This window comes from Bufo bufo, chromosome 1 (genome assembly GCF_905171765.1).
Source record: "Bufo bufo chromosome 1, aBufBuf1.1, whole genome shotgun sequence".
NCBI lineage: Eukaryota > Metazoa > Chordata > Amphibia > Anura > Bufonidae > Bufo > Bufo bufo.
Window position 1 is genome coordinate 605,848,961 of NC_053389.1, and position 72,089 is coordinate 605,921,049.

Sequence of the window (72,089 nt, forward strand, 5' to 3'; positions counted from 1 at the left end):
CGTGATCAGGGTTGGGTATCCGGACGGGGTCACCCCTATCGGGGTGGGTGCTCTGTATAGATAGGTAGGACGGAAATAGACCCCTCCCCTACAAGTAGGGCATAATAGGGTGTAGGGCTCCTCCATCTACACAGACCCCGTTTTATACCCGTGGCTTGTTCAATTGGACTCACGTCAAGCTCTCATCCTGGATTGCCATCCCTGAAATATCCAGGAGAATCCGGTCCCATTACGTATTTTGGTTCTGGTAAGACTGCTCGCACCTAGTTCTAGGTTGAGCAGGATACGTTTTTCTACTTTTCTACCGGTGTTGGGGTACCAGCCTTGGACCCCTGGTTTTCTCATTATTGATGCATTGTACAGTGGTTATGTTTACATTTTAATATATTTACCAGTAACAGTTATGTTTTAAGTACTTGTCAGGGGTTGTTTGCTGCTATTAGATTTGGGAGTGCTTATTGAGCTGTATACTTCATTGCTCTTGCCAGTGATTCACATTTAGATTTATTCACGCCTGAAATCTATAGCAGCTAGTCTGTCACATGGCCTACTGAAATCTATGAGAGGCCTGCTCCTCTACATAAATGTGCCACTTCCTCCGACTGGAACAGTGCCAGTCCTGATAAATGTCCCTCTGTGTCCCTGACAACCACTGATAGATCTCTGATGACACAAGGTTACAGTATATGGCACTCAAAATCTTGGTGCACAAGTAGGATCCTAAACCCTACTTCATGTATCAGTAGAACTTGGCGCTCAGATGCCATGAAACTTGTGCATTTATTACAGACTTCTACATGTGAACATTTTCATTCCCAGAAGGACCTTCTTCAGACAATGCAAAATGAACAAGAGTGGGTGTAAGAAACCCATCTCAAGTTACAGTATATGCAGAAAGAACACATAATCAGATATAGATAGGGTGGTGAGTACTGGTGTCCCCTGAGTGTTCAATATGTCATACAGCCCCAAATAAACATATAGTAAAGGGCAATATAAACCCTCTTAGGGGTAGACATACCTATTAATCTGTCCAAGGAACAAAATCGGGTAACTCACATGGAATCCCAGAACATCTAAGAGCATTATAAGGAAATGGTATGTGAGACATAGAAGATTATATATCTGTATTTGCATTAAAATACGAGTATAAGTGCAAAAACTGAAAGCTAAAACATTTCGATTTTATACTTATACTAGAATTCTAATGTAAGTACGTATATATAGCCTCCTATATCCCACACACTGTTTCCTTATTATGCTCTTCGATGTTCTGTGATTTTTCGTGAGCCACCTATTATGTTCTTCGGACACATTAAAGGGGTTGTCCCACGAAAAATATTCTACAGCATTAAAACCAGCACCTGGGTTTGAATACTTTTGTAATTGCATGTAATAAAAAATTTAATATAGCCACTGAGTTATTCAATAAATTTAGCAGACCAATTGGAGCAATGACTGGGGAGATCTCTGGATCCATGTGAGGTCCAGGGCTGGTTCTAGCTTTGTTAGAAAGAGGTTGTCATGTACTGTATGATGTCTGATTTTCATTTTTTACATTTATCATGAGATATCCCCTTTATTATGTATGTCCTATATTGGCCAGCAATTGCTATGTGATTAATTAGGACTGTATGATTTCATATTGGACACTAGCGCTTTTTGAAAACTTCAACATTCGCTGATGACTTTAAGTGGATTTCTTACACCCATTTAGGGTACTTTCACACTTGCGTTGTGGACGGATCCGGATGCGTCTAACAAATGCATTGAAACACCAGATTCGTCTCTCCGGTGTCACCTGGAAAAAACGGATCCGGTATTTATCCCTTTTGCTGGAACACTTGGTGCATTAATGCATTTCAATGGAAAATAATGGTTTTCTGGGGCGGGGCTTATGGGGTGGGCGGGGCTTAGAGTGGCTAGTTGGCGCTGACTGATTCACGCGCATAAGGCTACTTTCACACTGGTGTTTCTGGGTCCGCTTGTGAGATCAGTTTCAGGGCTCTCACAAGCGGCCCAAAACGGACCAGTTCAGCCCCAATGCATTCTGAATGGATAAGGATCCGTTCAGAATGCATCAATTTGGCTGCGTTTGGTCTCCGTTGCAGATTTGAGGCAGTCACTAAAATGCAGCTTGCAGCGTTTTGGTGTCCGCCTGACGATGCGGAGCCAAACGGATTCGTTCTTACTTACAATGTAAGTCAATGGGAGCGGATCAGTTTTTCACTGACACAATATGGTGCAATTGAAAACGGATCCGTCCGCCATTGACTTTCAATGTAAGTCAAGACGGATCTGTTTTGACTTAGACTTTTTTTGAATGAATAATGCGAACGGATCCGTTATTAACGGATCCAAGCGTTTGCATTATTGGTGCAGATACAAGACAGATCCGCACCGAACGCCAGTGTGAAAGTAGCCTTACAAAACACAAGGTGCATCCCCCATTCACAGTATTTATTTCCCCCTTTCAGCAGCCAGCCACCATTCACAGTAGTTATTAACCCCTTTCAGCAGCAGTCCCCCCTTCACAGTAGTTATTCCCCCCTTTCAGCAGTAGTCGCCCCTTCACTGTAGTTATTCTCCCCTTTCAGCACAGTCCACCTTCACAGATGACCAGACAGTAGGAGTACCTCGGACGGACCTGCGCACCTGTTCCCAACTTGTGTTCCCGCGCCTGCACAAACCAGAATTGACTGGCGCACGCAATACCGGCAGCGCTGGACATGTGAGTGTGACGTGATGTGATCCGGTTGTGACAGGGAGACCTACTAATTGATACTTAAAGAGCCCATACCCGCCAATAACCGCAAAAAAGGAGGACTTCTGGCAGGCCGTCCTGGCCTTGTGCCGGACGGAGGACCAGGCGTCTAAAAATCGGAAGTCTGGCCACCCTACTTGCCGCGGCCCAGCAAACAATCTTCCAGGGCCGGTCCTGGGCCGCGGCACGGCGGTTGGGGACCACTGCTCTAGAATTTCCTTTCTCAGCCTAGCAGTGGGGTAATTAGAAATGATTGGGCCCAATAGCAAATTTCTGAACAAAGCCCCCCTTCCCCCAGCAACCCCCTCCTCAAGTGCATCCCTAACTCCTGTGGCTAGTCAAGACAGCTCTCTCAGACCAGGTCCGGCAGCCGCTCGGATTCCTACACGTATATACTGTCACTGTATATAATGTCATTGTATAATTCTGGGGCCCTGACATTAAGGGTCCGATCACACATCCGCATGAATGGGTCCACATCCGTGCCGCGGCCCCCCAAAAAAAGATAGAGCATGCCCTAGGCATTTCTATCACAGTGCCGGCCATATGCGGTCCTGCAAAATGCGGAACGCACGCGGCCGGTGTCCGTGTTTTGCGGATACGCAATTTGTGGACCTGGTTCCTCTCTGTGCATTAGAGCCCGTCTTTTATATTATTTCATTATTTAATGCAGTTGGTATTTTAGAAATTTCTATATTCTGATTATTTCTGCACTATTTTCCAAGGGAAAACTATTGAAGTGTATAGACGTGCAGGAAAAACGGATCTTTCATCCAAAGTCCAAAAAGGGACTTTGGGAGGTATACCAGTCGTCCTAACAGAACCACTTCCTGTAGTCACAACTGAATGGGGAAAAATACCAACATCTTTGTAAAACAAACTGCCTGGTGAAATATGGCCATTTTCATGAGGTGTGGGCTGAACCTGCCACCTATAATGTGGTGTGAAGAGTGAACCAGTGCATTTCACCATGGAGACACTGGGCACTGTGGGCAGGGACAACTCCTAGGCACGTGTGCCTGTAGGGACTGATATAAGCACCACACAGCTCCGCCCGCCCCCCAGCCATTAGGCCTGCCTTCTAAATCTCCCCAGTTCCTGTGCGCTCACTACGCATGCGCACAGGCAGCAACGCTTTATCAATAGTGCGCAAGGGTGCTTCCTTTCGGTAGAACTCCGTCTCTGACGTCACTGCGCCGGAAGCTTTGCGCCCGTGGCCCTCGGTGGCGACGCTCCGCATACAAAGACAGGCCACCGCCATCTTTCGTACAGGCCGGGCGGAGAGCTCGGGTCCCGGGCATGACCCCGCTGTCTCCTCGGGCCTCCGCCGGGCGGAAATGAGGCCAAGATGTCGGTGTCTGGGCTGAAGGCCGAGCTGCGACTCCTTGAGTCTATCTTCGGTAAAGAGCACGAAAGGTTCCGGATCGTCAGCTGGAGACTGGACGAGCTGCACTGTGTGTTCATCCAGAGCACCGGGGGGGCCCTGACTATTCACTGCAACATTACGGTGTGTACATGGAGGATGGAGGCGCACATCAGCTGACGGCTCTGTGTACATGGAGAGGGCTGCGGTACCGCCAGTGCACGGACCAGTTAGAGAGCAGGGCATGGTTGGGGGGGCCCACAGTATGGCAGGCGAGGTCCTCTCCATGGTAAACCTTACCATAGACTGGCAGATCAGATTTATTGTCTAATATAGGGGAGGGGTGCAGCCTGGTGCCCAACTTTCAGAGCAGGACACCTAAAATCTTACCACCGACAACTGGATCGCCAAGTAGTGGTAGAGGCCGCCGTCCGCTAGCGACAGATCCTCCGCAATCACCGAGTGAAAGTGTGTTTCTGAGAATTGGGGGATGGCCCCATGGGGGTCAGTATGACACGCAGCGATCCGAAAAATCTAAGGCTGATGAGAAAAAAGCTACAAAAACGCGTCGCAGCACAATCTAGCAAAAAAAAGTATACTTTTATTTTTACAATTAAACTGTGAGGCATCCGTTTAATGTATACGAAAACCTGATGCGAACCCTCCCCAAGGCCCCTCGCACACGAACTATACGGATTGCGTCAGGATGAAACTCGCAAGCAAGTTGTCAGTTTTGTCTGCGATTTCGTTCAGTTTTTCCTGCGCGGGTTTAATCGGTTTTGATGCGTTTTTCACGTGTGTGTGTGTGTGTGTGATAAAAAAAAAAAATGTGAAGGTTTACAAACAACATCTCTTAGCAACCATCAGTGAGAAACACATTGCATCCGGATGTAATGCAAGGCGTCTTTCACTCCTATGGGGCCTGCGTTGAGTGAAAAACGCAGAATATAGAACATGCTGCGATTTACACACAACGCGAAAGTAATGGGTGAAAAAAAAAAAACGCTCATGTACACGGACCCATTGAAATGAATAGGTCAGTATTCAGTGCGGGTGCTATGCGTCCACTTCACGCACTGCACCTACGTGGAAAACTCGCTCGTGTGAAAGGGGCCTAACTCTGCTGGATTTTGTTGCAAGTGACTTTTTTTGTTCCATTGACTTCAATGTAACTCGGGCATGGCACGCAACGTGGCTGTAACTTGGCTGTGTTCTCACGGTTAAATCCCAGCTCTAAAACGGTCGCGTGACAGTGAGTGGCACATATTTTTGTGTTGCCTTGTAGCGCTACTCTTACGCTTTTCCCCAACCAAGCCAAATTGTTGCGGATTTCTTGCAGGTAAGTCCAGCCTTGTACAGACAGTACCAGCAAAGTGGATGCGATTTTGAACCTTCATCCACACGCTGCGCACAAATACACAGTGGAAACCAGTGTGACCTGCGGTGTGGATATGAAATCTCCGGTATGTCCGTTTATGCTGTGGATCTCCGCGGATTTCACCTGCAGCCTTTTCTGAGGTAAAAAAAACCCTGTGGAATACGTGTGGTTTTTGTTGCTGTTTCTTCAGGCATGGGAGGACATTCCTCTCGGACTTGCAGAATTTGCCCGGATGCCAGGATTTGCCCCGGATCTTACACTTTGCATTGCAATCTCACCTACTTAGCTGGTACTGTTAGGACTCTTGCACACAAACGTGTTTTTTTTTTTTTTGTTTTTTTTCCATTTATGTTCCGTTTTTTTGCGTTCCGTGTACGGAACTATTCATTTCAATGGATCTGCAAAAATAAACAGAATGTACTCCATATGCTTTCCGTTTTTCCGTTCTGTTAAAAGATAGGACGTGTTCTATGTTGTCTACATAACGGGCAAGGATAGTACTGTTCTCTCAGGGGCCAGATGTTCCGTTCCGCAAAAAACTGAATGTATACGAACGTCATCCGTATTTTTTGCGGACCACAAAATACAGAAAATTGCCATACAGTCGTGTGCAAAGAGGCCTTATGCCGTATATTTTCCACACGAAAATCAATGCGTAATACGCATAGTGTGCACGGTCACTTTAAAGAGGACCTTTCACCGATTCTTACCCTATGAACTAAGTATACAGATATGTAGAGCGGCGCCCGGGGATCTCCCTGCACTTACTATTATCCCCGGGCGCCGCTCCGTTCTCCTGCTATGCCCTCCGGTATCTCCGCTCACTAAGTTATAGTAAGCGGAGTCTGCCCTAGCGCTGGCCAATCGCATTGCAGAGCTCACAGCCTGGGAGAAAAAAACCTCCCAGGCTGTGAGCTCTGCGCTGCGATTGGCCAGCGCTAGGGCAGACTCCGCTTACTATAACTTAGTGAGCGGAGATACCGGAGGGCATAACTGGAGAACGGAGCGGCGCCCGGGGATAATAGTAAGTGCAGTGAGATCCCCGGGCGCCGCTCTACATATCTGTATAGTTAGTTCATAGGGTAAGAATCGGTGAAAGGTCCTCTTTAAGGGCGCATGCACGATCAGCCAAGCATGTTTGCAGTGGAGTTGGGGGTGACGGCTGACTGCCATTACTCCCAGCTTAAAGGGTGACGTGGCTTTCACAAAACTTCTTGATATGTTGTAGCAACATGTCAGTGGGGGTCTGATTGCTGAGACCCCGATCAGTCGCGAGACCTGCTCACATGCTCTCCCTCCTCGCTGCAGGAGTTAGGCTCAGTAGAAAGTCTATGGGCCCATCTCAATTCTTGTCTCCTGCAGCGAGGAGCTGGCGCTATGCATGTGCTTCTCACTACTTCATCTAGTAAGTGTTACGGCTCATCACAGCTCAGTGACCCTTTATTGAAGAGGGAGATGCCCGATCCTGCTTTAGGCCCCAGGTTCTGGAATGTACTGGATACCAGTGACAGCGTTATGTCCGTGTCATCTAATACATTCCAGACCTTTAGGCCCCTTTCACACGAGCGAGTTTTCCTTGCGGGTGCAATGCGTGACGTGAACACATAGCGCCTGCACTGAATCCTGACCCATTCATTTCAATGGCTCTGTGTACATATAAGCGTTGTTTTTCATGCATCACTTCTGTGTTACGTGAAAATCGCAGCATGCTCTATATCTGGCCCTATAGAAGTGAATGGAGCTGCGTGAAAAACTCATCTCATCCGGAAGCAAGTGCGGATGCGATGCGTTTTTCACTGATGGTTGCTAAGAGATGTTTGTAAACCTTAATTTTTTTTATCACAGCATAAAACGCATTGCACCTGCGCGGAAAAAAAAACTGAACGCGATATCTGAAAAATGCAACCAGGGCATGCTACAATTCAACCCTTGTCTGACGCAGTGACTTTGCATTTTTGCGTTTTAGTTTTTTGCTCCCTGCCTTCCTTGGAGCCATAACTTTTTTTTTTTCTTTCTTATTTTTGCCGTTCACGTGGCTGTATATGAGGGCTTATTTTTTGCAGGACAAGTTCTACTTTCTAATGCTACACTTTAATATTGCATACAATGTGATGGGGAGTGGGGAAATTTTTTTTTCAAATGGGGTGGAATATAAAAAAAAAATTCTGCTACAGTCTTACGGGTTTTGTTTTTACAGCATTCACTATGCAATAAAACTGACTTTTGCTCCTCATTCTCCAGGTCAGTACTATTATAGCAATACCACATATGTATAGTTTTTCTTGTGTTTTTAATACTAAAAATACTTTTTTCTTTTTTTTTTTTTCTTGTCATAGCTGTTTTCTGAACCCCATAACTTTTTTTTATTTTTTCAGGACAATCTGTAGTTTTTGCTAATACAATCTTGGAGTGTGTGACTTTTTGATCACTTATTACTTTTTTATTTTTTTCCTGTTACACTTCACTGTATGGGATAAGGTTTTTTTATTTTGTTTTGTTTTTTTAAATATGTTATTAGCTCGGGTGTTTTCTCATGTGGCGATTCCTGTTATATTTTTTAATTGTTTTTATTTTAGGGGTCATTAGAATTTTTCTATTTTTCTAAACTTTTTTTCTTAGGTCCTCAATTAGACCCAAACTTGAAATCATCAGATTGCAAATTATATAGAATAATGGAATTTTCTCCATTATTCTATATAGAATTCACTGTATTACAGTTCAGTGCTGCCACCTGCTGGCCTGAACTGTAATATACTAGTACAAGCTCATGCTTATTACTTCCTTGAGCTCTGCCTGCGGGGATGCGTTCCTCATCTGGATTCTAGCCCTCTGACGCTGTGGTTATCTGGGGGGTTAAATGTCTGCAATATGACAAATCTAATGTTACATTTTGCATTTTATTTCTGTGCATAGATTGACCAGTGGATTTAGAAATCTGCAACATATTGTTTGTTTTATTATTATTATTAATATTATTATTTTATTTTTATTTTATTATATTTTTTTTATTGTGGTATGCAGAAAATACGCAAGTAACACGTGTGGATTTTGTGCCGAAATCTGCACAAATATCCATGCAGAATTTCTGTTTAACCCACACCCCTGAGCAGCTACCCTTTAAGATGGAATCTGATGCAGGGGCAGCCAGTAGGCCCAGTAGACATGAAATTATTAGCTGATCCTGTCAAGATTGGTGGGTTTGCCCAAGTTTTCTCTTGCCTTAGTAGCAGTAAAGTAGCCTATTGATTATGGGTAGCCAGTCTGTCAGCATGATGAACCCTATTAAATAAAGCATATTACCTGGTAGGGTTGCTTCTGTTGATTAAAACAATTGTTTGTAGCTTGAACGGCTGCAGAGATCTTGATTTTTATATTTATGCAACTTGAGTAGTTTAAGCTCCAGGGGGCTGGCAGTAGCACTTGGAGCACTTTTTAATGTGGCCTTTGATAGTTGAGATAGCCCTGTCTTTTTGCCTCTGCCGCTTTGCCACCAGTATGATTCCTCTGTAAATAGTGTAAATCGCTGGTGCCAGTGTGTTTAAGCAAAATCGTGCATTCCCCTAGGGATGTGTGATTTTGCTACTGCCCTATGGCTTATTTGGTTGCCCTCACGCCTTGGTGGCAGCAGGGCCTTTGGCGAAGGAAGGGAGCGCTGGACTGGGACAAGAGAATACTCCACGCTCCTCTCAGCAGATGCGCTGCCTGTGAAGCCACCTCCACTTCCAGGTGGACAGACCTTGCTGACGGCTTCACACACAGCGGAGGAGCGCTGGATGAAATGCCCTGCATATCAAACAGGTGTAAAGTAGAACTGACCTAGTTGCCCATAGCAACCAATCAGATTGCGCCTTTCATTTTCCAAAGGAGCTGTCCAAAAAAATTTATTCGTTTTGGGAACGTTTTTGCTTTTGCGGGTCTCCCCCCAAAAGGCTCTGTATAGCACTTGAGAAACAAAGGAAGTTACCAGATTGTTTAAACATTTCAAATAATCCAGTAATTCCTCCATGATGAGACTTCAGCGTGACGGTGTGAAATCTCCAAGGACAAGCTCCTCACGCGCTAAGCATTTTTTCTGTGTATTGGGCTGTTCCGTGCCGAACTTTTCTCATCTGATCTAGGTTAATTTCAGTGACCAATCAGATTTGTTCTTGGTCACGTTCATCTCTTTGGTCCTAGATGGTTCTGTCTGCTGATAATATAGAACATAATGTCCTGGCTTGTGTGATGAGAAGACTCGGTACTGGATGATGCTGAAGCTATAGGAGTAAACCTTCTAAGCCGGTGTGGTTAGTCAGTCCTGATAGTCGCCATTCTGTTTGGTTAAGTACATGTTGGTACGTGATGACTTGCACTATCTTGTCTCGGGGGTTGCGACAACCTGGTATTCCCCACCTGCGCTGTTAGTCAAGTTGGCTGCGGAGTTCTTGCAGTACCACATCACTGCTATGTTCAGCTGGAAATCCCGGTTAGTCAGTGGATTGTGAAAATGATTCATCCCAAGAATAACGTCCAAAAAGAAAACGTTGTTGCTGATGATGCACCTACAATAAAACACATTTAATTTTCATAAGTGATTTTTATTTTTTTGGACCCTATCCTAAGGATAGGTCGTCAGTGTGAGATTGGTGGGGGTCCGACTCGGGTCTTTGAAAAATGCTGTGGTGCTCCAGTGAGTGCCGCTGCTGCTCCCTCGTGGCTTACAAAGCTTAGTGCCGTCCATTGGATAGCGGCTATGCTTAGTATTGCTCGTGTATAAAAAAAATATATATCCCTAAAAAAAAGGCCCAAAATTATTTACGTAACTGAACAGAAAAAAGGTTATGGCTTTCAAAGACAGATATACTAAAACAATGAGAAATGTGTTAAGTCGGAGGGGAGGGGGGGGGGGGTGAATTAATGGCCCAGTCTTGAAGTGGTTAAAGACCTGAACAGACCCGATTGGAGGGTAGGTAGAAAGACCTACCTGCACATAAGATGTTAGCAGAAATATGTGAATGCCTGTTTATTGCTTTTTCTGGACATGGGGGAGGGGGAATTATAAAAGTTTGATTTTTTTTTTTTTTTTTTAAATGTCTCCTTTTCCGACTAGGAATCCTATCCTTCTTCTGCACCAATATGGTTTGTGGAATCAGATGACCCAAATCTGACTTCTGTCTTGGAACGCCTGGAGGATATTAAGAAAAGCAACACTCTGGTGAGTTTCCTTTATTAAAGGGGTTGTCTGAGAGTTAGTAAGAACTTATGGTAGCTGCAGGAAATGTTGTAACCTTCCTCACTTGTTATATCCCCTGCTGCTGCTCCCCCGTGGATTGATTTATTTTTCCGGAGCAAATCCGTCCTGTACATCCACAAGACTGCTGCAGCCAGTCACTGGCTTCAGTAGTGATGTTAGTGTGTTTGCTGAGACTAGTAACTGGCTGTAGCAGCAGTTTGGATGTATAGCAGGGGATCGATTTGGGTAAATCAACAAAAAACATCAGGAACCCCTAGAGCAGTGGTAGGGGATTTAACGTGATTAGTATTTCTTATATTCTTAGATGACCGCTTTTTAAAAAAAATCCTGAACTAATCCAGATAACTTTTCTATCCTGACTCCCAGGGACACTGATTAATATAATCTAAGTTCCTTAAAGGAATGTACTCCTTCGGGGGCAATTTTTTTTTATTTCTTCAGTTATTCTTTATTACAAATATTGAGCCATTCTGTCACAAAGGGTTAGCAGTTTTTCTAACTGTGTGACTGGTACTTTCACTTTGTGGCGGTCATCTAATAAACCTTATCTCTAAAGTACTAAAAGGTCATCAATGCTTATTTAAGCCACATTCTTATAAGGCTACTTTCACACTAGCGTCTTAGTTTTCCGGTATTGAGTTCCGTCATAGGATCGCAATACCGGAAAAAAACCCGCTTCAGTTGTGTCCCCATTCATTGTCAATGGGGACAAAACTGAACAGAACAGAAGGCTCCAAAATGCATTCCGTTCCATGTAGTTGCGTTCTCATACCGGAGAGCAAACCGCAACATGTTGTAGTTTGCTTTCCGTCCTGGGAGGTGGAGCAAGACAGATCCCGCATGACCCCTAATGCAACTCAATGGGGATGGATCCGTTTTCTAAACAAAAATAATAATCTGCCACAATATAAAATGGATCCGTCCCCCCATTAACTTTCGATGGAGTTCATGACTGATCCATCCTGGCAATGTTAAAGATAATACAACCGGATCCGTTCATAACAGATGCAGGCGGTTGTATTATCAGTAACAGAAGCGTTTTTGCTGAACCCTGCCGTAGTGTGAAAGTAGCCTGCGTAAGATAAGAACTGAGCTTTGAGTGTTAAGGAGGTAAGAGAAAAGGAGCGACCCATTCACTTCAATAGGGCCGCAAAAGATGCGGACAGCACTCCGTGTGCTGTCAGCATCTGTTGCTCCATTCCGTGGCTCGCGAAAAAAAAAAAAAATATAACATGTCTTATTCTTGTCCGAGCTTTGCGTACAAGAATCAGCATTTATATTGAAGGCTGTCCGTGCCGTAAATTGCGGAACGCGCATGGACGCCATCCGTGTTTTGCAGACCGCAAAACACACCACTGTCGTGTGCATGAGGCCTAAAACGGACATTAGCCGCCGATGTCTGCTGTAGGAAACAGCGGGCACCATCTTTAAAGACCTGACATGGGAAGTAATAGTACGTCACGTGTCGGGAAGGGGTCAATGTGTCCTAGTAGTTATATATTTATATTCTATATCCTACCATTCTCCACCCATGGAGGGGTCTAACCCTGTACAAGCTGTAATGTAACATGACATGTGTAACTGTAGGTCGAGAAGGAAGAGCATGCATATGGAAAAGTGAATAAAATACGTAGGGTGCTTAGGACAAGTAGTTGGGGCATAGTTAAAGAGGACCTTTCACCTTGAAAAACATTGTGAACTAAGTATGCTGCCATGGAGAGCGGCGCCCGGGGATCTCACTGCACTTACTATTATCCCTGGGCGCTGCTCCGTTCTCCCGTTATCCCCTCCGGTATCTTTACTCACTAAGTTATAGTAGGCGGTGTCTGCCCTTGTCCTGTGGGCGTCTCCTTCTCCTAGGCTGCAGCGCTGGCCAATCGCAGCGCACAGCTCACAGCCTGGGAGAAAAAAAACCTCCCAGGCTGTGAGCTGGGCGCTGCTCCGTTCTCCCGTTATCCCCTCCGGTATCTTTACTCACTAAGTTATAGTAGTCTGTGTCTGCCCTTGTCATGTGGGCGTCTCCCCCTCCTAGGCTGCAGCGCTGGCCAATCGCCGCGCACAGCTCACAGCCTGGGAGAAAAAAAACCTCCCAGGCTGTGAGCTGTGCGCGGCGATTGGCCAGCGCTGCAGCCTAGGAGGGGGAGACGCCCACATGACAAGGGCAGACACCGCCTACTATAACTTAGTGAGTAAAGATACCGGAGGGGATAACGGGAGAACGGAGCGGCGCCCGGGGATAATAGGTGCAGTGAGATCCCCGGGCGCCGCTCTCCATGTCTGTATAGTTAGTTCACAATGTTTTTCAAGGTGAAAGGTCCTCTTTAAGGAATAATTGATCGGTCGTGCTTGGTTACTAGCACAGCCCACCAAAAAATGACTGCTGTTCCAGAAAAAGCCCCAAACCTGTCCTCTTGAAGGTTATGTTCACATGGCGGATTTTGACTGTCGAGGTTGTTTTTTGGATGCTGCGGACCTGCTTGTGGCTTGGCTCTGAATGGAGCTAAACCGCCAGCACACACTTGCCATGGCTTCAGGCGGCACCTGTCTGGACACTGCGTCTAGAAGCAACTGCCGTACATACAAGCCCTGATGGTGTCAAGTGCACTCGTTGACAAAAATGCACCAAGGAGGAGTTGGTAGAATCAAATGAAAGGTTGTGTGACTGTAAAGATGATACATATAAGTGATTACAATATGGGGAAACTGCGCACCTGCTCACTGTTGAGCCGCCTCTAGCCTGTGACTCATTAACCCCAATGTTGGCATTGTGTGAGATAAATGATGGGGGTCAATTATTAAAGGGGTTATCCAAACTATAAAACATGTCCCCCATGCCTGGGCCCCTCATATAGATTATACTCAACCGTGTCGATCTGGATCCCCACATGACCAGTATTGCATTTCCCCCCCCAATTCGGGGACGAGGAGCAACGCAGGTGCCAGGGAGCTGGGTCAGTATAATCTATATGAGGGGCCTGGGCATTCTCCCCCTTCTCTTTTAATACAAATTTCTTATTACTACAAAAAAATAATCAGTAGTGTGTGTGTGTGTGTGTGTGTGTGTCCCCCATTCCTTGTCTGAACAGAGATTAAGCTCTGCGCTCTTGCGGATTTGTGTGCAGACTGTTTCAAGAACATGCTGATAAGGGCTCATGTACTGGAACGTGTGCTGTGCATTGGGGACCGCAAATTGCAATTCCCAATGCATGGGCACCCTCCGTAAGGCCTGTGCTGGCGGAGGAGGACCCATTCAACTTCAATGGGTCTTCAATCCGTCTACACCGCAAAAAAAGTTTTTAGCGGTTATGGAAGCATGGACCAAAATGCCACGGAAGTGCTCCGTGGCCTTCCGCTCCATATTTCCACACCATATCTTCTGGATTGCAGACCAATTCAAATAAATGGTTCCACATCTGTGATAGTGTGCACACGTCCGGTGCCTGTATATTGCAGCATGGCCGACACACATAATCCTGCACACTTGCAGACAAGTTTAGATGTAGCGTTAACTTCCAGATTTTGTGGATAAGGCTGAACATGAAAGAAGTCAGATGATTCCTTCAGTGACTAGTAGTAGTCTCAGCACTGGGTTGGGCTGCTTGCATCATAAAAACGCTATGAATGTCATCAAACGTCTAGTCTTTCATATTTTAACATGGTTGTGCTTCAGACTTTATTACGATGTGGGTGTGCCGTACTCCATCCTTAGAAATGATGACTCGTACAATGTCATACTGTTAAGATAAGCCTTCAGATGTGTAATAACATCTGCAAAGACAGGTGCACTCTGCGGTCTTACTGACCCCTCAAACTGATTTTAAAATTGAGAGATTAGCCAACATATCCTACTGTGGAGGACATGTCTGAGCCCGAGCACCGCGCCAAGGTTTCTCAAGTAGCTTGGGTCCTAACACTCACCTACCTGTGCCGTATGGGCAATACCAGCAGCCAGTGGGCAAATTACAGGAGCGTGAGGTCTGACTCACAGACAACTCACCAGTTACCTCCAGCATGTAACTATGCTTGCAATGGGAGGAGGGAGGAGTCTGCAAGTCCCACCCATGTAGCCTGTGGATGGAAAACAGGCACATTTAAATTGGAGTTTATACACCGCCAAGCATCTCTATATACAAACCAACTGAAAAAAATGGCGTGGTGTTAAACAGGCAGGAAGTGCTCAAACCCATATGCAGTTGTGCAGATATATATACAGGGGAGCAAATCCTGCACTTTTGGCCCGTTGCTAATGGCAATCCCCAGCAAAAATGCATACAGTGGAGGATGCCCGCGGCGGACCACAAGTACCACAATAGACATTTTACACAAGACTGCAATTATGTGGATGTGACAACCAAATGACAATGTTATTTGGTTATCACATCCACAGAATTGCTATTTTGTGTAGAATGTCTATTGTGGTACTTGTGGTCTGCCGCGGGCATCCTCCACTGTATGCATTTTTGCTGGGGATTGCCACTAGCAACGGGCCACAAGAGCAGGATTTGCTCCCCTGTATACACATGCACAACTGCATATGGGTTTGAGCACTTCCTACCTGTTTAAAGGGATTCTGTCACCCAGGTTTGTGCTATAGAGCTGCGCACATGCACGGCTAGATCGCTGCTAGCATGTCCGCAATATACCTGTCCCATAAAGCTGTGTGCTTAAAAAAGGATATACAGGTCCTTCTCAAAAAATTAGCATATTGTGATAAAGTTCATTATTTTCTGTAATGTACTGATAAACATTAGACTTTCATATATTTTAGATTCATTACACACAACTGAAGTAGTTCAAGCCTTTTCTTGTTTTAATTTTGATGATTTTGGCATACAGCTCATGAAAACCCCAAATTCCTATCTCAAAAAATTAGCATATTTCATCCGACCAATAAAAGAAGAGTGTTTTTAATACAAAAAAAGTCAACCTTCAAATAATTAAGTTCAGTTATGCACTCAATACTTGGTCGGGAATCCTTTTGCAGAAATGACTGCTTCAATGCGGCGTGGCATGGAGGCAATCAGCCTGTGGCACTGCTGAGGTGTTATGGAGGCCCAGGATGCTTCGATAGCGGCCTTAAGCTCATCCAGAGTGTTGGGTCTTGCGTCTCTCAACTTTCTCTTCCCAATATCCCACAGATTCTCTATGGGGTTCAGGTTAGGAGAGTTGGCAGGCCAATTGAGCACAGTAATACCATGGTCAGTAAACCATTTACCAGTGGTTTTGGCACTGTGAGCAGGTGCCAGGTCATGCTGAAAAATGAAATCTTCATCTCCATAAAGCTTTTCAGCAGATGGAAGCATGAAGTGTTCCAAAATCTCCTGATAGCTAGCTGCATTGACCCTGCCCTTGATAAAATACAGTGGACCAACACCAGCAGCTGACATGGCACCCCAGACCATCACTGACTGTGGGTACTTGACACTGGACTTCAGGCATTTTGGCATTTCCCTCTCCACAGTCTTCCTCCAGACTCTGGCACCTTGATTTCCGAATGACATGCAAAATTTGCTTTCATCCGAAAAAAGCTTCTCTGTAGCCCAGGTCAGGCGCTTCTGCCGCTGTTTCTGGTTCAAAAGTGGCTTGACCTGGGGAATGCGGCACCTGTAGCCCATTTCCTGCACACGCCTGTACACGGTGGCTCTGGATGTTTCTACTCCAGACTCAGTCCATTGCTTCTGCAGGTCCCCCAAGGTCTGGAATCGGTCCTTCTCCACAATCTTCCTCAGGGTCCGGTCACCTCTTCTCGTTGTGCAGCGTTTTCTGCCACACTTTTTCCTTCCCACAGACTTCCCACTGAGGTGCCTTGATACAGCACTCTGGGAACAGCCTATTCGTTCAGAAATTTCTTTGTCTTACCCTCTTGCTTGAGGGTGTCAATGATGGCCTTCTGGACAGCAGTCAGGTCGGCAGTCTTACCGATGATTGTGGTTTTGAGTAATGAACCAGGCTGGGAGTTTTTAAAAGCCTCAGGAATCTTTTGCAGGTGTTTAGAGTTAATTAGTTGATTAAGATGATTAGGTTAATAGCTCGTTTAGAGAACCTTTTCTTGATATGCTAATTTTTTGAAATGGGAATTTTGGGTTTTCATGAGCTGTATGCCAAAATCATCAATATTAAAACAAGAAAACTACTTGAACTACTTCAGTTGTGTGTAATGAATCTAAAATATATGAAAGTCTAATGTTTATCAGTACATTACAGAAAATAATGAACTTTATCACAATATGCTAATTTTTTGAGAAGGACCTGTATATCTCTGTCTCTGTGTAAATGTGTCCAAGGGGCTGTACTAACCTTCTTGGAGCCCAGCCATGCCCCCCTGTGAAGGAGCCCAGCACCGCCTGCGTCCTCCAAATCTCCTTGCTCACAGTTAGATCGAGGTAATCTCGCGATGCGCGAGCTCGTGCATGCGCAGTTCTTTCCCTGAGGCTGATGCCAGCACAGGGAAGGAACACTATACCGGCACTGCGCACGCGCGACCTCGCACATCGCGAGATTACGGCAATCTATCGGTGATGAAAGGAGGAGATTCGGAGGACATAGGCGGTGCTGGGCCCCTTGGGCACATACAAGACTCATTTACATATATATAAACTTTTTTTAAGCACAATAAAAGCACACAGCTATATTGCGGACATGCTAGCGGCAATCTAGCCGTGCATGTCCGCAGCTCTATAGCACAAATCTTGGTGACAGAATCCCTTTAACACCACGCCATCTTTTCTGTAAGCCTTCAGAAGTATTTTATGGTTCTTAAAATCCATCTAGTGTTTATATGCATACAGACACACCATAAGTACATTAAAACATATGGCACAGGAGGATGAGATTCCAGCCCTGAGGAATGGTGTCGTGCGGCTTTTACTAGAACTGAAATAAGTTTGCTCTTGTGGTTTCAGCTCCTGCAGCAGTTGAAGCGTTTGATTTGTGACCTGTGCAGATTGTACAATCTCCCCCAGCACCCCGACGTTGAGATGCTGGATCAGCCTCTGCCAACAGGACAGGTATCAGTCATCCCTTCCTAGCGGTATATAGACGAATGACGCACACTGGCAGAAAGCAGATGTAAAATATATTACATTTATTAAATAAGGAGGAAAATTATTAAATTTAGCATGCATGTACACTGGTAAGTACACCCCTCAACATTAGAAGCTGCTTGTAGCTTGCCACTTGGGCTATATGGTTCCAATGCTCATTTTCTTCTACATCTTGAGCAGAACATATAGATTGCGGTAGAGTGTCTTGTTGCTCCCTGTTCTCGGCCATTGACATTTCCTGACTGCACCAAAAACATGCTTGATGCCTTAGGCCTCGTTCACACTTCAGTGTTAGGTCAGTGATTTTCCATCAGTGATTTGTGAGCCAAAACCAGGACTGGAGCCTCCACCGAGATAAGGTATAAAGGGAAGATCTGCACCTGTCCTGTGTTTAAAGCTGCACCTGGTTTTGGCTCACAAATCACTGATGGAAATCACTGACCAAGGGCAATCCCAAAAGTAAGCATGTGAAAAGACAAATTCTGTCATCCAGTCAGGATTTTTCTTCGACCTCCTGTACGACCCCCCCCCCCCCCCCCCCCGGTGTCATCACTGACGTCACATACATTGCTGGCCACAAGTCTGTGCATGCATCGCTTAATTTTTCAGCTGCCCCTGTGTCCAGTCATAGTCTAGATGCTAAAGCGATAACACCGTATAGTACATGTGCCAGGAAACGGCCATAATCGGTAGTTTGGCTTGTAAACACGCACAACTGCGGTGTTGGTGACGCAAAAGGGAGTGTGGGAAAAGGCATTTTGGGGACTCCACCTCCATCGGATTCTGATTGAGGTGGGCTGATTAGTGAACAGTGTTTAGAGGTTTATAGGGGTTATCCAAATGTATTTTATTTTTATTTGCCCCCGGCCAGCAGTACCTATAGACAAATCCCTTCTCCCCTGCTGCACTGACTGGGTGACGTGCGCTGCTGCAGCCAATAACTGAATTCAGCAGTGACGTGTCCCCAAGGGGCATGTGATCCAGCAGTGACTTGCCTCACTGCACAGCCCAGTCATTGGCTGCAGCAACAGATGTCCCCCAGTCAGTGCATAGGAAAAAATGTGTTTAGCAGCACAACAAAAAATTTAAGTCTTATCTTGTGATGGTGCCAGCCGTGTTGGGAGCCAGTCAGAAGTTCCCCCTTGGATGCGTCATATAGAAGAAACCGCAGCACTCTCCTGTCTTCAATTCAGTGGAATTTATTTCCCCAGCAAAAAAAATGCGACGTTTCGACCGTAAAGGTCTTTCTCAAGCGTTGCTTGAGAAAGACCTTTACAGTCGAAACGTCGCATTTTTTTTTTTGCTGGGGAAATAAATTCCACTGAATTGAAGACAGGAGAGTGCTGCGGTTTCTTCTATATGACGCACCCCAGTCAGTGCAGCCATTGACAGATGAGGACCAGAAGACCAGTGAAGGAATCCAGAGAGCAGGTATCTATATGGTATGGAGGGCACACATGAGTTAGTGCGACATCTAGTGGCTGGACTGTTAATAGCCATAGAAATGGATGGTGAGCCTGCAATGTTTCCCAGTGCTGTATTTGTTTTTTTCTGTTTTTTTATACAGCAAAACCCCTGATGGGACACTTGGTTTATTTTGGTCTAATACTCTCCGTGGCTCACATCTCGTCTCAATTCCTGACTTGGAGAATATGCACTATTGCAGCCAATTTCTGAGTTAATTCAGTAAAAAAAAAAAAAGAAAAAAAAAAAGCTAATTGTGGTCCCTATAAATGTTCTACCGTTGTGTTTTTTTTTTGCTTACTGACTACAAGCAAACCTTTGTTTTATAGTAGTCCTGTGTTATTTCTGCCCTCTGCGTCTTGCTAAAGCCTAATTCAAATCTGCATCTTCATTGGGAGCCTCCGTCTCAGATTCTGGAAAAAGAGTATTCCAGCATGCTGCGCAATTTTGTTCAGTGAAATGCCGAACTTCCTAATGCAGACCCCATTATAGTGGGATCTGTCCACCCCCATTGGTTTACGTTCTAGATTGTTTGCATGTTCTGTTTCTAGGACAGAACAATGGTAATCAATAGCTGAGGTGTGAACATGGCCTAACCTACAGAGAGCAGAAAAGGCAGATGGAAGGGTGTCGCATATGACTGCAGCCTTTATCCAGGGACAACAGTTGCCAAAGTAGAGCCTTTAATGGCCACAAATTTTTGTTTATCTCAACAAACAACCCCCCCACCCCCGTGTGTATATATTTTTATATACATTTATTTTTTAAACTGTTTTTTTTTAAATGCTTGCAGAATGGCACAACAGAGGAAGTTACATCTGAAGAGGAAGAGGAGGAAGACATGGGTGAGGTAAGAGAAAATAAAGTTTGGTCTGGATCCCCCAGTGGTGGCAGCAGACCGCACACTGCTTTCCAGGCCTCATTTGGCGGGAGCCTTACTGTGAACATTAAGTGGGGGTCCACTTTCCATTATTGGGGTATGTTCACATGACTGCTTTTGAGAATGTACCAACAAAATTCAGTGGGGAATTTGCGCTTATTTATAAAAAAAAATAAAAAATTTTAGATCCTTTTTTATTTTTTTGGCTTTAAACAAAAACAAACAAAAAAAAAACTGGTGTTTACTTCAGTACAAAATAGCTTGTGAGTTTTGACACAGATCCACGCTAAAAATTATCAGACACATAGAGCATGTTTTTTTTTTTTGTTTTTTTTTTTATGCTTCCCAATCATTTCAATAGAAGATTAAGTGTGGATTCTGCCCCAAAATAGGCCACTCTTTCCTGTCCCCCTACTGCTTTCCATTGAAATAAATGGGAGGCTGTTTTGAAACCTTTTTGGAGCTGATTTTGAGGTGGAAATGCATCAGTGTGAACTGGCCCTTAGAATGCCTGCTGATTTGGCTCACGCTAAGTCTGCTGTTGTCTATGTGCACATGCAGTACAGCAGTAATTCACATACTATTTTATTACATAATTTGACTTGAATGATGAGCATTGCCACCTGTTGATTTTACTACTTCATTACTGTGCCAGGAGGCACCCCGGGTGGTAACTGCTGATGGCAGGAGCCCCGCTGTCAGCTAGTCATAACTAAAAGTAATACCTGACACGTTACTGTAGGAATCTTGCAGAGAACATAGCAGATCCCTTTCATGTCTGGCTGCCAGGTGCCAGAGCAGGGGGGCTTGGGGTTCCTGATCTACAGTGGTGACAGCCTCACTCTGCAGAGTGTAGGGTGCAGGAACTGCTGGGGTTTGATGTATTTTAACCCCTTAGGGACCGGGCTCATTTTCACCTTAAGGACCAGGCCATTTTTTTGCAAATCTGACCAGTGTCACTAAGTGGTGATAACTTTAAAACTCTTTGACTTATCCAGGCCATTCTGAGATTTATTTAAAAAAAATACAAAATTTACCAATTAAAAAAAAAAAAAAATTGCATATTGGGGATGTTACAAGGCTTAGAAGTTTAGAAGCAAATCTTGAAATTTTTCAGAAATTTTCAAAAACCCACTTTTCAAGGACCAATACAGGTCTGAAGTTCAATTTTTGGGGGTCTAATCCTCTACAATGCATTCCAATACTTCTGTATTGGAATGCATTGGCTGTATGAGTAATACAGTGAGTATTACTCATACAGCTTCCGGGGCCTGTGAGATCCAGGGGGCTGAATCTCACAAGCACGTCACAGGAAGGCAGCGGTGATGCCTCAGGAAGGCATCGTGCTGCCTTTCATGCCATCGGGTCCCCCCTACAGCCCCATGGGGACCCGATGGCATCACCGCCGCACCATAAAAAGCTGCAAACCGCAGGTCTGAATTGACCTGCTGTTTGCGGAGATCGCCGATGCGTCATGTGTCCTTAAGTACCGGGACAACATGCTGTACTGGTACATCATGTGTCCTAAAGAGGTTAAGGTCTGGCCAAAATCTGCACCAGATTTTTCTGCAGATTTCACCACTAAAACTCAAGATTTTCACAAATTTCACCCTCTGCATTGCAAAATAGGAATCAAACTGACATGTTGTTTTAAAAATGTGCAAGTCCTGTTATGTGTGGGTTTCTGTGCAGACGCTCCGCAGTGTGTGGACGAGATTTCTGAAACCTCTCATGCTCTTCACTGCTACTCTGAATGAATAGTGTGGATTTTTCACATGCAGTTCTGCTGTGTGGAACATCCTACATGTGGCCCTACCCTTAATATTCCGTCTACTCCGCACGCTGAAGCCCATATAAACCAGGGCTACTCTACCCAATTTATACCTTTTTTGTTTGATAATGTTCCTTACAGTCCATTCATTGAAAGACTAGGAAAACTGTGGCAGGCAGATCAAGTCTCTGTTTTATTTAAGGATATTGAAGATTTGGATCATTACGACATGAAGGAGGAAGAGCCAGTGGATGGTAAGAAATCTGAGGATGAAGGCATTGAAAAAGAAAATCTTGCCATCTTAGAGAAGATTCGAAAGAATCAAAGACAGGACCACCTTAACGTAAGTGAATGTCGTTCTATGCTTCCTGTTTGTTTTTTTTATGTATATATTCGGAGGGCGGACGTCAAGGAAAGCTGACAAGGTCCGCGCTTACTAGTGGTAATTTCCTACTTTGTGTCTTTCACTTTATAATGGAAGCAAAGTTATACCCTGTGCAGACTGCATTGTGTACATTCAGACTGACCCATAGGGCTCTATTTGGCCTCCGTTGGAACAGTATATTTCTTTATTTTACTACTGTAGTTGATGCTATTGTCACTTTACAGTGGTTTGACAACTAAAAATGTAACTTTCTTTTCTTTCATTAGGGTGCAGTTTCTGGCTCTGTACAAGCTTCTGACCGTCTTATGAAAGAGCTCAGGGATATATACAGGTCACAGAGTTACAAAACAGGTCAGTACATTGTACATCAGTGATGCTCCCTTAGATAACGTGTCTCTTTTGTTTCATTGACAAGATGGTATCTACACCGAGCAGACAGGAGAACCATACCTTTTTAATTGAAATTTGTGCTTCTAACGTGGCTTGTCCATTCCCTTGGCTGCCTCTAGTTACTGGATGTCTCCTCTTCATGTCAAGCAGACACGTTTTTGCCCTCCAAATCCATCAGCACAATGCCGGCCTGTGTCCTTATTACAGGATAGGATGTGTTAGTGAATCATTTTGCCAGGCTTGACATTCTCTATTGGCGGGTTTATGCTAATGGTCAAGCATGTTTTTAATGTGTATTTGTACCAATCTGTGAAATAGTGATGTAGTTGAATCCGTTCTCACGCCTGCCAAAAATCAGAATATTTATTTCCCCTTTTTACAGTTTATGGTCTCTTCATTCTAGAAGCTGCAGCTGTCGTGGGGCACATTCAGCGTGCCCCTCTGCTTGTGTCTAACCAATGCTCTTCCTCCTGTACCCCAATCTGTGGTCTTTATGCATAGCCATCCTTTTCTGACCCTTTTTTCTCTTTTCTTTTCTAGGAATTTATTCAGTAGAGCTTGTCAGTGACAGTCTGTACGAGTGGCACGTTAAGCTGCTTAAGTAAGCTCATGTTCCTGTTTGTTAACATACATTTTTCAGCTTGTTTTGGGGTAAAAATATAATGCTTCTAGCAGATTCTAATGTTAGCTGTAGTGGTTGCTATGGAAAGTACCAGGCGTGTCAGATGCCTTATTCCATAGTAACCATTCATTCCAATAGAAATACTTTGGTTGCTGTATTTTCACTGCCTGGTGTGAACTGTACGGAAGAGAACGAGAGTGTTGCACTGCCATACAGTTTGCCTCTTGTCTGCTGCACGTCCCCAGTTTACACAGGGAGATGTTCTGCTGACAGCGATGATTCTTAGACTCGCGAAAATGATGTGATCATTTTGACATATGCTTACTCATTTCTTGGCTAAACGCTGCCATATTGAGTGTTTTTTATCCTCGGGATGGGTCATCCATATGAGATTGGCGGCAGTCTGATTTCTGGGACCCCTGCAGATCAACTGTTCGAAAAGGCCACTGTGCATTGTGAGGGTTTAGGCCTATGACATCACATTCATCGGTCACATGGCCTAGTTGCAATCAAATGGACCAAGCTGAGAGGAGGCCGCGCAGCTGCTTTCTTAAACAGCTGATCGGGGGGATGTTGGGAGTTGGACCCCCTGCTGATCTCATATTGATGACCTATCCTGAAGATGGACAATCAACATGAAAATCCCAGAAAACCCATCAACGGTTAGATTGTCTGCTTTAAAACAAGCAGTGATGGCTTACTCCTGTTCCCCAGCCACGGTCTGCGATGAATGCATTCTACAGCCAGAGTCCCACCACAGGCGGTCCACATGACAACATGGCTCCTGTGCCGGGTCTCTCACAATGACATGATCACGCGAGACCGGAACAGGAGGTCTTGGAGACATCATTTTGACCTCTTGTGCCACTCTACTGCCTCATAGGATTCAGGCTGCTGGGCTTGAAGCCTATGAGACTGAATGGCTGCAGATGCGGCCGGAATAGCGCCCCCTCTTATAGTGTAGCAAGGTGGTGCCCTAAGCAGGCTCCTACCCTCGTCTACCCCTTGTCCTGGCGCTGATGTATCTTATAGGGAAAAGGTAAAGCACATTCTCAATACTAGCAGTCAGTTATAAAGAATAATTAAATGTAGTTATTTGCTGGAATGTAGAGGGCTGCTCTTGGTCCTGCAGGTGACTTTACTGATCTTGTATTCAAATAATATGTACTGGGTCATGGAAGTTTGTTTCTCCTAAATATGTAGTACTGGGCGGATATAGTACTGTTCGTATACTCTTTTATGTTGAGGTTAAAAAAAATATTAAAAAAAAATGTAGTCCTAGAATATAGTCTATTTAGCAATTGCTGATAAACAGATATCAAGATGCTTTGTGTGTTTTTCTCCTAGGGTTGATCCAGATAGTCCATTACATAGTGACCTTCTGGTCCTAAAAGAAAAGGAGGGCACGGAATGCATTTTACTGAATTTTTCCTTTAAGGTAACACATGAATAATGTCAAGTCGGGTGTATTGTTCTGGTGTTCTAGGCTTCTATTGAAATTCATAATCTATGAATTAAACGGCACATTTGTTTTTATGCCTACAACTTTTATTTTTTTATTTTTTTAAATCCATTTATGATGCATCTGTCTTAGGATTGATTCACGTGACGCTCGTTCTGGGGGAAACACGGGCCTTATGTCAGCCACGGCTCCCCTGACACAAACTGACTGCATCATAGTAACTTGATGGTTCAAAACCGGAGAGGGGGAGGGGTCTGCCTTTATATAAAGTCCTGTCTAAAGCCCACAGTCCGAGAAGATATAAGTGAGGGACATGAACATGTGGAGTCACTGTGGGTAGAGATACATGGAGCTAAAAACAACAATAAATTACTAATAGGAGTTTACTATAAACCACCAAATATACTAGAGTCCACAGAAAATATACTACTAAACGAGATAGACAAGGCGGCAAATCATAATGAGGTGGTTATTATGGGGGACTTCAACTACTCAGATATAGACTGGGAAACTGAAACTTGTATATCTCATAAAGGAAACAGGTTCGTGGCAATAACCAAAGACAATTACCTTTCCCAACTGGTTCAGGACCCGACTAGAGGGACGGCCATACTGGACTTAGTATTAACCAATAGACCTGACAGAACAACAGACGTGCAGGTTGGGGGACACCTGGGAAATAGTGACCATAAAGTAATAACCTTCCAATTATCATTCAAAAGAGCGTTTCTACAGGGAGGAACAAAAATACCAAACTTCAAAAAAGCTAAATTTAGCCAACTAAGAGAGGCCATAGGCCTAACTAACTGGGACAAAGTCCTCACAAATACAGACACAAAATGGGATATCTTTAAAAACATCCTAAAAACTCATTGTGAGAGGTACATACCGTATGGTAATAAAAGGTTAAGGAACAAAAAGAAACCAATGTGGATAAATAGAACTGTAAAGAAAGCAATAAATGACAAAAAGAAAGCATATAAAACCCTAAAACAGGAGGGTAGCACGGAAGCACTGAAAAACTATAAGGAAAAAAATAGAACATGTAAAAAACAAATAAAAGCGGCCAAACTAGAGACCGAGAGATTAATTGCCAAAGAGAGTAAAACTAACCCTAAAATGTTCTTCAATTATATAAATGTTAAAAAGTATAAATCTGAAGGTGTTGGCCCTTTAAAGAGTAATGAGGGGGGAGTCGCAGAGAGCGACGAGGAGAAAGCAAAGCTGTTAAATATTTTTTTTCTCCAATGTATTCACTGAGGAAAATAAACTGTCAGATGACATGCAGAATGCAAAAATAAATTCCCCATTAAAAGTGTCCTGTCTGACCCAGGAAGAAGTACATCAGCGACTTAAAAAGATTAAAATAGACAAATCGCCAGGACCCGATGACATACACCCCCGTATCCTAAAGGAATGTCATAGCCAGACCCTTATTTCTGATATTTGCAGACTCTATACTGACAGGGAATGTCCCACAGGATTGGCGCGTGGCATATGTGGTGCCAATATTCAAAAAGGGGCCAAAAACAGAGTCTGGAAACTATAGGCCGGTAAGTTTAACATCTGTTGTGGGTAAACTGTTTGAAGGTTTTCTGAGAGATGCTATATTAGAGCATCTCAACGGAAATAAGCAAATAACGCCATATCAGCATGGCTTCGTGAGGGATCGGTCATGTCAGACTAATTTAATCAGTTTCTATGAGGAGGTAAGTTCTAGACTTGACAGCGGCGAATCAATGGATGTCGTATATCTGGACTTCTCCAAAGCATTTGACACTGTACCACATAAAAGGTTAGTATATAAAATGAGAATGCTCGGACTGGGAGAAAACATCTGTATGTGGGTAAGTAACTGGCTGAGTGATAGAAAACAGAGGGTGGTTATTAACGGTACACACTCAGATTGGGTCACTGTCACTAGTGGGGTACCTCAGGGGTCAGTATTGGGCCCTATTCTCTTCAATATATTTATTAATGATCTTGTAGAAGGCTTGCATAGTAAAGTATCAATTTTCGCAGATGACACTAAACTGTGTAAAGTAATTTACACTGAAGAGGACCGTATACTACTACAGAGGGATCTGGATAGATTGGAGGCTTGGGCAGAGAAGTGGCAGATGAGGTTTAACACTGATAAATGTAAGGTTATGCACATGGGAAGGAAAAATGCAAGTCACCTGTACATACTAAATGATAAAACACTCGGTAACACTGACATGGAAAAGGATCTAGGAATTTTAATAAACAGCAAACTAAGCAGCAAAAACCAGTGTCAGGCAGCTGCTGCCAAGGCCAACAAGATAATGGGTTGCATCAGAAGGGGCATAGATTCCCGTGATATGAACATAGTCCTACCACTTTACAAATCGCTAGTCAGACCACACATGGAGTACTGTGTACAGTTCTGGGCTCCTGTAAACAAGGCAGACATAGCAGAGCTGGAGAGGGTTCAGAGGAGGGCAACTAAAGTAATAACTGGAATGGGGCAACTACAGTACCCTGAAAGATTATCAAAATTAGGGTTATTCACTTTAGAAAAAAGACGACTGAGGGGAGATCTAATTACTATGTATAAATATATCAGGGGTCAGTACAGAGATCTATCCCATCAGCTATTTATCCCCAGGACTGTGACTGTGACGAGGGGACATCCTCTGCGTCTGGAGGAAAGAAGGTTTGTACACAAACATAGAAAAGGATTCTTTACGGTAAGAGCAGTGAGACTATGGAACTCTCTGCCTGAGGAGGTGGTGATGGTGAGTACAATAAAGGAATTCAAGAGGGGCCTGGATGTATTTCTGGAGTGTAATAATATTACAGGCTATAGCTACTAGAGAGGGGTCGTTGATCCAGGGAGTTATTCTGATTGCATGATTGAAGTCGGGAAGGAATTTTTTTTTTCCCCTAAAGTGGAGAAAATTGGCTTCTACCTCACAGGGTTTTTTGCCTTCCTCTGGATCAACTTGCAGGATAACAGGCCGAACTGGATGGACAAATGTCTTTTTTCGGCCTTATGTACTATGTCCTATGTTACTATATCTGATAGTGGGTATATTGTACCATAATCGAATGATGATGTGAGTACAGTACAATAGAGCCCCTATCGGATATGAAATGGCTGTATGCTAAATCACTGTTTGGGTCAGGGGAGCCAGTGTCTGTGTGGGAGATGATGCCAACACATGGCTTGTTTCCTGGACTATGCGAGGTCGTGTGAATTGGCCCTGAATGCTAACGTCTGGTATTAACAAACATACCAGATTTTCAAATGTGTACTTGTAAATGTAGAGAAAATCTCCAACAGAGAAACTTGTTAGTGGGGAGATTCCACTGTGCTACTTTCACAAGTGGCATATGGGTGCTTTTGTGTACCCGTATTATGGCTGCAAGTCCTCGCCTTACATCAATGACGTGAACTGTCGGCATCATGGGTATTAGATGATTACACCCGAAATTGAGCTGAGACTTGCCTGCATAATACAAGCGCTCATATGAAACTTACCCTAGGGTGGTTGCACGCGTTGTAAGCGGTAGGGATCGACCGATTATCGGTGTTACCGATATTCAGGATTTTCAATGTTTTCGGTATCTATTATGCCGATAACTAATCGGGAACAAGGATCGTGCTGCTGTCAGCGCGATACGTGTTTCCTCAGCAGCACAGGGGAGAAGGAAGCAGTCTCTCCCTCCCCCTGTGCCGCTGCTGCCACTGCCACCAATGAGAGGAGGGGAGGGGCTGTGGTCACTGCGCCACCAATGATGTTAACTCATTCATTCACATTCAACAGGAGGCGGAAGCTGGCTGCAGAATCATAGCCGTGCCCGACCTCTGAGTGGTCGCTGCGATCTGTAGCGGTTAACCCCTGCCACACCTAAGGTGTTAACTGCCACGGATCGCAGCTACCGCTCAGAGGTCGGGTGCGGCTATATGATTCTGCAGCCAGCACCCGCCTCCTGTATATGAATTAATGGGCGAGTTATCTTCATTGGTGGCGCAGTGCGCCCCACCCAAGCCCCCCAGTATTAATCATTGGTGGCAGTGGCCACAGGGTCTCCTCCTCAATGGTGGCAGTGGTAGCTTTTGATCGGAGCCCCATCAGTGTAAGCCTGGGTCTCCGATCGGTTACCATGGCAGCCACGATGTTACTGAAGCCCTTGCTGCCATGGTAAGCTCCCTGCAGCAGCAGGGAGTGTGTGAAGTCCTATTCACCCTAATAGAGATTTATCAGGGTGAATAGGACAAGGGTTCTAGTCCCTAAGCGGGCTAAAAGTTAGCAAAAAAAAAGTTAATATTTTGGTGTTTGTATATTTTTATATAAATGAAAAAGAAAGATTTGCAAAACAAAAGCTACACGTTAACAATAAACGTCTTCATGTTCATCAGATTTGTGTAGGAATTTTGTTTTTTCAAAAATTAAAATGCACAGAATATCTGTATAAATTATCAGCCTGAAAGTTCAGATATCTGTATCTGCTCTAAAAAATCAATATCTGTCGATCCTTGGTAAGGGGTTTACGTTTCACTCACTTCATCTACAGTGGCCCTGTTCTAGTTAGCTGAGGTCACATGACCTGTGATGTCAGCTTTTTTTTTTTTCCCTGCTTTGATGATCCGGGAGCAAGAGGAGCAGGTCTTAATCTGTGCACTGAGCGTCACTGTGGGCTGTGCTTGTTTGAGCGACAAGTTACGTCCCCTGCACTGCCCTATCTGCTGGCTGAGCTGTCCTGTGTCTCCCCTCCCACTGGATTCTTCAGCAAAGTTTAACCCCTTCTACCATCAGCAGCACACTTGTAGTCCTACACATACAACTTGAGTATCCCAGCAGTCAGTGCAGCAATTTTATTCACTCCCTTTGCAGAGCAGGGGGAGGGGAAAACCTCAGATTGTTACACGCCCCTACAGCTCTGCAAATGCATGTCAGAACAGAACTAGGGAAATTGGTAAATCTAAACTTAATTTTTTTGCCTAAAACTTGCTGAACTTGTGTATATTTTGCTGACCCTCAGATTTAGTGCTTTATTTTTTTTTACGCAACTTGGGCAACCCCATTAAGCTATACCAGGGAAAACCAATATTGTTGGGGGTCTAACAACCCCCATCCCTTGCCAGTTAGGCTACTTTCACACTGGCGTTTCTGAGTCCGCTTGTGAGATCCGTTTCAGGGCTCTCACAAGCGGCCCAAAACGGATCAGTTCAGCCCCAATGCATTCTGAATGGATAAGGATCCGTTCAGAATGCATCAGTTTGGATGCGTTTGGTCTCTGTTCCGCTTTTGAGGCGGACACAAACGCTGCTTGCAGCGTTTTGGTATCCGCCTGACGATGCGGTGCTAAACGGATCCGTCCTGACTTACAATGTAAGTCAACGGGTACGGATCTGTTTTCACTGACACAATATGGTGCAATTGAAAACTTGTCCATCCCACATTGACTTTCAATGTAAGTCGGGATGGATCTGTTTTGACTTATTATTATTTTTGAAAGAATAATGCAAACGGATCCGTTCTGAACGAATACAAGCGTTTGCATTATCTGTGTGGATCAGTCTGTGCAGATACAAGACTGATCTGCACCGAATGCAGGTGTGAAAGTAGCCTAAGCTGTTCGGGAGTAGTTCTGGTGCTGGAGCTCCCAAACGGCTGATGGAGGTGTAGGGTGTTGACCCTCACAGATCTGATAGATGGCGTATCCTGAGGATAGACTATCAGTATAAAAATCCCATACAATTGTAACATTCAGTTAGGCATCTTCCACTTCTTCTTTTTTTTTTTTTTTTAATACAGCTAGATGTTTATCTAAAGCAGTAATTTGCCACCTAATATTGGTATAATTAAACAAATTCCTTAAAGGCTATGTACACCTTCGGAGGCAATTTTTGTTTGATTGCATTTTATTTATTTTGGGCTAAAAAAAAAAATCATTATCAATTGGCTTTTATTAAATGCTGAGCCATTATGTCACAAAGGGTTAACTGTTTTCTATCTGTTACTTTTACTTTGTGACTATAATCTAATAACCCTATCGCTAAACTACTAAAAGGTCAAACACGTATTTAAGCCACATTCTTAGCAGTAAGATAAGAATTGAGCTATAATGAGTGTTTATAATGTCAGAGCAAAGATAAGGAGTCTGCTACCCAGGTGACGGAAAAGACAGAAAATTCACGGGCAGCTAGTAGAGCATCTCAGCTCTGTACACAAAAAAGGATTCCATATTGTTAATAGAGGACCATTTGAAGAAATAAGTACAATGTAATAATAAAAAAATTGCCCCCAAAGGTGTACATAGCCTTTAAAGGGACTCTATCACCAAAATTTGATAATATAAACTGCTTAGGCCTCTTTCACACTTGCGTTGTCCGGATCCGGCGTGTACTCCACTTGCCGGAATTACACTCCGGATCCGGAAAAACGCAAGTGTACTGAAAGCATTTGAAGACGGAACCGTCTTCCAAATGCTTTCAGTGTTACTATGGCACCCAGGACGCTATTAAAGTCCTGGTTGCCATAGTAGGAGCGGGGAGCGGGGGAGCGGTATACTTACAGTCCGTGCGGCTCCCGGGGCGCTCCAGAATGACGTCAGAGCGCCCCATGCGCATGGATGACGTGATCCATGCGATCACGTGATCCATGCGCTTGGGGCGCCCTGACGTCACTCTGGAGCGCCCGGGGAGCCGCACGGACGGTAAGTATACTGCTCCCCTGCTCCCCACTACACTTTACCATGGCTGTCAGGACTTTAGCGTCCCGGCAGCCATGGTAACCACTCTGAAAAAGCTAAATGTCGGCTCCGGCAATGCGCCGAAACGACGTTTAGCTTAAGGCCGGATCCGGATCAATGCCTTCCAATGGGCATTAATTCCGGATCCGGCCTTGCGGCAAGTGTTCCGGATTTTTGGCCGGAGCAAAAAGCGCAGCATGCTGCGGTATTTTCTCCGGCCAAAAAACGTTCCGTTACGGAACTGAAGACATCCTGATGCATCCTGAACGGATTTCTCTCCATTCAGAATGCATTAGGATAATCCTGATCAGGATTCTTCCGGCATAGAGCCCCGACGACGGAACTCTATGCCGGAAGACAATAACGCAGGTGTGAAAGAGCCCTTACATGGCGCTCTAGCACAACTACACAAGATTCCAATGGTACCTTTGTTGTATTCTTCAGACTTAGATTTATATATATGCAAATGAGGTCTCGCAAGTGCCCAGGGGCGGGGTTCTTGTTGTAGGTGCACAGGCTGCTCTGCCTTTTTATATTACCCCCCTCCCCAGCCTTTTGCTGGTCCCGCCGTATAAGGCTGTTTCATCATCCCAAGTTCCGGCGTGTGCGCAGTTCACTGCCAGCCCGTGCATGCGCACTACGATGCCCATTGTGGGGCGCGGCATCGCTTAATGTTGTGCGCATGCGCCGGAGGATCGGAAGCAAGCAGGGAGACTGGAGGCAAGCCGAGCAAGAGAAAGGTAAGTATATCCACATTGCAGTGCGCATGCCCTGGCCGGATCTCGGCCGGCACACTAACGCCTCTGTGTTTTATTTCTACTTGCTGTTCTCAGAGAGGTACACTGCAAATAATCCATGGTTCATATACAGTTAAAACTGTCTATTTTTATGCTCTGTATTTGTGCTTTTTACGTGTATTTCTTTCACCTATGGCCTGTAATATGTATTCTTTTCTCTTTGCTCCAGGATAATTTTCCGTTTGATCCTCCATTTGTGAGAGTGGTATCCCCTGTTCTTTCTGGGGGGTGAGTATTAAATTGTTAAGCAGGCTTAATTGTAGTATTGTATAGATAAACCTGTCAGACTGATTTTCTATTGTAAAGTATGGGTACCAGTAAATATTATTACATATTGTGCAACACTTCAAAATGTAAGGGGTGGACATCTGCCCTATAGTATTCCCGTGAGATCCTGAGATTGAAGTCCTCTTATGTTTGCCTGCAAAGCTGCACCATGGCCACCAGGCTGTGCTGGGAATTTTAGTGAGATCCATTAAAGGGGTTATACAGCAATGAATAATGACCTATCCTCAGCATAGGTCATCAGTATTACATCAGCAGGTGTCTGAGTTCAGCAGCCCCGCCGATCAGCTGTTTTAGGAAGCCATTGTGCTCACTGGAGCTTTCCAAGCAAAGCGCCATACATAGTAAAGCGGCTGTGGGGCTGAGCTGCCACTCACTAGGCCATGTGATAGGTCATCAATGTTAGATCGGCAGGCCTCCGACACCTGGGTCCCTCCCCGATCTGATATTGATGTCTTATCCAGAGGATAGGTCATCAATATTAATTATTGGGTAATCCCTTTAACTTGAATGGAGCAAGGCTATAGGGACACACACACACACACACACGGCAGGTGGCTGGGGTGCTGACTGTGAAGGGTCTGCAGCACTGTGCCACCTCCTTTCTCGTGATAGTGTCCTCAGTGGTCGCCCCACACCATGTGATGATCTTACTGATATGCCATCACTTGTAATGGTGAAAACCCCTTTAAACCATCCCTGTCACATGCAGATTAAATCTGTCTGGATATAATCTGTGGAAAGACCCCCTCACAGTACTTCAAATTATCTACAGCATGGATCAGCAACCTCCGGCACTCCAGCTGTTTAGAAACTACAACTCCCAGAATGCGCCATTCACTTCTTTGAGAGTTAAAAGAACAGCCGAGCATGTTTGCATGCTGGGAGTTGTAGCTCCACAGCAGCTGGAGTGCTGAAGTTTGACGATCCTTGATCTACGGTTAAAGTCTGTATTTAAAACAGTATGAGAGATGAAAAATGTTAATAAAAGATTAGAAAATACTAATGAAACAGTAGTTTCAGTGGCTGTTTTTATATCCAATAAAATTGGTCCCTGCTGCATGATGGACTGGAAGTGCACTGGTTTCACTTTGTTCTCTAGTACAACTCTTGGTCTCTCGTTTTAGGTATGTTCTGGGTGGAGGTGCTCTGTGCATGGAGCTTCTTACTAAACAGGTAGAGAACAATATTATTGATCGTGGTTTTCATAAACTGTATTATAAATCTGCTTAATTGAGTTTAAAAAAAGACCCTTTTCTCTCCATTGCGATTCAGATTCTGTATTTTACAAGAGGATCCACCCTTTTTAAGCAGCTTCCAGTAGATTAGCCCAGGATTTGCTATATGCTATGTGAAGACCATGATTTCCCTAATAAAAGACTTTGAATAATGCCGTTGTAGTTAAAGGGGTTGGCCACTTTCTGTTTACTGTTGACCAATGTGTTTGTGAGATGATTATATGCCACTTACTAATATAGCCTTTGTTAAAATTCAGCACCATTTTCGCTGCAACCAGCGTAATCGCCTCCATGTCATGCCTCCTCCATTGAAATACACTTGTGACCTATGTACTGTACTTGGTTCTGTTAAGAGTTTAGTGCAGGTGCAGTATTTTTTTAATGGAGGAGACCTGACATGGATTTGATTACCCTCGTCACATGACCCTCCATCAGCGGCCATCTTATGGACAAGACCTTTGTGGACAGCAGAAAAGACTTTGTAAACAAGGGAACATAGCTTATAAAATAGACCAGAATTTCCACAAAGACTATATTAGTGCCATGTAATCATCTCACAAACACATTGGTCAACAATAACCAGAAAGTGGACAACCCCTTTAACGTTTTAAGATGTCTAACGTGCGTTTTACTCTTTTAGGGCTGGAGCAGTGCCTACTCAATAGAGTCTGTTATCATGCAAATCAATGCTACCCTAGTTAAAGGGAAAGCTCGTGTGCAATTTGGAGCCAATAAGGTGAGGCTTAGATTTGGCTGCCTGTGTGTGACTACTGTGAAATGCCACATCAACATTGACTTATTTTTCTTTTTTTCCCCTCAATCAGAATCAGTATAATCTCGCTCGAGCACAGCAATCCTACAAATCACTAGTACAGATCCACGAGAAGAATGGTATTTTCTTGTATACATTTAATGTAATCTCTTCAGAAGTAGTGGCCATAGCCTGCAAGCCACTGGGGGTGATTTACTAATTAAAATGCGCTGAAATTCTGGTGTAATTTGGTGCAAAAAAGTACATGCTTTGCAGCGCATTTATTTAGTTTTTTCAACTCTTCGAATGTGTGGCCCAATGAAAGGGCTTACTATGCGACAGTGTGCACCAAACTTTTGGCACATGATTCTGGCGTAAGGTAAGCCAACCAATAGATGGTAGATTAAACTAGATTGTCTAAGGCCCCATTCACATGACCGTATTTTTGGCCCGCATCAGATCCACATTATTTGCGGATCGGATGCAGGCCCATTTTTATTTTTTTGAATGGGGCCGCCAAAAATGTGGTCAGTACAGTGTGTGCTGTCCACATCCATATGTCTGGTCTGCAGAACATAGAATAGTTATTTTACTTGGCCGCCAAAGGGTGGTTCACCTACCTATTAAAGTCAGTGGGTCCACCAAAAACGTATGCCACACTGATGTCGTCCATGTTTTGGGAATGCACCCTAAAAGTGCGCCAGAGTTATCATCCAGCCTCAGATACTGATAAATGTGGCACGTTTTTAGACTGTGTGGTCAAATTTAAACAGTCTTAAAATTAGACCGCATTGGTAAATCTGCTCCAGTGACTGATGGGATATCCTCCTGCCCAAGTATAATGTAGAATTTATTTTTATTTTTTTGGGAGGGGGGAAGGTTTCATGTCAGGATGTGTTTTTTAAATATATTTTTCACATTATTTAAGATCTGTTTGCTGTCAGTGAATTGGAATAATCTTGAAGGACTGAAATCCTGCCCTGGCCTAATGCTTCTCGCATGAGTGCTACTTTTTTCTTGATCACCTTGGAATTTACTGGTTTTACCTTCTCCCAACCATTGTCTTATATGTGCGCCTATCCTATACACAATCAATACTGTAAAGCAGGGATGCTCAACCTGCGGCCCTCCAGCTGTTCTAAAACTACAACTCCCAGCATGCCCGGACAGCCTACAGCTATCAGCCTACAGGAGGGCATGCTGGGAGTTGTAGTTTTACAACAGCTGGAGGGCCGCAGGTTGAGCATCCCTGCTGTAAAGTCTATAAATCCTGTTTCAAATACTTTCACAGAAGTGAAAGTAACTTTGTATTTCTTCTCATCTATAGGTTGGTACACTCCTCCAAAAGAAGATGGGTAACTTGAACCGAACTTGGACCAAGATTTAAACCATTTTGTTTTTTTATTTTCCAAAACAGATCCAGTCTTGCCCTTTTTTGGTCCTCTGTACAGCATATGTTAGTTTATTAGATAAAGGAACTGTCAGACCTGACCTGTATATTAGACCACGTCTGCGCCTCTAGCAATGAGAGGAGCAGCCGCCTTTACCGAAAAGGCCACTCCAAATATTTTAACATCCTATTTAAATCAAAAGGTATAGCTTAGTTACAGCATTCCACTTTTATTAGACTGTTGTAAATTGCTTTCACTTTGTTCATGTGTTTTTGTTCTCTTTATTTTTTTTTATTTTTTTTTGTTTGTTAGCAGAATGTTTTCTGCAAAAATAAATAGCTTTGTATAGTTTCATTTAAAACCAAGCAAATGTTTGATACCTTTTGAAACATAAGAATGCCATTTAAAAAAAATGTGTTAAAGGGATTCTGTCACCAGGATTAATGATATGGAGATATTTATATGTGCCCATTAGTCTTAATGCAGTGTTTCCAATCATCCCTCTGTTTATGACCTGTGTGCCTTATATTCTTATAAAAATCGATCTTATTCATAGGTCAATCACCTCTGTCAGGAGCCCAAGACGTTGTCCCACGATCTCCTGGAGCCCAGCACTGCCCATCGATCCGGAGCCCAGCACCGCCTACTACTTTATATTCACTGCACTATCCTGACTGCGCAGTGGACAAGTGGAAGCCGATGCCAGTAGTCCGCACGGGCGCAGACTACAGTGTCCACTGCGCCTGTGTGAGACTACGGCGCAGAGATAACATGACGTCAGGATAGTGCAGGGATGGATGGGCGCGGCCGGGCTCCTGGAGATCGTGGGACAACCTCTTGGGCTCCTGACAGAGGTGATTGACATATGAATAAGATCGATTTTTACAAGAATATAAGGCACAGAGGAATGATTGGAAACAGTGCATTAAGACTAGTGGGCACATATAAATATCCATATCGTTAAGCCTGGTGACAGAATCCCTTTAAAGCAGGTGACTCTAGCAAACTGGCTACAGTCAAACATCAGGAAATTGTAGCATTGCCAAATGTGTTGTGGGTAGAGATACATAAAATGCCATTTAATTTAAATCTATCAATGGCTTAAAAATTGTCAGCTTGGGGATTTTTTTTATTTTTCTTTCCCCATTTTTTTGGGGGGATATGAGAAAATTGCAGTGATAAATCTTTCCGAAATGTTGAGGATTTTACAATTGACTGCATTTTTTTCCAGCCTATAAATGTCTAATTTTATGCGGGTGATCTTCCTGCAACAACCTGGTGAAAGCTCTGCTACACCGGCTACTGCTTATGGCCCAGTAACTACTGTAACTGCGTGGATTTAGCATCCTGCGTTTTTCAACTTGAGAAGTTTGTGCGTTGTTTCCAGATTGGACTATGATCATTGGTTCCCAATGGATTATTAAAGGGGTTGGCACACAAACAGCGTCTATTTACAGGAGAGGTGACAAATGTATGGTCGCCGGTGTTCTGACCACTGGGGGTCCCTTCTGTAAATGGAGCAGTGGTGTGCATGTGTGACCACCACTCCATTCACGGTCTGTGAAACCACTGGATTCAGCAGGAGCACTATAGATGTAAATGGTGTGGTGGTCACACATGCACACTACTGTTTCATTCACATAGGATTCTGGATACCCTAGGAACACTCGTGATCACTGGGGTCACCGTGATTAAACCACCAAAAATCATATATTTTTTTACTTACCCTGTGGTTTAAATGTTTTTTATGGACCCAACCCCTTTAAGTTTGTAGGATGTGCATCTGCATAGCTGTACTAAAACTGCCCCTGTAACATAGGCCTCGACCTGTTCAGTTTGTTGGCTACAGTTTCAGTAGTGTTTTATTTGGGGGTTATCACCTAACACCCCTAGTTCCTTCTTTTATTCCTTTTGGTACTTTCCTTCTTCCCTTTTGATTGTAGTTGATTCTGATGCCAGAGAAGTTTAACAATGTTGCTTGAGAAGAGTATTAACTTTAGTTTTCTTACTTTTTTATTCTTAACGGGTTGTTGCAATTCTGTCGATTTTTAATGAAAGCGAACTGGCACATAATCAAGGATTTGAATAGGCAAGTAACTGTACAGCAAAGGAGAAAGCGTGCCACTTTTGTGTTCAGGGTGACTCCAGCTCCAAGCAGAATGAGTTCCATAGGCCAGGGGTCAGCAACCTTTGGCACTCCAGATACTGTGAAACTACAAATCCCAGCATGCAAACTTACTCGGCTGCGCTTGTAACTCCCACAGAAGTGAAAGGAGGATTCTGGGAGTTGTAGTTTCAGAACAGCTGGAGTGCCGAAGGTTGTTGGTCCCTGTCATAGGCTTTTAAGGGAATCTGTCACCTATATTGAGCCTATAATACTGTTAACATAGCAATGTGCAATAAAGTACCTTCATTCCTTCATGTGTCCTCTTTCTTTTATTCAACTTTTCATTCAAATGAAAAAGCGATTTTTCTGATATGCAAATTAAGTCTCAAGGTGCCCAAAGGGGTGTTATTCCTCTGCTCTAGTGCCCAGCCCGCCTTTCTTCCAAGCCCAGCACGCCTCCTAAAAAAATAAATGTACTCCCACATCGGAGCCGAACGGCGCTGCCCCCTCCACTACGTCATTTAATTTATTCACTGCACGCACCGGCCCTTGCTTCCTCCTCTCTTGGCCTCCGAAATCCCACGCAGGCGCAGTATCGCTGAGTGCCTGTACAATACTCCTGCTCCTGAGGGCAACAGCCTCAATAGTCTCACTGGGCATGCGCCGAGCCCAGTGATGTAATCAGAGCACTGTTGCCCTCTGGAGCAGGAGTATTGTACAGGCACTCAGCGATACTGCGCCTGCGTGGGATTTCGGAGGCCAAGAGAGGAGGAAGCAAGGGCCGGTGCGTGCAGTGAATAAATTAAATGATGGAGTACATTTATTTCTTAAAAGGAGGGCTGGGCACTGCAGGGGGGTGTTACTGGGCACTAGAGCAGAGGAATAACGCCCCTCTGGGCACCTTGAGACTTCATTTGCTTATCAGAAAAATCGCTTTTTCATCTGAATGAAAAGTTGAATAAAAGAGAGGACACATGCAGAAATGAAGGTACTTTATTGCACATTGCTATGTTAACAGTATTGTAGGCTCAAAATAGGTGGCAGATTCCCTTTAAGAACTTGAGATCAGCCCAACAATTTTTATTTTTTTTTCTCCTCGCCAAATTTCTTTATTTGTAAGTAGACATTAACTTTTGTTGTATAGTAAGGATTAAAGGTGGGGTTTGCTTGATTTTGTTGCCTTTTTGTGTTTAATGGGGTGAATCTGTGCATTCTGTGACAGGAAATGGAATTTCTTTGGACATAAGTAAATTGTTCAATAAAATGCTTTAACCGGATCACAGTAAGCATGAATAAAACGTAACTTTTTATTCTTAATTTTTAAATAAATAATGAATGATCCACCTATTAAGACAAACTACGATACGAACAAACATGCAAAAAGAATGGTGGGAGAAGGACAGAATAAGGGGGAAGACAAACGCGAGGGACCCCACTAACCCTATGGGAACCCTCACTATCACCTCAACCCACAGGAACACCCTGATGGTGGATGGCCTGTGGTCCCGTACCTATCCTAACTCTCCCTAGAAAGACCCTAAGACCTCCCAACGCGTTTCCCCTAGAAAAGGTTCATCAGGGGAGAGATAATGGGTGAAAAAAACATATCATCAATGGCCTATGGCGACAATCTAATTTAATAGCCTGTGATCAAGAAAAATTTGTGTACCCGGCATTGGGTGGTTTTTATCTGATATATATGTTCATTGTGTGTTCCTATGTTTTTTTTCACCCATTCTCTCCCCTGATGAACCTTTTCTAGGGGAAACGCGTTGGGAGGTCTTAGGGTCTTTCCAGGGAGAGTCAGGATAGGTATGGGACCACAGGCCATCCACCATCAGGGTGTTCCTGTGGGTTGAGGTGATAGTGAGGGTTCCCATAGGGTTAGTGGGGTCCCTCGCGTTTGTCCTCCCCCTTATTCTGTCCTTCTCCCACCATTCTTTTCGCATGTTTGTTCGTATCGTAGTTTTGTCTTAACGGGTGGATCATTCATTATTTATTTAAAAATTAAGAATAAAAGTTACGTTTTATTCATGCTTACTGTGATCCGGTTTTTCTATACTGCATGAATTCACAACTATTAATATGTATATCCTTAGCGAGGTTTAAGGTGTTAAGTTTTTCAATAAAATGCTTTGTTTCAGGGAAGACACTTCCCCCTCCCCCCACCTATGGTAGTCTGACATTTCAAATATCAAACTGTGAAAGGTAGAATAGAGCCATAAAAAGTTTACTCAAATCTGTATTTTCTTTCTGAAGATATTTGACCCATTCTAACGTGTCGGTCTGGCTACTTGGATACTGCTGTTCCTGTGTGCGTGGGTTGTAACCCTTTTCTTTACAGATTGACCCCATTAGGCTCTCTGCTGTCGTATCTTCATGTGTATATGTTTACCTCTAACACTTGGTGTGCAGAGCAATTTGGCGCAAAGCTTTTGTTCTGGATCTTGCCATTTAACTTCTGAATCTCCCATAACATATATGCAATATTCTGCTAGGTTGATGTATGTTTTGCTAATCTCCCATTTGGTTTGTACTGTTGCAGATACTATTTCTATGGTACCTTGCAGGATTTGGCTAAAAGATATTCCTCTTCCCAAGTGCTCCATGCTATATTTTTGCCTGTACATATGTTTTTATAAGGAACCACCCGTTTAACATCTGTTTCGATGAACCCGTTAGGCAAGACAAAAACCTGAAAAATATTCTAAGTGGTATTGACTTTTTATAGGGTTTAGAAGGTTGCTGACCTGGCATGCTTTTTGGGTTTTATTTTATTTTTTTCTTTTCATTGCAGACTTATTTGGCAATGTACAGTAATCTGTAAACTTGCATCAAGTTTATGATTAAACCATTTTAAGATATAACTTGTTGATTCTGAGTTCTCAGTTATTTCCCTCTTGCCTCTGTACAGTATAGAAGCCTTCCGCTTTCCTGAAATAAAATAGAACATGAAACGGATGTGTATTGAGTTATTGAAAATTGCTTTGTGAATACTTGGAAGAAATTGGGGGAGGGAAATGTAAAATCAACAATCCTCAGTGCTGCACACTTCTGTCCTCGTCCTCTACCCTTGTCTACATGCTGCCCACTTGCACCTACGTAGAGTAGATATTAGTGTTGAGAGAACTTGTTTCAAGTTTGACGTACAAATCCGCTACCACGGAGCATAAGTTATGGTACACGGTAGTGGAATCCATAATGGAACTCTTGGATAACCCGAACTTGAAACGGAAGATCGCTTATCCCTAGTAGACACTTGTGAAAATTGGAGTTAGCCAAATGTGTCTGGATAAGGCCCCTTTCACATGAGTATTCAGCGCGGGTGCAATGCGAACGCACGTAATCCGGACCCATTCATTTCAATGGGGCTGTGTACATGTGCGTTGGTTTTCACGCATGATTTATGCCTTGCGTGAAAACCACAGCATGTTCTATAGTCTGATTTTCACACAATGCTGGACCCCATAGAAGTGAATGGAGCTGCTTGAAAATCGCATCTGCAAGCAAGTGCGGATGCGATGCGTTTTTCACGGATGGTTGCTAGGAGAGGTTTGTAAACATTGTTTATCACGTGCATGCTAAACGCATTAAATCGCATTGCACCCGTGCGAAAACTGAACTTGATCGCACACAAAACTGAATGAACTTGTTTGCGAAATCGTGCAGTATTCACTGAATGCATCCAGACCTAATCCAGACACGCTAGTCTGCAAGGGGCCTAAAAGGGGCATGCTGATGAGCTTGGAGACCAGCAAAGTGTGTTTTGTAAGCTGAGAATGCTGGGGGTATCATCCATATAACCAACAACGAGTGATAAATCAATGTGCTGTGTATATTTTAACCCCTTCCCGACCTTTGACGTACTGTTACGTCATGGGAACCACGGAGTTCCTGCAATTTGACGTAATAGTACGTCATAGTGATCGCATGGGCACCGGAGCGGTGCGCGCGATCACTGCAGGGGCCCGGCAGTCTGTGGTAGCCGAGCCCCTGCTGTATCCGCCGGCATCGCTGTAAAAGCCGATGCCGGCAGATTAACCCCTTCTATGCCACGGTCCGCGCTGACCGCGACATAGAAGAGGTTTGTGTCAGGTGAACGATCGCATTGAGTCCCCGCACTGTTGTGGCGGGGACCCGATGCAACACAAGGCAGCCCGATGCCGTGCAGAGGCTGCCCAATGCCTTGCACGGCATCGGGAACTGCCTTCTACGGGAGCCGAGGAGATCCAGCCTCAGGCTGGGTCTCCTAGGCAACCTGTTGGTGTATGACTCAGTGTCCTACACTAACAGGCAATGCATTACAATACAGATGTATTGTAATGCATTGCAGAGGGGATCAGACCCCCAAAAGTGAATGTCATAAATAAAGTTAAAAAAAGGTGTGTTTAATAACACCCCTTTGCCCTTATTTTATAAAAAAAACAGAAGAAAAAAAACACATTAGGTATCACCGCATCCGTAATGACCGGCTCTATAAATATATCACATGATCCACCCTGTCCGATAAACACCATAAAAAAAATAATATAAAAACAGTGTAAAAAAAAAACTCTTTTTGTCACCTTACATCACAAAGTGCAACACCAAGCGATCAAAAAGGCATATGCCCCCCAAAATGGTATCAATAAGTCACCTCATCCCGCAAAAAATGAGACCCTACCTAAGAGAATTGGTCAAAAAGTAAAAAAGCTATGGCTCTCAGACTATGGAGACACTAAAATATGATTATTGTGCTAAAGTGAGAAAAATAAAGGTATACATATTCGGTATCGCCACGTCCGTAACGGCTCTATAAAAAATCACATGACCTGACCACTCAAGTGAACACTGTAAAAAAAACAAAAGAAAGCATTTTTGTCACATTACATCACAAAAATTGCAATAGCAAGTGATCAAATAGGCGTATGCCCCCCAAAATAGTACCAATCAGACCGTCTCCTCATATCGCAAAAAATGAGACCCTACCTAAGACAATCGGTCAAAAAATAAAAAAGCTATGGCTCTCAGACTGAGACACTAAAATATTGATTTCGGTTTCAAAAATGCTATTATTGTGTAAAACTTAAAGGGAACCTGTCACCAGTTTTATGGTGTCCTAACTAAGGGCAACATAAATAAGTGATTGATTCTCTTAGCACAATGCTGGGTCACTTTATTCATGAGCTCCTGACTCTCCCCGCCCACCTGCAGCTGAATGACAGTTTGTTTCCATATGAACCAGCAGCAGGTGGGCAGGGGAGTGGCTATATCTCTGAATTAAAAAAAACGCCGGACTCAAATCGGCTCATTAGCATGTGGCATGCGGCATCTTTGTATGTATATTATGAGGTAACCATCTGTCACACCAGTAAGTGAATACATCTAAGGTACTTTTTAGTAGTTAATGATTGTATATAATTAGTTAGATTATAATCAAATATCCACATGACAGGTTCCCTTTAAATAAGAAAAAGTAGACATATGAGGTATTGCCACGTGCATAACTATCTGCTCTATAAAAGTCACATGACCTAATCTCTCAGGTAAACACTGTAAAAATAAACTGTGCCAAAGCTTTTTTTTTTTTTTTTTTTTACCTTGCCTCACACAAAACGTAATATAGAGCTATAAAAAATCATATGTACCCCAAAATAGTACCAACAAAACTGGCACCTTATCCCATAGTTTCTAAAATTTGGTCACTTTTTTGAGTTTCTACTGTAGGGGTGCATCAAGGGGCTTCAAATGGGACATGGAATCTAAAAACCAGTTCAGCTAAATTTGCCTTCCAAAAACCATATGGCGTTCCTTTCCTTCTGCGCCCTGCCGTGTGCCCGTACAGCAGTTTACGATCACATGTGGGGTGTTTCTATAAACCGCAGAATCGGGGTAATAAATATTGAGTTTTTTTTGGCTGTTAACCCTTGCTTTGCTACTGGAAAAAATGGATTAAAATGTAAAATCTGCCAAAAAAGTGAAATTCTGAAATTGTATCTCTATTTTCCATTAATTCTTGTGGAACACCTAAAGGGTTAACAAAGTTTGTAAAATCAGTTTTGAATACCTTGAGAGGTGTAGTTTCTAAAATGGGGTAATTTCTGGGTGGTTTCTATTATGTAAGCCTCACAAAGTGACTTCAGACCTGAACTGGTCCTTTCCTAAAAATTTCAAGATTTGCTTCCATACTTCTAAGCCTTCTAACGTCCCCAAAAAAGTCATTTTCATTTTCAATGATCCAAACATGAGCATTTTGTAATGTTCTTGTACACACACACCTAAGGTGCATAATTTCAATGTATTTTTCGAAAAAGAAATCTGTCCAGATCCCTCTTCCACATCCTGATGTAGGCTGGTACTCTTATCTGTCAGTAAAGCATTATATAGTGTGGATAAAAGTTTCTGAGGAGGTGATTTAAACCTAAAGTTTCTTGAGTCGCGTATGGGACAGAGTAGGGACCATCTGTAGTAGATATAAAAATTTGGGCAAAATAAATGTCTAAGTTTTTCCTTCCCACCCAGGAAACAAGGGATTGTAAGTGTACACAATTGGGGACAAGAGGCATCCTTGCTTAGTGCTATTACAGATGCTGAGCAAATCGGACAGGATACCATTTACTCTAGCTCTCTTGCACTGGGGCAACTATATAGGGACAGAGCCTGAATAAAAACTGGAGGGAAACTAAAATGGAATAAAACACTGCCTAAAGGACCAATTTACTTGGCATCTGTGATGAGAAGGACCAGGGGCACTCCTCTTTCTCTGGCATAATGGATAGTATGCAGCACTCTGCATGAATTATGATTCCCTTCTCTCCCCGGCACCAAGTGAATCAGGTTAGGAAGAAATGGACTCAATCTTTTAGCAAGGAGCTTAGCCCAGATCTTCAAATCCACATTCAATAGTGACATGGGGTGATAGCTCCTGCGTTGTTCCAGGTCCTTACCCTCCTTGGGCAAAATAGTTATAATAGCCTCCACTGCTTGTTCAGGTAGGGGCGTGCCCTGGAACAGCACTGTACACCATTTTGTGAGATGTGGGAGCAATATCTGCATGAACTTTTTATAATACATTGTGGTAGGTTATTGGGCCCGGGACTCCTCCCTATTGGGATGGATTTGATGCGATCTATGACTTTTTCACACAAAATCGGGTTTAATAGTGTAGTACAGACTTCTGTGGACAACTTAGGCGATTTAAGGGACTGCAGAAAGGACTCCATAACCCGAGGACTATCTTGTGTCCCTCCCTGGGTACCATCATCCAAATTGCAGAATGTAAAATAGAATTCCCTAAAAGCTTTAGCAATATCTTTGGCAATGGAGACCCTCCTCCCCTTAGATGTTATGATGGATTTTAACATATGACGTTTTCCTTTCACTTTTTGATGAGATAAGACATCATGCGATTGCCTTTATCACAGTGTACATAATATCAGAATTTGGTATATTGGTAGGATTTGACGTGTTGAATGTTGAGATGATCTTTAAAGGGGTTTTTCCATCCCAGACAATGGGGGCATATCGCTAGGATGTGCCCCCATTGTCTGATAGGTGTGGGGCCCACCTTTGGGACCCACACCTACATATATCCTTCTGTCTCAAATTGCTACCTTGGAGAGAATTCATGAACAGTCTAAGGCTCGGCTAGTGTATGATTACTTAGTTAAGTTGCGTCAGACTAGGATATGCCCTCATTGTCTGACAGGAGCAGGTCCCTCCTCTGGGACCCGCACCTACATTGAGAACAGACCATGGAAAGTAGTGGAGGGCACACTGCGCATGCGTGGCCCCCGCTCCCATTCATTTCTATGGGGCCGACGGAAATGGCCAGTGCTCGGCTATTTTCGGTGGCCCCATAGAAATGAATGAATGGAGGGTGGCTGCACATGCACAGTGTGCCCTCCACTGCTTTCTGCGGTCCGTTCTCCGTGTAGGTGCGGGCCCCAGAGGTGGGACCCGCACCTGTCAGACAATGGGGGTATATCCTAGTCTGACGCAACTTAACGAAGTCATCATACACTGGCTGAGCCTTAGACTGTTCATGAATTCTCTCCAAGGTAGCAATTTGAGACAGAAGGGAATATGTATACTCCTGCCTCTATTTCTTAACTCTACTGCCTAATGCTATAAATTCTCCCCTCACCACTGCCTTATGGGCTTTCCAAAATGTAATGGGTGATAGATCAGGGGTATAATTTTCCTTAAAGAAAAGGGACAATGTATGCTGCATGGCTTTAAAATCCGATTCTCTATTCAGCAGTGTCTCATTCAACCTCCATGTCCAGTGTTTCTCCAGCAAATTCGAAAAAAGGAGCACTGCTGAAACATTGGAGTGATCAGAGACTAATTCGGCCAATATCTGTCTTCTCCCAAACTTAAACCATTATAGAAAAACTATTATCCTGCTCCAACATAAGGTAAGTAGTATAGAATGAAATTGGCGACAAATGTAGACCCCGAGCAACAAAGTGGGATCCAAGTCTCCGGGACTTAGTCTCAGCACACATGACCCTTGGCTTTCGCCCAACCTAGATTTTAGTCTGAGGGAAGCATCACAGTGCAATAACTTACCACTAGGATCACTCAACTGTCCAATTCCTCATAACATAATCAGTCCCCCTGTTGATCTAAAAAGCTCTTGTTCCTCTTGGTCTTCTGTCTGGAAACTGTATTCCACTGCTCTTGATCCGGCAGAGATGGCCATTGATCCTGGGAATTAAACAATGTAAGCCATGATGGGGTATCCAATGGGCAATGTTTAGGGGACTCCAAACTTGCGGCAGATCTGCTGGGGTCTTGATTACGCATCTTTGGCCCTCCACCACAAAAGTGATCCCGAAAGAAAAGAGCTATCTGTACATTATTTTATGGTGCCTCAGATGTTCAGTGAGGGAACGCAGCAGGCGCCTCTTAGTAAGTGTTGAGGGCACCAGGTCCTGGAATAATAAAACCTTTACTTAATCTATGTCCAGCTTGCCTTGATCCCTCACTACTTTAAGTAATGCTGCAGGGTCCACATAGCTGAGGAAGCCACAGATAACATCCCTGGGTGAGTCTCCCTGTTTAGGTGTCGGGCACAGCGCTCTGTGGATCCTTTTCTAGACTGATGGGAGGAAGAACATCTTTTTGGCTATGTCTCAAAGGTCTTCACCCTGCACCTCAGGCAAGCCTTTAATCCGTATATTTTTTATGGAGACTCCGGTTTCCTCGATTATCAATAAGTATGTGTGCCATATTCTGCTTCACTGCTGCACTGAAGGAGATAAGGGAGGCCTGGTTGGTTTCAAGTGCCTCTACCCTATTCCCAATGTGTTGCACCTTGTTCTTAATGGCCAGGTCTTTTAGCACTGGGACCAAGGCTTGATCCAATGTTCTTTTAAGAATACTCTAAGACAGCAGGGCCAGCCTGGTCCGCTGAATCCACATCTGAGTCATCTACAACATTGGACTCTAATAGAGGATCAGGTGCCATCTTGGACCTTTCCGTCCAAGGAGACAGCGGCTTTCACTTCCAGATTTTATCCATCTGACTGACCGCACTTCTTTTTAGGAGTCTACATCTGGTCAGTAGACTTTGAGATACCTTGACGGGGCGCACGGGCTCCGGTATGTTCTTGATATAAGAATATATTGACGAAAGTCTCATTTTAATATCAGTGTGGGGGTTTAGCCATATATTGTCAATTGCATTTACCAGTGTAGTGCACCATTTTTTTTTATAAATTAGGTGGTACATGTGGTCCGCTGTGGGCATCCTCCATTGTATGCAAGGTTTGAAAGTATGAGCCCCCCCCCCCCCCTACCATTGAGGGCTCCTCCTAGTCAGGAGGTCAGGGATAGGTTGAGGGAAGCCTAGGTGGTGACCTGCTCCCTTTTTCCTTGTATCCAGGCTTAGTATCTTTCCCTTTTATCAACTATATACGGTGGGGGTTCCCCCCCACTGTGACAATATGTCCAACTAAGCCTCTCTGCTTTTTGCCTTCGGAAGAGGGCTCAGCATGTGTTACCTACCGTCTTCTGGCGCACATACTTATCCTCCGGAGGGAGGGTGAAAGGGGAGTTACTGGTAACAACGCGGTTCTTGGTAACTGGTTGTTGTTGAACCGTTGCTTGTGTTGGTGTGTCCCCTCATCTGTTCTCAGTGGTTCCTTGCTCTTGGGCTGGTTGCTGGCAGCATTTCTTTGGTGTACTGGCTGTGTGCTGGTTGGGCAGCTACTAGCAAGCATTCCCCAGAGTGTGAACTGTGTCTGAGATGGATGCAGTGTTCAGTACAGTTTCTCCTGACTGTAATCTTAATCTGTGACCAGAAACAATCAACCAGATTTGTTCTAGTTGGTGCACCTCTGGCTCCCACAACCAGGCTTTAGACCCTTGCCTCACAATTTACCCTTTTACCGCATACCCACTGACAAACTTTTGATCCCACTTTTATGGAGGGACAAGACACACCCTGCTTTGAAGATGTGGATTAACAAAACCATCAGGTTAGTCTTCTTGAAGAGCTGGGAGGGCAAAAACAGGGCATGTTTTCTACACATTTGACAGCCATGGCTTGATTTTATGCAGGGAAGTCTAATAGCCTTATGTGGCCTCTTACCCATCCTCACCATATCTTTATTTTCCCTTAGTATGCCCTTCACACTCCTTTCTCACTGCCTTTATATACTTACCTCTGGAAGTAATCACCATTGAAGACACTAATGCAGTTTTCTGTTCTTTACAGTTTGTTTATTGGTTTGTTTATAATACACCACTTACATAAAGGACAGTATATGGGTCCAGAACTCTCCAGTCAATGGTAATATGTATATGTACAGAAAATATAGGTAATAAGTACACTGCTCAAAAAAAATAAAGGGAACACTTAAACAACACAATGTAACTCCAAGTCAATCACACTTCTGTGAAATCAAACTGTCCACTTAGGAAGCAACACTGAGTGACAATCAATTTCACATGCTGTTGTGCAAATGGGATAGACAACAGGTGGAAATTATAGGCAATTAGCAAGACACCCCCAATAAAGGAGTGGTTCTGCAGGTGGTGACCTGACCACTTCTCAGTTCCTATGCTTCCTGGCTGATGTTTTGGTCACTTTTGAATGCTGGCGGTGCTTTCACTCTAGTGGTAGCATGAGACGGAGTCTACAACCCACACAAGTGGCTCAGGTAGTGCAGCTTATCCAGGATGGCACATCAATGCGAGCTGTGGCAAGAAGGTTTGCTGTGTCTGTCAGCGTTAGTGTCCAGACCATGGATGCGCTACCAGGAGACAGGCCAGTACATCAGGAGACGTGGAGGAGGCCGTAGGAGGGCAACAACCCAGCAGCAGGACCGCTACCTCCGCCTTTGTGCAAGGAGAAGCACTGCCAGAGCCCTGCAAAATGACCTCCAGCAGGCCACAAATGTGCATGTGTCTGCTCAAACGGTCAGAAACAGACTCCATGAGGGTGATATGAGGGCCCGACGTCCACAGGTGGGGGTTGTGCTTACAGCCCAACACCGTGCAGGACGTTTTGGCATTTGCCAGAAAACACCAAGATTGGCAAATTCGCCACTGGCGCCCTGTGCTCTTCACAGATGAAAGCAGGTTCACACTGAGCACATGTGACAGACGTGACAGAGTCTGGAGACGCCGTGGAGAACGTTCTGCTGCCTGCAACATCCTCCAGCATGACCGGTTTGGCATTAGGTCAGTAATGGTGTGGGATGGCATTTCTTTGGAGGGCCGCACAGCCCTCCATGTGCTCGCCAGAGGTAGCCTGACTGCCATTAGGTACCGAGATGAGATCCTCAGACCCCTTGTGAGACCATATGCTGGTGCGGTTGGCCGTGGGTTCCTCCTAATGCAAGACAATGCTAGACCTCATGTGGCTGGAGTGTGTCAGCAGTTCCTGCAAGACGAAAGCATTGATGCTATGGACTGGCCCGCCCGTTCCCCAGACCTGAATCCAATTGAGCACATCTGGGACATCACGTCTCGCTCTATCCACCAACGTCACGTTGCACCACAGACTGTCCAGGAGTTGGCAGATGCTTTAGTCCAGGTCTGGGAGGAGATCCCTCAGGAGACCGTCCGCCACCTCATCAGGAGCATGCACAGGCGTTGTAGGGAGATCATACAGGCACGTGGAGGCCACACACACTACTGAGCCTCATTTTGACTTCTTTTAAGGACATTACATCAAAGTTGGATCAGCCTGTAGTGTGTTTTTCCACTTTAATTTTGAGGGTGACTCCAAATCCAGACCTCCATGGGTTAAAAAATTTGATTTCCATATTTGTTTTTTGTGTGATTTTGTTGTCAGCACATTCAACTATGTAAAGAACGAAGTATTTCAGAAGAATATTTAATTAATTCAGATCTAGGATGTGTTATTTTTGTGTTCCCTTTATTTTTTTGAGCAGTGTATATTAAATGGAGCCCATGTTCTCTACTGGTGAACTGTATAACTATCTGGTCTTCCTTGTAACCATTGTGTCTACTTTGTGTTTATACAATAAAAATATTATTATTAAAAAAAAGTAGACATTTGACTAGGTCTGTGAGACAAGCCTCTCTGTGCCATCAGTCTATCCCAAATACTCAGAGATGTTGGGCCAAAAGTATGTGTTGAAAGAGGAGGTTTGTGGTCTGGGAGCACCCAAGGGAGTGATGGTAAGAACAATGATGTCAATGAGCTTTCAATACTCATTGTTTACTAGAAGCTTTGTGAAACCAATCTAGTCAATATAGAAGCCTTATGGCATAGGTTGTAGCCATGCTTTTGGTCTAGACAAAACTGCTAGACTAAGGTGGGATTTGGACGTACCCCAAATGAATAAAAAAAAAATGGCCATATGGAGGATTTTAAAAATGCATTAGGGCTCACAATCGAAATGGTCTTGAAGAGGTAGAGGAGCCATGGTAAGATATCCATCTTAACCACATTAATATGGCCAAACCAAGACCAATTTGACTTGTCATATGAACGGAGGTCTTTAACAGTACATTGTAGTAATGGGAGTCGGGAGATAGTTTAAAGAATAGAGTTCAAAGCGGTTGGGTGGGACCTGAACGCCTATGTATTTTATAGCCTGAGCTTGCCACATAAAGGAAAAGTTAGATTTCAGTTGAGAGTCATGGGAGACAAAGAGTTAGAGCCTCTGTCTTTGTATAATGTTGAAATTACTAATGGCTCAACTTTTCTAAAAATTTCAGACAACTACTGGTTATACATTAGTGGATTTGTAAGATATAGTAAAAGGTTGTCAGTAAGTAAGCTTTGTTTTTTCTGGCCTAGAGTTAGACCAGTAATAGCCAGACAGTATGGTGACCACAAGATGTTCCATGGCAATGACAAAGAGTAATGCCTCATTCACACGTCAGTGTTTTGGTGAGTTATTTCGTGATTATTAGTGATTGTGAGTCAAAACCAGGTTAGGCTCTAAACACAGAACAGGTGCAGATCTTTCCCTTAGGCCTCATGCACACGACGTTGTTTTGGTCCGCATCCGAGCCGCAGCTTTTGCGGCTTGGATGCAGACCCATTTACTTCAATGGGGCTGCAAAAGATGCGGACAGCACTCCATGTGCAAAAAATATATAATCTGTCCTATTCTTGTCCGTTTTGCGGACAAGAATAGGCAGTTATATCAATGGCTGTCCGTGCCGTTCTGCAAACTGCGGAACGCACACAGACGCCATCTGTGTTTTGCGGATCCGCAATTTGCAGACCGCAAAACACACAACGGTTGTGTGCATGAGGCCTTATAACGTATGTCTGTGGAGGCTCCAATCCTGGTTTTAGCTCACAATCACTGATGGGAATCACTGACCAAAACACTGACGTGTGAATGAGGCTTAAAAGAGATAAGGGAAAACCCGGTCTAGTGCCATTGGTTATATGCAAGAGGGAAGGAGCACAAAGTACCATTTATCATAATCTGGGATGAGGGGTTAGAGTATAGGGAAAAGATCTTTTCTAGAGAAACTGGGCCTATACCTCTCTGCTTAAAGGTGGAGTTTAAAAAGGTTCAATGAGCATGAATAAAACTCTTTTTGGCGCCAACCGAAATGGCACATGCGCGAATGTGTCCCCCCCCCCCCCCCCCCCACCCCACATGAGGTAACAGGAGAAATGTTTTGTTTTGTATTGTCACAGGCCTCTCGTCTTGAGACAAAGCCCGCTTGGTCGGTATAGATAACCCGTGTGCGTAATGAGGAGACACAGTTTGCAATTTTGGTAAACCGCTTCATATGTAATGCAAAATGGGTCGATAGTAAGTGCAACATGTGGTTTCTTTCCCGGTTTTGGGGAGAACAGTGATGGTAGCCATAAGGGATTGTGGAGAGAGAGGCTGAGTGGTTGAGACAGACTTAAATACCTTGTGATAAAGGGAGTTAGGTGAGATGAGTAAGTTTTATAGAAGTGGGCAGTAAACCATCTGGGCCAAGGCTTTTGCCAGAAGGGGAGGATATAATAGCCTTGGTTATTTCTAATTTAGAGAAGTAACCTTCCAGCAAGGAGGAATCCTTCACTGTCAGCATGGGGAGAGTGCTTTGGGCAACATAATAAATCTATCAAATTTTTAGGTCCACTTAGGTTGTAAAGTGTGTGATAGTACTCTGTAAACATTTGTGCGATATCTTCTGATTTATGAACAATGGCGCCAGAGGAAGATTTTAATAAATGAAATAAAGGTATTTGAGGATCTTGGATGTAGAAAGTGGTCTAAGACTTTACCAGGTTTATAAAAAAAAAAAAATTAAGGATTTGCTTTAGCATTCCCAGAAGAACTGCCTCTTCTGATCCAAGAGAGCTTTAGGTTCAGCTCTAGCCTGCACATAAGAGTAGCTAAATTGTTAGGGTCTCATGATGTTTTAGGGGAGGACTCAATTTCCTGTATGGAGACAAGTAGTTTATTAATCGAAAAAGCCATTTCCTTCTGAAGCCATGTTCTATAAAAGCTTCCTGAACCACGCTTTTAAGAGCTTTCCCTTGGTGTGGGCTTGTATTGGATGTGTGGTGGCACAGAAATTCTGTAATCGTCTTTATAATTGCAACATGACAAAGTATCTTTCAAAAGATTTGGATTCAGTTGCCAATGCCACACCCTTACAACTAGGTCTGGCACAGAGAGCAAGAAAAAGAATTGGGGCCTGATCAGACTAGATTGTTATCTATACCTGCAAAAGGGTGCCAGGAGAGTAGATGATTGCTAATAGAAACATATGAGTTATGCTATACATATTGTGAACTGACAAGTAGGATGTGAAGTCAATAGGCCTTTGTTAAAAGCTGTTTAGACAGAAGTGCACCTGTCTAACGGCCATTAAAAATGGGTTAAAGTGCCTTTTAGGGGTTAAATGTGAATGTAGCCTTATGCATATGATAACAGATCTGGGATAGTTTCTCTTGAGTATTGAACCCCCCTTCACTTTAAAAGAGCAAAGTTGCAAAGTGGCCACTGAGTAATTTAAGAATGGGTAAAGGGACACGGAGACAAAAACGATGAGGAAGGGAGAAAGGAGGAAAAAGTAAGGAAAATAAAAAGGATATAAAAGAAATGTAAAAAAAATAAAAAATAATCAGAATAGTCACTTGTGAAGTGTTCCAACCTTGTCAGCTAAATGCAAACGTATTGGACAACAAAATATGTCCTAAGGGACACGCCTAACTACTGGGGAGGCCAAGCACTAACAGCCGAGGACCCTGGTACTACTACTCACCTGTCCCTGCATTCAAGCCCTGGCCAATAAGATCAAAACTAAGGGAGTCTGGAAGGGTCCAGGCTCCCTCTGCAATCTAATGCAAGAGCAGTCGAGCTTTTGGGTCCAAAAATAGAACATCAACACAAAAGGATCTAACATAAGTAGCCCATTGTTGCATAGACACGGGATGTCACACAGACCTCTGCCTCCTATACTATATATAGAAAAGCAGGTCTCTGGAGAACTATAAATCAAAGCAGGCAGTAAATGAGCCACAGATGAGACACATCAAACCTGAAGGACCTACTTCCGGGAGTCCAGAAACAGAAGAAATGTCTGCAAGGAGTCCCCACTGTTCCCCTCCTGCAACTATTTAGAAAGGGAGACAAAAATCTTGACAAGATACAGCTGTGATCCTTCACAAAGCATGATACAGCAGATCAGCAGTGTTCAGAAGGCTGATCCACTGAGGAATTTTGTTGCTGTTTGAAGTCTATGGAATCATTCCCCTTGTCTCTCCAAAGGGAAAGTCTCTGGCAGAGGTGGAGCAAATGGCTAGTCAGAGAATAGATCCAAGTGGTGAAAACCAGGACGTCTGGTGGTGTGCAGATGTGATAAAGCATGGTGGTCCCCTTGCACACGTATAACTGGAAGGGGTAGCCCATGAGTATGGTAGGTTTCTCTTTCTCTCAGGAAAAAAAGGAGAGGGCATAGTGCTCTCATCTTAGCCAGAGGGGTGCAAACAAATTACTTTATTAGAACCTTTCTGAACCCTGTCTGATGGACTTGACTACCCCAAGTATTTTAAGTTGGATCACAAAGAGTATATCTACCAAGTTACTTTAAGATTCATCAAGGCATGTCAAGGTCCCCCATGCCAAATTCTCAATCCAGGCCCTCCCCTCCAGCCCTACTGTTAAAGACATTACATACAGCACTACATACATATTACATCCAGTCATGTCTCCTCTAATGTAGAAATTCTCTTTCCTCATCTTCTCCATTTGGACCAGTCCGCCATGACTACTTTCAGTCACATCTCGTCTCTGCAGAGTTTTGCACACAGAAATCTTAAGTGCCTCACTTTTTTTTTTGTCATCCTCTCCTTACAGCTGCCCCAACATTGTTAAGCTACTTTTACATCTGATATTTTGCTGTCTGGTTTTGAGATTCGGCATGGGATCTTAAAACCACAGCAAAATGCTTCCGTTGTAATAATACAACCGGCTGCATCCGTTCAGAATGGATCTGGTGTATTATATTGAAAATGAATATACCGGACATGAAAATAACTTTTTGTTTGGTGTAAAAAATAAATGAATAAAAAATACGATCCAGCACCATTAACTTAAATGGTTTTTGATGCCGGATCTGACATTTTCAGTTTCCCATGCCGCACACAAAAACGCTGCTTGCAGCAGTTTTGTGTCCGGCATGGGAACGCAACAAACGGGAACAGAATGCATTCTGGTGCACTCCGTTCCGGTTTCTTTAGTTTTGTCCCCATTGACAATGAATGGGGACAAAACTGAAGCGTTGTGTTGCCGTTTTGAGACCCTGTGCCAGATCTTAAAACCGGACAGCACAACGCAGATGTGAAAGTACCCTTATCCTGCTGCTACCCCCAATACTGTGCCCAGCTGGGCTCCCAATGGCCACAAACAATACTGCAAAAATAATAGTGCCATACAGATTATTATTATTATTATTTATTATTAAAGCGCCATTCATTCCATAGCGCTGTACATATGATAAGCGGTGCACATACATAATACAGACAATTGCACTAATCATAAACAAGACAAGTTACAAACTGGTACAGAAGGAGAGAGGGCCCTGCCTGTGAGGGCTTACAATCTACATGGTATGGGAGAAGGACACAGTAGGTGCGGGTGAAGTTGGTCATGGCGGTATAGAGGCAGCGGGGTCACTGGTTGTAGGCTTGTCTGAAGAGGTGGGTTTTCAGGTTTCTTTTGAAGGATTCCAATGTAGGTGAGAGTCTGATATGTTGGGGTAGCGAGTTCCAGAGTATGGGGGATGCATGGGAGAAATCTTGGTCCCCCATAGTAATAATAGCAATGCCCCAATGTGCCAATAATAATGCCCCCACAGTACTATCAGTAGTAATAATGCCCCATAGTGCCCCTAGTAGTAACAAGGCCCCTTATAGTGTCCCCAGTAGTTATATTGTTCCCTGACCATGCTTCATAGAAATGACTTGCTAGGATTGATTTAATATACAACAGGACTATCCAAAGCACAGGATAAACAGAATAATCAAGAGGTGCCGGCCACCCCCGATGTCCCTCAATCACCTGATGCGTTTCGTAAGAATGCTTCGTCAGGGGGATGGTGTACCGTAGAGTGGTCACCTTTTTATACATAATATTGTGAGTGAGTACGTCTTATCCTGTTACATCAGTTCTAGCAAATGATAGCACCAGGACATGACGCATACATTTGTTTATATCCTGTATTATATGGTCAGGGGCGTATACCGTAATCATGGGGCCCCATAGCAAAACTCAGAATTGCCCCCCCCCCCCCCCCCCCCCCAAAAGGGTTAAAATGGCAGAACTGGATCTGGTTCACACCTGTCAGTTTGAGCAATGTGTCAGCTATATAGCTTGTTTAAAGAATTTGAGAACCGCACTCTATTAGTTCAGCGTTTAGGTGCCAATCAAGGGCTATGAATAGCCGGTAAATATAGAAGTAAATTTGAGGCACACAATTTTTCAATTTGTAATAGGGGCATTTATTCATTAGCATATAATGCTGTCATCCATAGGCCCAATCTTTTTCAGATTATGCACATATTGGCAGAAACCGTACGTTTCGGTCGCGCAGGACCTTCATCTGCGGTTTTATCTACAATACAATAATGGACATGAGCTGGATCGTAGCATATATAGCAATGGAATTTAAATACATGGTGATATTTTTTATATAAAAAAATCATAGAAAAAATCAAGTGTCATAGAAAAATTCAAACAAAAAAGGGGGGGAAAAATTCCTTGGAGAATTATCATACATTGCATAAGGGGTATGTGGAACACACTGTGCACATCAGATACATCAAACGATAGCAATATGGGTAAAGAGCATGTCATAGCCTTCTAATAGCCAAGTGGACCATGTCTATAGTGAAATTAGTATCAAATTAAGGTACTGATGTGTTACAATGTGCACCATTCACCCCTGCCCTATAATAGTATAACGTATATACAGTCACCACCAAAAGAGTAACCACATATAATAACATATAATCATAATCCCTCATAGTGTATAGCCTAGCCCTTTAAATATGGTGTCCTGAACGGTAGTAGTCCGGAATGTGGAAGAACATGCTGGTATAACAGCCCATGCTGAGGTCTTGTATAGCAGGCCAGTATATAAACATATGAAGAATACCAGCATGTTCTTCCACATTCCGGACTACTACCGATCAGGACATGCTCTTTACCCATATTGCTATCGTTTGATGTATCTGATGTGCACAGTGTGTTCCACATACCCCTTATGCAATGTATGATAATTCTCCAAGGAATTTTCCCCCCCCTTTTTTGTTTGAATTTTTCTATGACACTTGATTTTTTCTAATATCACCATGTATTTAAATTCCATTGCTATATATGCTACGATCCAGCTCATGTCCATTATTGTATTGTAGATAAAACCGCAGATGAAGGTCCTGCGCGACCGAAACGTACGGTTTCTGCCAATATGTGCATAATCTGAAAAAGATTGGGCCTATGGATGACAGCATTATATGCTAATGAATAAATGCCCCTATTACAAATTGAAAAATTGTGTGCCTCAAATTTACTTCTATATTTACCGGCTATTCATAGCCCTTGATTGGCACCTAAACGCTGAACTAATAGAGTGCGGTTCTCAAATTCTTTAAACATTTGATCACAGTGAGATACCGGCACCTACGTCTGAATATGACAAATGTGTTTTCGTACGATGTTAATACTGCTGAGAGCATTGTATCTGGGGTTCATCTACCCAATGAATTCCTACATATACCTAATCATGAGATGAAGATCCGTGAATATGAACGCGACCGAAGACGCCTCATTGGGTGGGAATTACACTGTAGTACATTAACAGAATACTACAAGAACAGTCGCATCCCTAGAGGCTTAAGATCACGTCTGAGACCCACGCTTTTTGCCGACAAAAAGGAATTTTGCGAGCGTTTCGAAAATATATTAAATAAATGCTCCTTTGATCTTATCCTCCTCACAATAGAAGAATTACAGTCCTCTATTGGAGAACTAACCAAGAAGATTGACAACACCGAGACACAATTAACCTCGACTACCCCCGAGGAAGACCTAACAAAAGCAAAAGAAAGAATTGAAAAACAGTTACAAGAATTCAAGAAAAACACAGAACAGAACAAACGACAGAAGTTCATACGTGACGCAGAAGACTACAGGTTGGATACGGTATACCGGTGGAAAGGAAATCAAGGTCAAGGCTTCAGAGGCTACCGCAACCCGCACTACTCCGGTTCATCAAATTCCGACAGCGACAGATCCGGCAACCAGAGATACCCATCTCGTTTTTTAGGCAACCGACGCGGCCGATCAAAAAGCGGAAGACCAGGAGGGGCGGCAGGAGATCCAGAGGAACGAGCCCAGACACGATCTCAGGTAAGGGCGATAACTTAGTTATAAACATTTCATCTACCACACTATTACCTGAACAGACCTCTGCCCTACAAAAGGGACTGTCTTTCTGTCCCACACCGAAATTAAATACATTCATATTGGAACAGGAATTACAGAGGTTCTATCGTACACTGAGACTCAAGGCCCACTTTGAAGAAACCCCTATGAGAGAACCAGACATTACTGTCCAACCAGGACCTCTTTCTATTGATACTTTAGGCCTGAGGAACAAGAGCTCCTATATGCCGCCCAAAAACAAACACCCGGTAGAAACGTATATTTCCTTATCCCAACAATTAATAGAGAAAATACTAATAGAGAATAAACAGGGCCAGTTCAAACATACAAATAATTTGTCACATGAAGAAAAATTAGCAATTGAAGTACTCCAATGTAATAAAGACATTATTGTCAAACCTGCAGATAAGGGGGGAGCTCTGGTCGTTATGGACAAAAGAGACTACATGATGGAGATCACGAGACAGTTGGCAGACAGCGAGACATACGAGATATTACCAAGAGACCCCACTGCACAAATACAGACATTAATTACTAACATCATAGAGTCAAATTCCAAAGCAGGGATCATAGATAATAAAACAGCGAATTTTTTAGTTGAATATAACCCAATTACACCGGTATTTTATATACTACCTAAGATACATAAAAGCCTTATTAACCCTCCAGGACGTCCAATAGTTGCCTCAACTAACTCAGTATTCTCTCCCTTGGCCATTTATCTGGAAAAAATTCTTACACCACTGACCAAAACATCGAGATCCTTTATACTGGATACATCTGACTTCATCAAAAAATTGAAGGGCGTAACACTCACACCAGGTAGTACCCTTTTAACTTTAGATGTAAACAGCCTCTATACGTCTATAGTACATGATAAAGGCATAAAAGCCACAGGAAGACTATTAAAAAATAATTCCAGTTTAACCATTAAACAGCAGGAATTTTGTTTAACATTACTCGAGATCATACTCAAAAGGAATTTTTTTCTGTTTGGCGACACCTACTATGGTCAGAAGAGGGGGACCGCTATGGGGTCCAATGTGGCCCCTCCCTATGCCAATGCCTTCATGGCGGCATTTGAAGAAGACTTCGTATATACAAATCCCCTCTTCCGCCAATTTGCAGATGTATGGTACCGCTTCATAGATGATGTCTTCTGCATCTGGAGAGGACCAATAGCCACTATAAATAATTTTGTGGAGAACCTGAACCAGGTATACAGCGAACTAGGCTTCACTTCTCACACCAGCAAAGAAGAAATTAGCTTTCTAGACACACTTGTCCAAATAGACCCGGCAGGAACACTAACTATAGATCTCTATAGCAAACCCACCGACCGTAACAGTTTGTTACATTATGAGAGCTGCCACCCACGAGCTACAAAAGACTCCCTACCGCGATCTCAATATACACGAGTCAACCGAATTGTCACTAAGGAAGTAGCCAAGACCGAACGCCTTGAGACTATGACCCAAAAATTTCAAAATAGGGGGTATCCCGACACCATTTTAAAGAAAGCCCTTAACAGCCTTAATGAGACTCATAAACCACGCCCAACAAATCTAAAGAGGGTAGCATGCATAACCACATACCATCCACTTATGCCAAAGATTCAGCAGGCTTTTAAACAAAATTGGTCCGTGCTAGCCAAATCCTACCCAGGAATAGAGGAATTCCAACAACCTCTTTTGACCTGCTACAAAAGACCCCCCAATATTCGGGATAAACTAGTTCGAGCGGATATAGGGAGCCTTACCAGACTACCAACACAGACTTACCTACGGAGTAAGCGCAACGGCACATATCCCTGTTTACACTGTGCACAGTGTTCCAACGCGACGAAGGGAGAATATGTCACACATCCACGTACTGGACAGACATTTGCCATTCAAGGGTTTTACACTTGCGAATCCAGTTACGTTGTATACTTGATAAAATGTCCATGTGGCCTCGCATATGTTGGGGAGACTACCCAACATGTGCGAGACAGAATAAGTAAACATAAGTCTACTATTAGACTTCAACACAATTTTCTGCCCATTCCACACCATTTCCTTGAGAAGAAGCATCAAATTTCGCAACTTCGGTTCCAAATTTTGGAACAAGTGGACCGACCCAGGAGGGGCGGCAACCGGACTCTTCTCCTCAAGCAGAAGGAGGCTTTCTGGATCCATAAATTAGGAACACTTTCACCGAACGGCTTGAATCGGGAATGCGATTTTTTTATTAATGCTTGAATCAATACTCAATTGGTCCTCATGTCCTCTTACCAATATCTGATGTCCATGTCGTATTTATTATCTGTCGTTATTATAATTGGAGATGTTCTAAATATCTTTCTTCTTTCCACAGACTCGCTGAAAATTGTTTTTTGTCTACAACGGGTGTGGGTGAGACTGACTTCCCCCTCCCCTCCCTCCCTTTTTCCCTGCCCTCCCTCTCTTCCCATTATTCTTTACCTACCACCTACCCTCGATTATAGTTATAGCTGCTTATATTTATGATTATATATTTCCCATCTTATACATTTAACACAACTTGATTTTGTACCACATTACATTTCCTATTTTATTTATCTCAGTTAAAAATTAGACCACAGTAGCAACATAGCATCGCCAAGCCTCTATAACTCCATATAGTCCAATATTCACTAACGATCCCCTTCTATGGCTGGTCAGTGGAGATAAATACAATGGAACACAGCGTTTGCGTTCTAATCCAGCTGGAACGCACATACACTTCCCATAGCGATCATGTGACCTGCGGTCACATGACCGGAACTTCCAGTAACCTCCCAGTGGAACGCAAATAACGGAGTGGAACGCATAAGCCTGCCCCTATCATCACATGACATCCGCTCATGTGACCGGAACCTCCAGGCAGCCCATACATATTTAAACACGGTCGCTTCAAACACACACCATGCATCCAGCGCCTCACCCACTCACATCCGTCTGAGCAGGTACAGTTTGCTGTTATATAACCCTAATAAGATGTCTTTCTTTTCAGCTTCTGCCTTCTTCATATGTTTATATACTGGCCTGCTATACAAGACCTCAGCATGGGCTGTTATACCAGCATGTTCTTCCACATTCCGGACTACTACCGATCAGGACACCATATTTAAAGGGCTAGGCTATACACTATGAGGGATTATGATTATATGTTATTATATGTGGTTACTCTTTTGGTGGTGACTGTATATACGTTATACTATTATAGGGCAGGGGTGAATGGTGCACATTGTAACATATCAGTACCTTAATTTGATACTAATTTCACTATAGACATGGTCCACTTGGCTATTAGAAGGCTATGACATGCTCTTTACCCATATTGCTATCGTTTGATGTATCTGATGTGCACAGTGTGTTCCACATACCCCTTATGCAATGTATGATAATTCTCCAAGGAATTTTTCCCCCCCTTTTTTGTTTGAATTTTTCTATGACACTTGATTTTTTCTATGATTTTTTTATATAAAAAATATCACCATGTATTTAAATTCCATTGCTATATATGCTACGATCCAGCTCATGTCCATTATTGTATTGTAGATAAAACCGCAGATGAAGGTCCTGCGCGACCGAAACGTACGGTTTCTGCCAATATGTGCATAATCTGAAAAAGATTGGGCCTATGGATGACAGCATTATATGCTAATGAATAAATGCCCCTATTACAAATTGAAAAATTGTGTGCCTCAAATTTACTTCAGCTATATAGCTGACACCAAAAGGTGATCACTGTGCTACACATCTACAGAGTAGGAAACGGTTAAAAAAAAATGGTGTAACGTAGAACTGGCTTAGTTGCCCTTGGCAACCAATCAGATTCCTCCTTTCATTTTCCAAAGGAGCTCTCCAAAATGAAAGGTGGAATCTGATCGGTTGCTATGGGCAACTAAGCCAGTTCTACTTTACACCAGTTTGATATATATACACTCACCTAAAGAATTATTAGGAACACCTGTTCTATTTCTCATTAATGCAATTATCTAGTCAACCAATCACATGGCAGTTGCTTCAATGCATTTAGGGCTGTGGTCCTGGTCAAGACAATCTCCTGAACTCCAAACTGAATGTCAGAATGGGAAAGAAAGGTGATTTAAGCAATTTTGAGCGTGGCATGGTTGTTGGTGCCAGACGGGCCGCTCTGAGTATTTCACAATCTGCTCAGTTACTGGGATTTTCACGCACAACCATTTCTAGGGTTTACAAAGAATGGTGTGAAAAGGGAAAAACATCCAGTATGCGGCAGTCCTGTGGGCAAAAATGCCTTGTGGATGCTAGAGGTCAGAGGAGAATGGGCCGACTGATTCAAGCTGATAGAAGAGCAACGTTGACTGAAATAACCACTCGTTACAGCCGAGGTATGCAACAAAGCATTTGTGAAGCCACAACACGCACAACCTTGAGGCGGATGGGCTACAACAGCAGAAGACCCCACCGGGTACCACTCATCTCCACTACAAATAGGAAAAAGAGGCTACAATTTGCACGAGCTCACCAAAATTGGACTGTTGAAGACTGGAAAAATGTTGCCTGGTCTGATGAGTCTCGATTTCTGTTAAGACATTCAAATGGTAGAGTCCGAATTTGGCGTAAACAGAATGAGAACATGTATCCATTCTCTGATGGCTACTTCCAGCAGGATAATGCACCATGTCACAAAGCTCGAATCATTTCACATTGGTTTCTTGAACATGACAATGAGTTCACTGTTCTAAAATGGCCCCCACAGTCACCAGATCTCAACCCAATAGAGCATCTTTGGAATGTGGTGGAACGGAAGCTTCGTGCCCTGGATGTGCATCCCTCAAATCTCCATCAACTGCAAGATGCTATCCTATCAATATGGGCCAACATTTCTAAAGAATGCTATCAGCACCTTGTTGAATCAATGCCACGTAGAATTAAGGCAGTTCTGAAGGCAAAAGGGGGTCCAACACCGTATTAGTATGGTGTTCCTAATAATTCTTTAGGTGAGTGTATATATATATACAAACCGGATAACAAAAAAGTTGGGACACTATACAAATCGTGAATAAAAACTGAATGCAATGATGTGGAGGTGCCAACTTCTAATATTTTATTCTGAATAGAACATAAATCACGGAACAAAAGTTTAAACTGAGAAAATGTACCATTTTAAGGGAAAAATATGTTGAATCAGAATTTCATGGTGTCAACAAATCCCAAAAAAGTTGGGACAAGGCCATTTTCACCACTGTGTGGCATCTCCCCTTCTTCTTACAACACTCAACAGACGTCTGGGGACCGAGGAAACCAGTTTCTCAAGTTTAGAAATAGTAATGCTCTCCCATTCTTGTCTAATACAGGCCTCTAACTGTTCAATCGTCTTGGGCCTTCTTTGTTGCACCTTCCTCTTTATGATGCGCCAAATGTTCTCTATAGGTGAAAGATCTGGACTGCAGACTGGCCATTTCAGTACCCGGATCCTTCTCCTACGCAGCCATGATGTTGTGATTGATGCAGAATGTGGTCTGGCATTATCTTGTTGAAAAATGCAGGGTCTTCCCTGAAAGAGATGACGTCTGGATGGGAGCATATGTTGTTCTAGAACCTGAATATATTTTTCTGCATTGATGGTGCTTTTCCAGACATGCAAGCTGCCCATGCCACACACGCACTCATGCAACCCCATACCATCAGAGATGCAGGCGCGTTGATAACAACTTGGGTTGTCCTTGTCCTCTTTGGTCCGGATGACATGGCGTCCCAGATTTCCAAAAAGAACTTCGAATCGTGACTCATCTGACCACAGAACAGTCTTCCATTTTGCCACACTCCATTTTAAATGATCCCTGGCCCAGTGAAAACGCCTGAGCTTGTGGATCTTGCTTAGAAATGGCTTCTTCTTTGCACTGTAGAGTTTCAGCTGGCAACGGCGGATGGCACGGTGGATTGTGTTCACTGACAATGGTTTCTGGAAGTATTCCTGAGCCCATTCTGTGATTTCCTTTACAGTAGCATTCCTGTTTATGGTGCAGTGTCGTTTAAGGGCCCGGAGATCACGGACATCCAGTATGGTTTTACGGCCTTGACCCTTACGCACAGAGATTGTTCCAGATTCTCTGAATCTTCGGATGATGTTATGCACAGTTGATGATGATAGATGCAAAGTCTTTGCAATTTTTCGCTGGGTAACACCTTTCTGATATTGCTCCACTATCTTTCTGCGCAACATTGTGGGAATTGATGATCCTCTACCCATCTTGGCTTCTGAGAGACACTGCCACTCTGAGAAGCTCTTTTTATACCCAATCATGTTGCCAATTGACCTAATTAGTGTTAATTGGTCTTCCAGCTCTTCGTTATGCTCAAATTTACTTTTTCCAGCCTCTTATTGCTACTTGTCCCAACTTTTTTGGGATTTGTTGACACCGTGAAATTTTGAATCAACTTATTTTTCCTTTAAAATGATACATTTACTCGGATTAAACGTTTGATCTGTCATCTATGTTCTATTACAAATAAAATATTGACATTTGCCATTTCCACCTCATTGCATTCAGTTTTAATTCACAATTTGTTTAGTGCCCCAACTTTTTTGGAATCCGGTTTGTATATATATATATAGAGAGAGAGAGAGAGAGAGATATCTCATTCTTTCTCTCTCTATATATCTATCTATAAAAATATATATAGAGGGTTCAGTCTCTGTCTCTTATTGCCCTATGAGAAATACGGTATTCGTAATAGGGCAATGAGGGGCAAAGAGTGAATGCCCCGAATTTCAATCATGTGTCTGTGAGTGGTATGAAGCATATGGAGGCTGCTGTGTAGTCAGTAAGCAGTGTGTATGTATGTGTGTGTGTGTGTGTATATATATATATATATATATATATATATATATATATATGTAATTATTATATATATTTTTTTTTTTGGTGAGTTATCCCCGCTTCCATAACGACCGGCTCTATAAATATATCACATGATCCACCCCGTCTGATAAAAATAAAATAAAAACTGTGTAAAAAAAAAAAAAAAGCAATTCTTGTCACCTTACATCACAAAAAGTGCTACACCAAGCGATCAAAAAGGTGCATTCCCTCATCTCGCAAAAAATGAGCCCCTAAATAAGACAATCGCCCAAAAAAAACAAAAACTATAGCTCTCAGAATATGAAGACACTAAAACATCATTTATTTTTGTTTCCAAAAATGCTATTATTGTGTTTAAGTGAAATAAATAAAAAAATGTAGACATATTAGGTATTTCCACATCTGTAACAACCAGCTCTATAAAAATATCACATGACCTAACCCCTCAGGTAAATACTATAAAAAAATAAAAACAGTGCCAAAAAAGCAATTTTTTTGTCACCTTGCCCCATAAAGTGTAATAATGAATAATCAAAAAATCATATGTACCCAAAAATAGTACCAATAAAAACGTCAACTCCCCTGCACGAGCCCCTGCACAAGACGATTGGCAGAAAAATAGAAAATATATGGCCTTCAGAAAATGGAGACACAAAAACATAATTGTTTTTCAAAAATGCTTTATTCTATAAAACAGAAACAAATAAACAAAGTAGACATATTTGATATCATCGTGTCTGTAACAACCTGCTCTATAAAAATAGCAGATGATTTAAACTGTCAGATGAACATCGTAAAAAACAAAAAATGAAAACTAAAAATGGTTACCTTGCCTCACAAAAAACATAATATAGAGTGATTAAAAATCATATGTATCCCAAAATAGTACCAAAAAACTCACCTTATCCCGTAGTTTCCAAAATGGAGTCCACTTTTTGGACATGAAGTCTAAAAACCAGTCCAGCAAAATCTGCCTTCCAAAACTATATGGTGCTCCTTTTCTTCTGCGCCCTGCCGTGTGCCCTTACATCAGTTTACGACCATGTGGGGTGTTTCTGTAAACAGATAATAAATATTGAGTTTTGTTTGGCTGTTAATCCTTGACGTGTTGAAGAAAAAAAGGGATTAAAATGGAAAATCTGCCCAAAAATTTAAATTCTGAAATTTAATCTCCATTTTCCTTTAATTCTTGTGGAATACCTAAAGGATTAACAAAGTTTGTAAAATCAGTGTAGTCTCTACAATGGGGTCATTTATGGGTGTTTCCATTATATAAGCCTCACAAAGTGACTTCAGACCTGAACTGGTCCTTAAAAAGTTGGTTTTGGAAATTTTCTTAAAAATGTTAAGAATTGCTTCTAAAATCCTAAGCCTTCTAATGTCCTAAAAAAAAAAAATATGACATTTACAAAATGATGCCAACATAAAGTAGACATATGGGGAATGTTTACTAATAAATATTTTATGAGGTATCACTTTCTGTTTTAAAAGCAGAGAAATAGAAATTTTGAAAATTGTGAATTTTTCAAAAGTTTTTGGTAAATTTGGGATTTTTTCATAAATAAAGGTGAAATATATTGACGCAAATTTATGACTGTCATCAAGTACAATGTGTCATGAGAAAACAATCTCAGAATGGCTTGGAGTAATAAGTGTTCCAAAGTTATTACCACATAAAATGCAAAAAATGGCCTGGGCAGGAGGGTGAAAACTGTCCCGGGGCAGAAGAGGTTAATGTATGGTCTTTATTAGCCATTAAGGTGATCACATTCATAACCTTTTTTTTGAGTTATAGTTTATTTATCTTATTCTTCTATTGATAATTATCGATAAACATAATATATCATAGCCTATATGCCTTGAGCACCTCACTATTATTATTTATAACCTTCTGGCTTTGTTAATTGTTCTGTAGGCACTGTACTGGTGAGCGTACTTGGCATATTTTCGCGTATTGATTTCATATCTATATATTCCGAAGGCCGTCTGTTATTTCAATTTTTTCACTAAGACTCTGCAGTATTTACATGGAGAAGTCTACTATCAGGATTTTTTGCACTATTGTATGCTTTTTTGATGGATCTATTACTATAGCCTCTCTTGCAAAAATCTCTCCACCACATGACCTGCCTGTTGTTCGAAGGTAGGATCCTCTGAGCAGAGACCTCTAGCTCAAAGAAATTGTCCGGTGGGGATATTGTTGATGAGATGATGGGGGTGGCTATAGATAGTTGGCTTACTGAAGATATTTGTTTAAATAAGGCCTGTACTGTCAACCAGTAATTCAACATCCAGAAAGTCAATCTTTGAGGTGATGTGTTTGTATATGTAAAAGTAGATTGTTAGGGTTGCACTCGTTGTCCAGTCTGTGAAGTGGATATGATCCGGTTAAATAGTAGTAAGAGAGAAACCACCGCACACTCAAGATTATCATGCAAATAAAAATTATTTTATTCTGACATATCCTCCAAAGGGTACATAAGTAATAACGGAGAGATGCCAATATTGTGACTCTGAGTCTTTATGATGTTTTGGTCGCTCCGGACCTTGGTCACATAAGTCACTAATGAAAAAAGACATGTATACATTAGTTGGAGGTAAAGGGTTATATTCACTAAAGATATACCGTAGTCATAGGGCTGATTGTAGATGAGACCAATGTGTTAAAGAGGTCAATATTAGAAGATATACAGTACAGACCAAAAGTTTGGACACACCTTCTCATTCAAGGAGTTTTCTTTATTTTCATGACTATGAAAATTGTAGATTCACACTGAAGGCATCAAAACTATGAATTAACACATGTGGAATTATATACATAACAAACAAGTGTGAAACAACTGAAAATATGTCATATTCTAGGTTCTTCAAAGTAGCCACCTTTTGCTTTGATTACTGCTTTGCACACTCTTGGCATTCTCTTGATGAGCTTCAAGAGGTAGACCCCTGAAATGGTTTTCACTTCACAGGTGTGCCCTGTCAGGTTTAATAAGTGGGATTTCTTGCCTTATAAATGGGGTTGGGACCATCAGTTGCGTTGAGGAGAAGTCAGTGGATACACAGCCGATAGTCCTACTGAATAGACTGTTAGAATTTGTATTATGGCAAGAAAAAAGCAGCTAAGTAAAGAAAAACGAGTGGCCATCATTACTTTAAGAAATGAAGGTCAGTCAGTCAGCCGGAAAACTTTGAAAGTAAGGGCTATTTGACCATGAAGGAGAGTGATGGGGTGCTGCGCCAGATGACCTGGCCTCCACAGTCACCGGACCTGAACCCAATCAAGATGGTTTGGGGTGAGCTGGACCGCAGAGTGAAGGCAAAAGGGCCAACAAGTGCTAAGCATCTCTGGGAACTCCTTCAAGACTGTTGGAAGACCATTTCAGGGGATTACCTCTTGAAGCTCATCAAGAGAATGCCAAGAGTGTGCAAAGCAGTAATCAAAGCAAAAGGTGGCTACTTTGAAGAACCTAGAATATGACATATTTTCAGTTGTTTCACACTTGTTTGTTATGTATATAATTCCACATGTGTTAATTCATAGTTTTGATGCCTTCATAGTCATGAAAATAAAGAAAACTCTTTGAATGAGAAGGTGTGTCCAAACCTTTGGTCTGTGTTGTAGGTCTAGGCCTCTATACATGCATCAGTAAGTGGCTGCAAAAAGGAGGGCTACGAAGTGTAACCAAAGCTGGGGAAGCAGGATTTGCTGGGGTGTACTGTGTGCTAACATGTAGCACAGGTTAACGCAGTAGTATTTTGTCATATAGCACAGACTACCGCAGAGGTATCTTGTCATGTAGCACAGATTAGCGCAGTGGTATCTTGTCACGTTGCACAGATTAGCGCAGTAGTATATTGTCATGCAGCACAGATTAGCGCAGTAATATATTGTCATGTAGTACAGATTAGTGCAATAGTAGATTATTATGCAGCGCGGAATAGTACAGAAATATGTTGTGATATAGCTCAGAATGGTATAGTAGCCTCTTGCCTTCTCTTCTCCATCTCACGCCCGAAGCCTCGCGTGACTTTGCATGTGACGCAGGCGCACTGCACCTTCTTAGACGCCGTCTCTAGCGCCCTCTCTCACACACTGGTCCACAGTCTCCCCCCGCAGCGATTTTTCCGCTGTCCCACAGGGGTCCTCCTTCCTTCCTACACTCTACTTTTGGTAAGCTCCTCTGCCGGCACTGGGGTTGCCCCCAGCAACATACTGCTTTTAATTTACCGATTATTTAACCATTATTTATCTGCATTACTTTGTGTCACTATGTTTTTGCTGTTGCCATTTTTCATTTGTGCTACATGATAGCACACCATCCTGAGATCTACTCATATAACAAACTCTGCCTTTGGTGCGATATTGCTATATACCACTGTACTATGTGACAACATACTTCTATACATATCTCTATGTTACTATACCATTCTGAGCTATATCACAACACTATTCTGTACTATTCCGCGCTGCATAATAATCTACTATTGCACTAATCTGTACTACATGACAATATATTACTGCGCTAATCTGTGCTACATGACAGTATACTACTGCGCTAATCTGTGCCACGTGACAAGATACCACTGCGCTAATCTGTGCTATATGACAAAATACTACTGCGTTAACCTGTGCTACATGTTAGCACACAGTACACCCCAGCAAATCCTGCTTCCCTTAGCTTTGGTTACACTTCGTAGCCCTCCTTGTAGACAACCTAATTGATACAATTCATATCTGAGTCCGACTATTTCCTCAGATAAATAAGTTCTTTTGACGTGAGATGACGTTAGTGATAAACATGTAGTTCTGCATTATACAATAATACACAAGTTTTAATAAAATACACAGATTTATTGGTTACAAGGTTATCAACATATATAAGTAAATAAACACAATGATACATGCAAATGAAAATATATATCATTGATATAAAGCATTACAAGCTTAACAATACATGTGAGTGGAAATAACTTGTCACATTATAACCAAGCTATTATTAGGTTAGGATATCAAAATAGGAACATAAGTTATATACATCACTTCTGTTCAGAGGAAACCTCATGCTATCAGGATGGGCATGTCTAATCCTAGACATCAATATGGAATGCTAAATACATTCCGCCCCCCTCTAACCAACTACACATCACATGACTTCAAGATGGGTGAATCCATTCAAGGATATAACTTAGAAGAGATAACTGTATCCTTCCGCCCCATCCTGGACTATTTTCACACATATGACTTTGGTAAGGCTATTAAGACAAATAACAGGGATCTAGGCTCTTTGCTAGACAATATCTTAAATGGGAAGGACTTGAAATAAGTCTTTCCTGTGGGAACCCATCATTTAGCTTGGCGAAGAATGTTCTATCAATATATAAATATATATATACACTCACCTAAAGAATTATTAGGAACACCTGTTCTATTTCTCATTAATGCAATTATCTAGTCAACCAATCACATGGCAGTTGCTTCAATGCATTTAGGGCTGTGGTCCTGGTCAAGACAATCTCCTGAACTCCAAACTGAATGTCAGAATGGGAAAGAAAGGTGATTTAAGCAATTTTGAGTGTGGCATGGTTGTTGGTGCCAGACGGGCCGGTCGGAGTATTTCACAATCTGCTCAGTTACTGGGATTTTCACACACAACCATTTCTAGGGTTTACAAAGAATGGTGTGAAAAGGGAAAAACATCCAGTATGCGGCAGTCCTGTGGGCAAAAATGCCTTGTGGATGCTAGAGGTCAGAGGAGAATGGGCCGACTGATTCAAGCTGATAGAAGAGCAACGTTGACTGAAATAACCACTCGTTACAACCGAGGTATGCAGCAAAGCATTTGTGAAGCCACAACACGCACAACCTTGAGGCGGATGGGCTACAACAGCAGAAGACCCCACCGGGTACCACTCATCTCCACTACAAATAGGAAAAAGAGGCTACAATTTGCACCAGCTCACCAAAATTGGACTGTTGAAGACTGAAAAATGTTGCCTGGTCTGATGAGTCTCGATTTCTGTTGAGACATTCAAATGGTAGAGTCCGAATTTGGCGTAAATAGAATGAGAACATGTATCTATCCTCTGATGGCTACTTCCAGCAGGATAATGCACCATGTCACAAAGCTCGAATCATTTCAAATTGGTTTCTTGAACATAACAATGAGTTCACTGTACTAAAATGGCCCCCACAGTCACCAGATCTCAACTCAATAGAGCATCTTTGGGATGTGGTGGAACGAAAGCTTCGTGCCCTGGATGTGCATCCCTCAAATCTCCATCAACTGCAAGATGCTATCCTATCAATATGGGCCAACATTTCTAAAGAATGCTATCAGCACCTTGTTGAATCAATGCCACTTAGAATTAAGGCAGTTCTGAAGGCAAAAGGGGGTCCAACACCGTATTAGTATGGTGTTCCTAATAATTCTTTAGGTGAGTGTGTATATATATATATATATATATATATATATATATATATCAGCAAGTATTTAATGCTTTGTTAGATTATGAGTCTAGATCAGTGATGGCTAACCTTGGCACTCCAGCTGTGGTGAAACTACGACTCCCAGCATGCTCCATTTTTTTCTATAGAGTTCTGAGAGCAGCCAAGCAAGGGGGGCATCTTGGGAGTTGTAGTTTTACCACAGCTGGGGTGCCAAGGTTAGCCATCACTGGTCTAGATTCTTCTGCAGGTAGAATGAAGTCTCACAATATCCTAAGACTACATCTCAATATGGAGATGATCAATTAATTTATTTATTTATTCGCCAATCTAGATGGTATAATTTCACCCACACTATCAAATTAGTCT

General features: G+C 42.9%; 1 protein-coding gene and 1 long non-coding RNA gene across 2 annotated transcripts; one reads left to right on the forward strand and one right to left on the reverse strand.

The window, feature by feature from the left end:
• Nucleotides 1–3,882: 3,882 nt before the first annotated feature.
• UBE2Q2 (ubiquitin conjugating enzyme E2 Q2) lies at nucleotides 3,883–36,301 on the forward strand. The gene is made up of 13 exons (XM_040413599.1): nucleotides 3,883–4,271; nucleotides 10,595–10,699; nucleotides 17,641–17,745; nucleotides 20,039–20,095; nucleotides 22,099–22,239; nucleotides 22,548–22,632; nucleotides 23,212–23,272; nucleotides 24,641–24,731; nucleotides 32,445–32,503; nucleotides 33,688–33,736; nucleotides 34,439–34,534; nucleotides 34,623–34,689; nucleotides 35,877–36,301. Exons 1-13 carry the CDS (start codon nucleotides 4,113–4,115, stop codon nucleotides 35,906–35,908), a joined length of 1,107 nt encoding a protein of 368 aa, XP_040269533.1. The 5' UTR covers nucleotides 3,883–4,112; the 3' UTR covers nucleotides 35,909–36,301.
• On the reverse strand, nucleotides 11,238–30,873 carry LOC120985584. The gene is made up of 2 exons (XR_005775556.1): nucleotides 30,776–30,873; nucleotides 11,238–11,281 (listed from the first exon to the last, which is right to left on the reverse strand). It is a non-coding gene; the product is annotated as an uncharacterized LOC120985584 (long non-coding RNA).
• Nucleotides 36,302–72,089: the final 35,788 nt, after the last annotated feature.

Coding starts and splice junctions, on each gene's coding strand:
- UBE2Q2 (XM_040413599.1), top strand. CDS start 4,113: ATGTCGGTGTCTGGGCTGAAGGCCGAGCTGCGACTCCTTGAGTCTATC. Junction 17,746..20,038: donor AGCCTCTGCCAACAGGACAG/GTATCAGTCATC, acceptor AAATGCTTGCAG/AATGGCACAACAGAGGAAGT. Junction 34,535..34,622: donor TGCAATTTGGAGCCAATAAG/GTGAGGCTTAGA, acceptor CCCCTCAATCAG/AATCAGTATAATCTCGCTCG.